Genomic DNA, 72,089 nt, shown 5'->3' with positions numbered 1-72,089 from the left:
GGTCACATTGCCCGAAACTGTTATGTGAGAGAAGATAGATATGATAGACGGAGAAGAGACAGAAAGTAGACATTCAGATGATGGACTGAGATAATTGATAGCGATTCGTTTCTATTTCTTCCTACATGTAGTTTATAGTGGTGAATTGGTGATTAAAATTTTTTCCTCAGCATGTAAAACTGCACGGTCATTGGTTTGTTTTGGGTTTTCCGTGGACATTTGGTGATAGAGTTTGCATGAATGGAAAGGGATACGGGAAAGGGTAAGATGTGTGTAAAAGGTAAAGAAGTTTGTACGAGTTGAGTACGTCAAGGAATGGGGGGGGGAGGCGTGTCTGGGGGAAGGACACTGTATTCTTTATTACATTCCTTCCTGTTAACCAGGCGGGGTTTTCACCCCATGCCTGTTTATAAATTCTGAACTCTTTTTTGCATATAACGTTTTCGATGGAAAAATACATAAATTGATTTGGGTACGGGTAAAAGAGGGAAAGGCTTACATGGTACATGCCCTCTTTTGTTTCTGTAGGCATACATTCCCAGCATACCTGAATGGGAGAGGTCAATACAGTTGGATCCAACAGTTGCTTATCATGAACACCTGTTACGGAGAGTAAAATATACTAGTTGGAATGGTTTTGAAGCTCCCACATCGGTGGTTCCCTATCCAGAATTGGAGGTTAAAAATGGACTGAACGTGTCAGTGAAGGATCTTCGATTTAGGGACCCTAATTTTTTCTTAGCTGGTGGAATCCATACCCAGAAGGAAGCGTGGTTTAAAATATTACGAAGCCAAGATAATGAAAGACAGGTTGGACATTGGATAGAGCATGGTGTGTCAGTTTTTGATTTTATCGCACCATTTAAGGGCGAAATCTTTGGCACTCGGTATAATTGTAGTTTTCCACCAAGCATTTACTTGCCAAACAATCCCATTTGTCGAAGACACAGAGATTTTGTTTCCTCTACATTGCTTGATAGAGTAAAGTCTGGGGCACTTGAAATTTGGGGTGCGGTTGGCAAAGTACCACCACCTTATATTGTGATGCCGCTGACAATAGAACCCACCAAACCCCGACTTTGTCATGACCAGAGATATATCAATAATTGGATAAAAGATATGCCATTTAAGTTGGAGTTAATAACTAATTTGCCTAGTTATTTGGGGAGCAATCACTACCAGACTAAGATAGATGATAAGAGTGGATATGATCACGTGTGTCTTTGGATTTCTAGTAGAGCGTTAATGGGAATACATTGCGGTGGGTTCTGGTATGTTCCGACAACCCTTCCATTCGGGTGGAAATGCTCGCCATTTATATACAAACTATTGGTTTAGCGGCAATGCACGAGGTCTGTAAATGGGGTGTGCCATCTAATCTGTACATTGATGATAGACATGCTGGCCAAATAGTGACAAATAAGGAGTTGAGCGATTTTCAAAAAGCGGAGGTAGCTTGTTTCATTCTGTGTTACGTTATGATAGAGTTAGGTTATACACTAGGTTTGAGTAAGTGTTCTTTCCAACCGACACAGATTTTAGAGTATCTGGGTTTTGGCGTGGATACAATACGGAGGGTTTTCATCATACCAGTTTTAAAGAGGCAGAAATTTGCACAGCTTAGAGAATCTATACTTGGCAAAAAAAGGGTATCTGTAAATTCCCTGCAACTTTTTTTTTTAGGGAAATGTGTATCGTTTACTCTGGCAGTTCCAGTTGCAAGATTATTTGTCAGACGGATAGCGGAGGCTATAGCAGTAGCAACTAAAACTGGTACACAAATAGCGATAACTGGGGAACTGCATAAGGAGTTAGAAGGATGGAGGAGAATTGATAATAGAGATGAGTGGGCTAAATGGAGAACAGAAACACATGTAGCGGTATTAGTAGCGAGTGATTCCTCTTTAGGGGGAGGGGGTGGTACTATACCTACTGCAGGACGAGAAGTAGTTGGGGATTATTGGCCTCATGAGTTGAGAGGAAAGTCCATTGCATACAAGGAGGTAATAGCCCTTCAGAATGTGCTGTTAGCACATAGAGAGGTAGTTTGTAACACGAGGGTTCAGGCGCAAGTGGATAATAAGGTGGCCGTATATGGTTGGAAGAATATGGGAACACGTAGTACTGAGGTCAATGAGGCATTGTATAAACTTTATGAAACAGTAGATGGTCTGAATATTGTACTTGATATTGAGTACATTGCTTCGGCAGACAATCCTGCCGATAGGCCATCGCGTAGAATGTCAGCGAAGGATGCTAAATTACTTCCTTAGTATTGGGATTTTGTGCAAAACGAGTTTGTTGATCATACAGTCGATCTGATGGCCCTTGACTCTAATGCGCAAAATGGTAGGGATGGCCGATCTTTAAAACATTTTACACCTTGGAAAACTCCTTACTCAGCGGGTGTTGATGTGTTTACGCAAAGTTTGAAGGGGGAGAATTGTTTTGTATTTCCACCCTTTAACATGATTGGTCCAGTGTTCAAATTTTTACAGGACGAGCAAGCACTGGTGACCATGATCGTACCATACATGTCGCCATGTTTGTATTGGTGGCCAATAGTCGAAAATCAAGCTATACATATGATTAGAATAGCATGTGCTGGAGACAAGGTTTGGGAGGTCCCGATTAGGATGGGTTCTTGGATATCGGTCCCATCTTTTTATGATATTTGGGTTTGTCGTTTCGATTATCGTGCAAGCCGAGATGTATAAGAAATGGTCTGGCAAGGAATGGAGTTTTCTAATGACATGAGATGGGAGAGAACGTACTCATGGTATGGCAGATCTGATGTTAGAGAGCATGTTTTGTTCAAGCGGAGAGATTTATGGTTTTGTATCTAATTTTCAGCTTATGTACACGGTATATACCTGTGTTTATATTCTCTTGTTACGTGGTGATTACGAATAAAAGTTGGTTCTTTGATGACATAATAATTGTGTGTTCATCCCTGATTTGTTGACAGGGGGAGATGCTGAGGTTAGGCACGCCACGTTTATGGTTACCAGCAGAACAATGTAGGGAATGTTTTTACCCTAACGACGTTAACTTCAATTTCTGCCAGCAATGTGGAACCCAGCGACTTTCTCGTGATGGAGAGCGCCCCCAACCCTTGCCAGTTGATGTGGAAGCTATCGACTTGAGACTTGCAGAACTTCAGGAAAAGGCTGCATCGATGCCGTACACACAATGAAAGTCTAAATTACAAACTGACTTTGAGGTATTCTTAGAGAGTATGCAGCCACCGAAAACACTCATTTCAGCTGCACCAAGAGATATACTGAGATTTCTTGTATGGAAAGATAAGGGTGGTCGCACTGTGGTACATGGTGCAGATTGCTCAGATGAGAACCCGTGTCAGTGTCCGAGCAGGCTTGCCTTTAAGACCGTTGATTCATATATTGGCCAACTACGATCAATATTTGACAAGGAGGGGAGGGGTGGTGAGTGTAATGCTAGGGTTGGTTTTGGGAATCCGGCGGCAGATAAGTCAGTTAAACAATACTTACGGATGGTTACAGAGGAGCAAATGAAACAGAATCTTATACCAAAACAGGCTATTCCTATGACAACTGACAAAGTGGAACGAATTATCAATTATATTGATTTGCAATTAGAGAAATTTCCAGACATTGATCCATGCCATGCATTTATTCTGGGAAGAGATAAAGCTCTTTTCCTTACGCTATTATTTACAGGGAGTAGAGCAGGTGATTTGTTGATTGTCAAAACCGAGAACATCATACATCTCCCAAATGGAGGATTTCTTTTAAATCACGTCTGGGGTAAAACTCTACGTAATGGCAAAACGAGATCTTGTGCTATTTTTCAGAATGACAATTCGTTGCTCTGCCCAGTAACAGCGATTATGGGATATGTGGAATTAGCTAAGGCAATTGGTATACATTTGAGCCTGGGTTTTCTCTTTCGTTCCACTACTCGAGACGGAAAGGTTGACAATGTGTCTCTGTCTACTAATGCGGCAAATTCTAGATTGCGTTTTTATTGTGACAAAACTGCAGTGTACCAGGGGGGAGACTATACATAGTTTTCGAAGTGCATGTGCTATTGCCTTAGGTTTGTTGGGATCATCAGTGCCAGAAATAATGCAACATGTAGGGTGGATGCGGTAATCGACAGCTTCATATTACATGCAATTATCTAAAGTTATGCGTTCATTTTCCCCAGCTGCAAGATTACAGCAGGGGGCAGTTGCCGATGTCCACAGCCTATACAAATCCTGTAATGAATTGGTGGGGCTTCTATGGCCTTTCCTCCTTCTTCACACGATTCCCAATAGTGTTTTAGGTTTAATATCTTGGTACACAAATGTATACGCATGTATGGACTACTTTATTGATGTGGTTGTTCTGCTTCTTTGAAATAAAGCAAGGATATGGGATTTAGGTGCGCCCATCTATTATGCTAATTTATTCATATTCGTTAATCTGGTTCAATCCGTGATGGAGAGGTAGTGTGTGTGGGGAGGGGGTATATTGGGGTGATGAGGATTGGAAAGAGAGGGGGCCTTGGTTGATGTACTGTAGGTATTTGGGAAATATCGTGGTGAGGCACAGGATATTTGACCACTCCACTACTAAATCAATCAAGACAACACTACGCTGTGTAGATGGGGAGCTATCTACACTGAGTAGTAATTGGCTAATCAAAATATGAATATTTATGAGGAAGGGTATATAAGGGAATACCCAGGTGTGCTGAGTGTGCCTTATCACAGCGTTGTGGGACAGTTAGCGCCCTCCCTCCCACCCTGTACATGTACTAAAGGGTGAGGGGTAGTGCTCGTAGATACCTGCATGTATAAGGCCATCTTTGTTTCCTGCACTAACCATGATGACGAGCGAGAGATTTACATATGCGGTCTCTTTATAGGTCAACACATGACTCAACACAGGATATTTGACCACTCCACTACTAAATCAATCAAGACAACACTACGCTGTGTAGATAGGGAGCTATCGAGTGGCTACGTCACACCTCCCAACCAAGATCGAAAGGCGTCCTCGCTTGATCTACAAATCAAAAATTAACAAAGAATAGACAAAACAAAACAAAAATCAACAACGTCCAAATCATAAGAATACAACAGAAAGTAATCAATGAATACAGGTGTTACAGAACACTATGTACTAGAGCTCACTGAAGTTGCAATCATTTCTCAGAATTCGTAAGAGTTCGATGTATATTCGTTTTTAAATTCAATGTTGTCAATACTCTCAAATGCTGATTCAAATTCAAATTACAGAGTCCGTTCGTAAGGATCAATTACAGAGTCATTGATGATGGTTTCAGTGTCATCATCGCTCATACGTACATGGGTTGTATTCATATCTAGCAATTCACTGGCAAGCAGGTACTTACATAATGAAGGAGTTGCATTGTCAAGTGGGTTAATTCTCGTATTGTCACTACAATATTACACATGTCCGTTTTCTTTTATGTTCGTCAATATCCGTAAAAACGTCGTATTCTACACACACAGCTCATCCAGCTGTCCTGTCTGCTCGGCAGACACATCTGTCGTCTCGCACAGATTCACGCGGCTCCTTGAATTACCTTTCGGGAACACCTCATCCGGGCCGGTTGCCAGTAATTCCCCTGGGTCGCAATTTCACCGGTTCTCGTCAAAGCACGTCTGCCTAGAACCGGCATTCACTGGGTGATCATCTACACACGTCGTCATTTCCAGCACCCAAATTCGATACACATACAATAACATCGTCGTCGTCAGAAAATTCAAAACACATCTCCACAGCATTACGAATTACCTTCGGGTCAACGCCTCCTGTGGCCGGTTGACAGTAATAAGCCTCTGCCGGAACCTTGGTCTTCGTCCACTACAGACCGGAACGTGGGCTGATGATCGTCTCCGCGTGCTGGAATCATCACCCGGTTACTACTGCTACTATCGTCTACTGCTACACGCGCCATAGTCGTTGTCGGTGACAATGCGAATTACACCAACAGTTAGTTTACAGGTTCACATCCACATGTCTCTTCGTAATAATCACAAATTCTAAGATCGTTCAATGTCCTTATCTCTGCTGCTATGAAATCATGTCAGTCGTTTGTTCCATCTCGTCAATGTTCTTCATCAAAAGATTCCATCCATTACAAAAGTTCAATCTGATCTCCGTCTTCGGGAATAGCACATAACAAACGGTAGAACAGCGAACAGCATACATACCGATGAAGCTAGAACGGCGAAGGCTTCTGGCTTGAGTCGATCCCTTCCGCTGCTAACCAAATATGTCACGTAGCGTGGTTGTGATATAGCTATTGTCGGGTACGTACACTGTGAATGTCGGGCATTAGACGTATAAGAGACGGCAACGATACACCGAAATACACTCTAAGTCGTAGCACTTTATTCAGCTGAGTAACATAAAGTTACACGGTAAAACTTCTATGTCTCACACTAGTCTAATAATAGGCGTCGGTCAACGTCGTCTCGAGCGTCGCAACAGGTTCTGAACAGCTTTTCCAGGTTCTACTGGTTCTACAGCTTCTACCTTAACACACTAAAATGCAGAGTTTATATTGGGTGAATATCTGGTTTTGTCATGACTTTGGTATGCGTCTATTATTATCAAAAGAATTAACTAAAGACAGTCGGCATACGTGCAAAGGACAGGAAGGTCGCTGTCATCAGTACATCTGTCAACATAACGCAGGAGGTCCTGCTCAAGCGTCCGGTCGGTGTTAATGACTTAAGCTGTTGTTAAAACAATACATTCACTAAAGACGGATGAACGGTTACATCAAAGGTCACGAAAATAAACAAGGGAGTCGTTCTCACGATGCACCATGTGCAGAAGGGGTTGCTATAGGTCACTGTCGGTCATTCATTTGTCAGTCATACAAACTAAATTCAAGTCATAAAATATCATATAGTATTAACTATCGAGTGGCTACGTCACATTTCTTATAAAATGCGTCTATCAGTGCAAGCTTTAGGAAGTTCGTCCAATTTTCCAGTTGAAAGAGAAGGCACTTTATCAGATTGATTTCGCTGCATCATTTCCCTAATGTAGACTTTGGCTAAGATTGGCACCTTTGCATATCTTTTGAAATTATATCCATGATAGTTTTAGACAATGCAAGCTCATATATTGGCCTTTGCCTGCATTTTGTTTGTTTGTTTGTTTGTTTGTTTGTTTGTTTTCGTGGATCTTTCTTGGGTGTACAGCAAAAAAGTGACACCATATATAAGGGGCCCTAAAGTAATGCCATTGATGTATACACTGTATTTTGGTAATATAATGGCTATTCATGTAAACCGAAGTTAGCTACTTATAACATACCTGACGAAATTGTTAATGATTTTTGCCTAGCCTTTTTCAATGAAAAATATTTAGAACAAAAAGTTTCACTTTGCATAAAAATGCAGAGCATTTTATCTGCAACGCTTGAGCACATTTACCGATATCACAGTGACGAAAATATCCCTTTGAACTTGGCTCGAGACGGAGTTAGCCGAGTATTGCGTTTGGTCGCCGACTGTTTGCTTTTTGGAGTAGACATTCGTGGATTATAATATTTATTCCATGCCTATGTATGGCCTATATCCTTATATTTGTTATATTTGTATATAAAGTTTTCCTAATACAAACCTTGTCTGACCAGAGGCGATCAAATAGACGATGCAATGTAACAAACAATACAATGCAATGCGAGCGCAATATACCGAGAGAAGCTGCGATGACTCGATACGAATTTGTTCAGGGGGTTTCAATCATTTGCGCCATCGTTCTTTAAATGGGATGCCGATGTGGATGTGATTCTAGGCGATATAAAGGAATTTTTGATTCAAAATAACATGATTCTTTTGGATGCGATATTTAAATGCAACTCTGGTGCGGATGGGAAGAGATGGGAGTATTTAGGCGAAAGCTGTAACGCAGCCAGCTCACACTTGCCGTAAAAGGCCTTGCAAACTTGATGTTGATTTTCTTATGACCCGACAAGAGCTGAGTCATCTACAACCGGGGTACTGACACTCACGGCAAAACGTAGCGCGCAAATATTGCAGAATCATATCGCAGCATGCACAGCATGCGAAGCATAGCAAGATTAACGCATTTCTTCCTCGATGACCCGAGATAAGAGCGGTGATTGCGATGCGCATAATCCTGGCCGGTCGTTAATATCATGTGCTTGTGATCGAACAATTCTTTACACCCCATCACGATCAAAAGCTTGTTATATTGTTTAAGGCCATTACATCAACAAATTAAGATTTGTCGTGTCATTTTTCCGTCAGATTTTTCCAGGTTATGTTTTTTCAAAAAATGCATAGTTGAAAAGGGAATGTGTGATTCATTGTCTGAATCTGTCGTCTCGACAGCATGAGAAAATTATCGACAGTTTAATCTTACGGACCTCGAATATCTGATTGGCAAACATGGCATACAGCGTACAAAACGTGTGATTGGATTTGTTTCTTTACTTATTTGCATATCGTCTCGATGATTGGCTATTTAATAAATAAAATCAACAGTGATCCTAGAGAACAACATAGATGGCGTGATTTTTGCCCGATAAAAGATTCCTAGCCTTCCACATGTAACCAAAAATACCAACTTTTATATATATCGTAAAATTTGAAATTTGCATATGTTTGACACTAGCGAATATTCATAGGATTTCACACGGACGACATATAATTCTGCCATTCTGCCAAAACGCCCAGAGCTCGACAACTTTCTTTCATCGTATGCAATTACCACATAGACTGGGAAGTTGTAAACGACAAAATTCTGGAGACATCATCAGAGACGATCGGAAACGATGACCGACTAGAGTGCTTGAAAAGATCCTGACTACAAACATGAATTGTAATCTTCTACAAAGTAGATTGAACGATAGACCCTAGTTCTTGGGGTCTATGATTGAACACAGAACATACTATGTATGTAAATATCTCTTTTTGAGAGTGTATTTTGTCTTTTGAAAACTAGATGAGTCTGAGCAGATCCCGAGAATATGGATGATCCAGGATGGGACGAAAACCCTTGTGAATTGGAAAAGGACATCCTGAACAGCCAGAGCGTAAGTGCCGTATGGAAAACTTTGCCCTTCTTCTTGCTGGCGATCTTCAGTGCCATTAACAACGGTATAATCATTGTCACCATAATCGCTTATGGCAGTCTACGAGAAAGAAATCATTACTTGTTGTTACTGAATCTCAGCCTTTCCGATTTAGTGGCCGCTGCTTTCGTCATCCCCATTCCTGCATTGGCATTTCTTGGCATTGTTTTACCTGAAACCATATGTGATGCTCACTTAATATTCGCTGCTGGACTGTCCGGCGTAACCCTCATCAGTACATGTCTACTGAGCGTTCACAAGTATATATACATTTTTTATCCCTTTCGATACAATACCCTTGTCACTAGAGAAAGACTGTTGACAGCAATGGGCCTCGTATGGATCGGCGTCTTTGTTGCTGTAATAATAGGGAATTTGACGGTTACGCAGCGAGATCAAAGTACAAACTGTACGAACGTGACAAATGTGTGCTCACTTCAAAACGACCTTACAGATTACGCATCACCTTTTTTCCTTGTCGCACTCTTCTTCATCCAGCTGACCACAATGATCATTACAAACAGCCGCATTGCACTGTTGGTGCGGAGACAAGCAAGAAAAATTCGGGATCTGACCCGCAATGTGTCCGATACACCCACCCTAACAAAAGGCGAACTAAATGCGGCCATGACGGTGGTAATGGTCGTGTTGGTCTATTTATGTACATGGATGCCGTTCGTCGTAACACTAGTAATACAACATTATTCAATGTCTGCTGGCTCCGATACTATCCGGTACGGACTTCTAGCTCGTATGCTGACATTTGTTAATTCTGCAATAAACCCCTTCGTTTACGGATACGATAAGGCGCTTCGTAGAGCATTGAAGTCACTGCTTCATTGTCGCTTTGGATCTCGGTCACTGCAGGCTGAGGTGAATATTGGGACATAGATTATTTAAAAATATAATTGACGATAACGAGATTAACACACGTTTTAATCAAGGGAGATTGCACAGTTGTAAAATAAGTACGAGTCTACTAAAAGAGCGTCATCGTTTTCTAGCAATCTCCAAAAGTCGAATTCTTGAATAATATAGTACATATTCATAGCTTGTTTCTTTTGTATTTAAACTGTATAAACACACCAACGAATACACGAATGAGTAGTAAGCTTCTTAGAACGCATGATGACTTCTGCAAGACATTGTCGTAAAAGGGTTTTATCTTGTACGCTGAATTGCCTGTTCTTTCAGTTTTCTTATATATCTATTGTTATTTATCCATGTTGATGTCATGAATCTAAATATTCTTCGCATCTCGAAGTTGCAACTTTCGATATACTTATCCGTTATCTATATTTTCTTGTAATGTGCCATTTCTTGTTCCACTCTTTAAATCACAAAGAAAGTTTTACTTTTATTCATCTTTATAATGCCCTATATCATTGCTGTTAACTAAAATCTAGATTGCCAGCAACAGTTTACATTGTATATTTTACGCAATGCCTTTGATTGCACATCTAATTCTTTTTTATTTATTTTTTCATTTATCTGTGATTACTGAAGGCTCCCTAAATAAAATGTGTTTTCTAGAACATATAGATCATGAATATATTGAAATTAATGGTATTTAAATTGTCTTGCTAGACAGATAGAATTACAATAACGAGATTTACACACTAGGTAAGTCGTCAAGGGGGTTATCATCACCCTTTCTTTTTAATTTGGTCTATCAAGGTCTTGGTGATGAACTCACGGCGTGTGTTGGTGGCATCAATATCAGTAATGTTTCTTTTAATTGTCTTTTGTTACGCTGATGACATAATGTTCGCTAGTCTAACCAGTACAGGTCTTCAAAATATGATAAATACTGCACAGAGATATATTACAAAACATGGTTTACGCTTTAATCCAAATAAAACAGATTGTGTTATTTTTGGTGGGTGTAATCTTATTCCTCATCCATTTTGGTCTCTGGATGGAGTAAGACTTGGTGAATGTGAAAGTGTGAATTATCGAGGTGTTACTTTGTCATCTCTTAATACCAATGTACATATTTTGAAATAGAATTAATGCATGCAGAAAGGCATTTTATGGTTTTCAAGGTGCCGGCTTCCATAATGGTAATAGTAAATATGATATGCTTGCTTATGTATGGAATGCTGCCATTCGGCCTGTTCTGACGTACGGTATTAACTGTCTACATGTTTCCAAATCTTCTCTGAGTGAGGTTGAAAAGACTCAAGCTAAGTTGCTCAAAGCTGGTTTTGGTATTCACAAATTTTGTAGAAGCACTCAGTTCCTGAAAGCGCTCAATGTTATGACTATTGAAAAATCATTAGAGATAAGTTCTCTTGAACTACTGAAATCAATCTTCGCTGACAATTGATGTGCTCGTTGTTTTTTTGCATCTTTTGAACATGAATCTTTGTGGTAATCTGAACTGTCACACGGATTTACTCTCACGTGTTAATAAGATTTGTGCAAAACATAATGTTTCTTTCTTTCGATTCAACTTTGATAAACATTATTCAAATTCTGTAGTAAAAAGTATGAAGACATTTCCTACACCGGATGGATTAACGGACAGTGTACGTCATCTTTTATTGACAAGAGGTGTACATAATAGGCACATTCTTAACATGTTGCTGATGTCGTTTTAGCTTTGTTCTGCGTTTGTTTTGTTGTATTGTATCTCGTTATTTTTGGTATATTGTGTATTTTTTCTCTTCTTTTTGAAGGCTAAATAAATAAATGAATAAATAAATAAATAATAATAATAATAATAATAATAATAATAATAATAATAATAATAATAATTCTTTTTTGCTTTGCTGAATCGGTTAATTGACCTGTTAGAATTGCAATAAGTGACTATTTTAGTCTTGCAACTTATACGATCATGTCGCTCAATTTTTTATGGTACAATAACGAAAGGCTTGCTGAATTGATATTTACTGTTATACCTTAGTTTACTTCTGCAAATCTCAAAGTATACATCATAGAGAAAATGACAAATCAACATCGTGGTCGTCGTATTGATCCTCAACGTTTGTCAAGTGTAACGTTGGAGTCTAAAACTTAGGTAGTAAAATTTCAATTGATGATTAAGCCTGTCTGGTTGCTTTGATCTGCAGTGTAATGTCAAGGTTGGTAACTTGTAGATTAGAGTATGTAACATTTTATGTGATTTTTCCCATCTTTGCCTCTGTTTAAGCATGTGATCACTGGTATTGACTACCAGAGACTTTAAATGTTGAATGACTGTTAGCGATCACACAAAAAATAATATTTTATGTCTCAATAGATCACAATCTAAGAGGATATGTACCTTACGACTTAGAAAAGCATTTTAAGGGAGAAAATGCTTTTTGTGTGATTTACCAAGGCATCAAAAGATGAATTTCGCATCGAAGAGTTTGTTATCGGGAATTTGTAATATTTGCAAAAATAAAACTGTTTCCACATTTATATACAGAACATCTCGTATTTATTTTCCAAGGGTAGGTAACAATTCGCTCGACTCGAAGCGGTCTTATGCCACGGGATGAATAAATTAGCATGCTCAATGTGGTGTATTGGGATTATATGCTTCTCAACTTATACAATTAAACGTTGGTGTTTAAGTTTCTAGTGAGCTTTGTAATCGTTTCAGTGTCAGGGAATTATTATTGGGGTGGTGTATAGGACACAGTTCCAAATATTATCATGGTGGATCCCAAAATTTGAGATTTTACTCGAAAACGTTTATGCTGAAAATAAAGAATTGATCGTTCTTGGGGATTTTAATGTTGACCTACTGGAAGAAGGTCAACACTGTGATTTTCGTGACCTTATGTCATCTTTTCAGTTGGATCAACTTACTACCCAACCAACCAGAGTAACTGATCATTTAGCATCACTGTTAGACGATATTAATGTAAGTAATGCTGAGTATGTTCGTTGCGTCAACATACCTACTTTAGGAATGAGCGATCATTATCCTACCATCATAGTCAGGAAAAGAAATGTAGCCCGAAAAGATACTTCAATCAAAATCAAATATCGGTGCTACAAAAATTTTGACGAAACAAATTTTATCAGGGAGCTTGATGAGCTCCCAAGGTCAGTTTTGGAAGTGTTCGATGACCCAAATGATTATTTAGAAAGTTGGTATGAAATGTATATTGGTGTGTTGGATAAATATGCTCCGTGGTGAGAAAAACGTGTCAAGAAACCAATGCAACCAGAATGGTTGTCTGATGATATTCTGAATGCCATTCACACTAGAGATAGATTTTAGGCATTGAAAAATCATACTGAATATAAAATCTGGAGACAGAAAGTTAATAAAATGGTTAAAAAGGCTAAAATTGATTACTACAGATCGCTCATAGAGGAAAACAATACAAATACTAAAGAGCTATGGAAGTACATGTCTGATCTGGTGCCCAAAAAGTCAAACACTTGCCCCGCTTCATTGAAAGTAGAGGGATCAGATATTACAGATCCAATGGAAATAGCAAATTCTTTCAATAAGATTTTCACAGATATAGTGAATCAGTTTACTACAGAGTTTACAGATTCAGAAACAGATTTTACAAAACTTAGAAATCATGTTCATGATACTTTGGGTCCAGACGTGAGTTTTAAAATCCCTCCAGTTAGCGAGAAATTTGTGTTAAAAGAATTATCAAGTTTAAATACAGCTATCCCAAGATTCTTAAATTATCATCGAACGCTATTGCTAGATCTTTATGCTACATTTATAATTTAAGCTTAAAAACAGATGTGTTTCCAGATGTGTGGAAGGGAGCAAAGGTTACCCCTTTGCACAAGTCTGGATCCTTACAAGATCGTGGAAACTACAGGCCTGTTTCAGTACTCCCGGTCCTTTCAAAGTTATTTGAGAAACACGTTCATAGTCATCTGTACGGGTTCTTAAAACCTATCGTTAATGACTCACAGTCAGGTTTTCGAAAAGGTTTCTCATGTGAGACAGTTTTATGTAAAATGGTTCAAACCTGGTCTAAGGCTATGGATAATGGTGATCTAAATGGTGTAATTTTTATAGATTTACGCAAAGCTTTTTACCTTGTGAACCATGATGTGCTTCTTAAAAAGCTTGAAATCTATAATTGTGGTATAACATCCATAAACTGGTTTCATTCATATCTATCAAATAGGAAACAAGTTGTGTGTTTTCAAGATCAAATTTCTGATGCTTTACCGATATCTACTGGGGTTCCTCAAGGTAGCATACTTGGGCCCCTTTTTTCATATTGTTTATCAATGATTTACCTTTAGCTGTCAACAACACCATTGAAATGTATGCCGATGATTCAACAATCATGGCAAAAGGAAAGAACCTGGCAGAAATTGAAAAAAACACTCAATGATGATCTTGAATCAGTAAGACATTGGTGTATTCAAAATAAAATGGTTATAAATACAAGTAAAACAAAGACCATGCTTATGACCACACATCAGAGATTGTCACGTCTACCAAGTAATGTTCTTCATTGTAAACTTGGTCAGAATATTTTAGAGTCTGTAAATGAAGAAAAACTTCTGGGTATAGTGGTAGATCAACACTTGAACTGGAAGTCAAATACTGATTCAATTTATAAAAAGGTCAATTCACGTATAGTTCTACTTAGACGTATAATACGGTAATTTACCATTAAGTACTACACGAACATATTATAATGCACATATACTTCCCCATTTGGACTATTGTTGTAGTGCATGGGGAACTAGTGCAAATATAAACAAGTTATTCAAATTACAGAAACGCGCTGTGCGTGTTATGATGGGCACTAAGTATAATTATCCGACCAATGGACTTTTTAGATCATTACATATTATGCCTTTACCTGATAGAATTTTATACAAAAATATGTGTTTAGTTTTTAAATCCTTGAAAGGTATAGCCCCATTGTATATGACGAAAATGTTCCAATATGTCAGTCAGTGTCATAGCCGTGTGGCCAGAGCTAGCTCCCAAAATAAGCTTGATATCCCTAGAGCCAAATTGAATGTTTTTAGAAACACATGGTCAGTACAGGGAGCTATGGAATGGAATAAGTTGAAAACAGAAGTCAAATCTTCTGAGACACTTGTCTCTTTTAAAAGCAATTATTTAAAACAATATTGGGCAGAATTTTAATTTTTTCTTGCTTTTCCTGTTAAATGTGGCAGTTGTTATATGTGGTTATTTGTATTTTCACTCTTGAAAATTGTTTTTGTGGTTTTGTATATATTTGTTGTAATGTCGAGGGCCCTGGGGGAGATAAACTCTCTCTAGAGTTTACCAGGCTACCCTCATTAAATAAAGCCAAATAAAAAAAAAATAAAAAAAAAAATAAAAAGTTACAAAAATGAATGAATAAATGTGGATTTTTTGTGCGAGTTTTAAATTTGTGTATTCTTATATCTGGAGTATGTGTTACGTGAACAGCAATGATGACTGCGCTCATTGACAGACATATCGTGGTGCAGTGTCCAGGATTGTGCGATCTCAGCAGAATAATTGACCTAACATATTCAGGTATGACTTACGTTTTAATTTGTAGTTTTGGCAAAGCAGATAAAGAACAGTACAACCCACAGAGTGAGTCAATTCGAAATATCGTTCTGTCTGATGTCTGTGCAATTTTCGACTTAATACACAGTTCATATAACGAGAATATTTAGGAATTATCACATGCACAAGACAAGTTTGTCGTCTCCGAACAAAAATACGGGATTTATTTTCTGGTCTTTCTACGTCACGACAACCCGCGTCTATGTAATCAATTTTGGTGCGTCGGACCTTTCTTGCGTCGATCTTCGGTGTGCTAGTCCATGTAAACAAACAACATGGCGGCCAGTATTTCTCCCGCGATAAAATGTGTCTGACGTGAAAATATCGTAAACATTAGTCATGACCTATAGAGTCTGATAAAATACATCCAACAGGCAAATTTTGAGTCCTTGCATTTTAGTTTTGTCGCTATGTGGGGGTTCGTGTTTGATTAGACCCCGCCGACGCCTGAACTTACGACGCACTGTGTGCTTTCATGCGGTGGACATACGGCTTCCACTGCAACAAGGGGGTCAAGTGCGGTGTCCAGGCCTCCAAAAGTCATGTAATGAAATCGATATTTTCATAGACTACGACAATAATAATCCCATGTTGTAAACACAAGAGTGTGCCGCCTGTATATTCCTAAGGAATTACGTGCATTGTTTGCGGAAACAACGAACTCGAAGCTCGTCCCGTTACCGTGGGTTCCGTAAGCATTGCAAACAAAGTCAGACGCGACGTTACACAGTGTTCGCGCCGTCGAGATGCAGTCGATTTTTGTTCCCGAAAAATAGCGTATCTTTGTCTGCGGTAAATTTCTAGGCTTATGCAATCTTTTAATTAGTGTATAACTTTGCGATAGGTATGTGTAGACCAAGAGGTCGTCTGGCATTCGCGGAGTCTGTTATTTCCATTATATTATCAACGAACCCCGAAAACAGACAAAATTAAGAAAATTTCCCACGCGAAACGACAACGGGGCCCCAGAACTTGTCAGTGTGTAGTCCGCACGCTGTAAAAAAAATTGCAAAATCCGGATATTTTGTCAAAAAAGTGTCTCTCAAACTTGGCCCACAAGTGTTGCATTTTATTTTGTGATTGATTGTGACCTTTGTACAAATTATAATTGACGTTTTAGCTAAAAAAGTTACGATTTTTACGATATTATTCATATTCACGGTCACATAAACAAACCATTAGTGCGTATTTGTGGTCGGTCACATGGTTCAGCTCGACCAATTAAAATGTAACGGACAGGGCATAGTAATATCAACAAGCTGTGTTTTCCTCCCTGGTTTTGTTATTTGTGGGGGGTGGGTCGTAAGCGGTTTTTACTGGTTGGTTTGCCAATAGTAATAAGTCAACTGTCGCCCTAATCCCAACATCTACATGAGAGATTGCCAAATTACACCGTTTCAATGTCACTTTAGCTTTACCATCAATGCCAAAATCTAGTGGCGTTATTCCTTCAGGTTTTTGTCAAGTCAAGTTTTGAGTGTCTGATATAAAACATGGATGGAATTAAAAAATCGAATAACGATACTAAAAAGGTTACAGGCTTCTCAACATCGAGCGCGAGTTGTGAACGCGAACCGCTTTATTTATGTCACAGTCCCTGATGGAGAGGCTTTGCTAATTCGACAAAATAAAACAACGTTATTGAAATTAGTGTGCTTGATTAGAGAGAGAGAGAGAGAGAGAGAGAGAGAGAGAGAGAGAGAGAGAGAGAGAGAGCTGTCCACTCAGATACAACACATGATGGTTTTACATATAAAGATACGACCAAAAACCGTACGACCCAACGACCCCAACTCCCACTCAACATTAAAGCGTAACAATTCAAAAGAAATAAACCAACCTTCCTTTTAATTTTTTTTGCCTAGGGCAATCCGTAAATTTGGATAAGGAGAACTCTCTGTCGAGATAGGGGTATAGAGATGCTTTTGTGTTCGTAGCGGAAATAACATGGAATGGGAAACCGTACATAACAACCGGCAGAAATCATAGGAGCGCGCTGCACTTAGTTTCTTTGCAGTCCTGTGATCAGACATGATACCTCACTCTTACAATGTAAACAGCCGTAATTTACCTACAGTATGTCCACAACATACCACTGCATCGCCCTCAAATAAAGCTATTTTAATGACTTTACACCGTATCAGTCATACCAATGACGGAATAAATCGGAGCAATATCGAAGACACATAAGCCACAATAACGATGCAGTCTACTGACATAGGCTAAGTTTGAAAGCTGAATACTGTACACGTGCATCTTGACATGGATTAGCGGGTAGAACAAGAAACCGTAGTAGACAATAAAAACAAATGTAGTGAACAAATCACCAAAAATTACAACCGATGGATGTTTTGGACTAATTTTGCTTTTTTCCCATATTTCTTCATGTTTTTCCCTAAAATATCACTTATAAAATCGTTATCTTGAATTTGCTGACCTGGTATGAATTTACAGCTCAGTAATATAAAATACATTTGAAAGCAAATCCATCTATATACCAGTAACTCAAAGAGAGATACAAGAAATTTGGCCTAAATTACAGTAAATTGACGTTCATTCTAATACAACAGAGGCTGATGCCAGCCGGTATACCGTTATTTGTATGAAGGGGTTCAACCACTAATATATTTTTACTGAAAAATCTACGCAGGAGGGGTGTGGAGGGGCATGACGTAGTCATGCTTATTTTAGGGAAAAATTAAGACGTCAATTTTGCATCCATATGCGCAGCTTAGTAAATTTTCACCTGCCCCCTGCCCTTACAAGTGAAGGATTCCTTAACAAAACTTGCAATTTGTCCCTTTACGAAATTGAAGGATCATAAACTGCAACATTTTGCCCGATTTTTATTTTAACAATTAAAGATATTTTGTAAAAATGCCCATGGGAGGAGTCTATCCAAACATATTTAACTGCTGTATTCAGCCAGAAGAGGGACGAAGCCTTGTGCCACTGTGTAAACACATGCGAAGCAACAATTGGCCACTCTTCCGTCATGGACAACAAACATATTATCAACGTGCTGCATATCTAATAGATTAGGATGTCTCTTACTAATACATAAGGCAGTGAGTATACAGACGATTGATGCACCATGCGTTGCTCTCATCTATTAGCGCTCTATCTGCTTCTAGTTGTGTATATACAAACTTCAGCAGCTTACACAGGTAGCTATGTGAACCATACCTTCGTCGTCTCAAACACCACATATGGAAAAGTACGTGGGATGAGAACTCTCCAAACCGATGGCAAGTACCTCAACGTTTTCCTCGGGATCCCCTTCGCTGCACCGCCGACAGGCCAGCTGAGATTCGCCGAACCAATGACGCCCGACTCTTGGCAAGGCGTGCGAGATGCATACACATTCAAATCCGCATGCCCACAGCAACCCCTATTCTTGAATGGTTTCGGAGGCGGATTTAATGAGTTTGATAATTTTGATGAAGACTGCTTATATTTGAATATCTTCGCTCCGGATAAGACGGTATGCTATGAACCAAATTATTATTACTTGTCTTTCGGAAGTATATCTAAATTACACAAATACACAATTACACAAATACATAAATTACACAAATCACAAAAGCAACAAGCTATTCAGATGGTGTATTGGCCTAAAACTACATTTTAAAGGCAAGCCAACAAAAGAAAATTTTAATTGCAGGGTGCGTCACCCGTTTGGAAGATTTGTCATTTTGTTGCCTTAAATAATTGCACAGTTCAACATGTGACTCATTCCCTAGATTAAGAGGGCGATCAGATCTGTCATAATCGCTCTTTAAATAGACCTTCGAGTGTAGGCTTTTATTCTTAAATGTTATCAAAGAAAGATGAATTACACAATTGTTATTTTTGTGTCGACAGGATGGATCAAGTTTGTTACCAGTTATGGTTTGGATTCATGGCGGATGCTTCGGTGTTGGTACGGCAGAGGAGTATGACGGCAGTGTCTTGGCTCAAAACGGAGTTATTGTTGTCACAGTCAATTATCGTTTAGCTGCTTTTGGTAGGTGACAAACGCTGTTGCCACACTTGTAGATGGCCATTGACCGTTCGTTCAGATTTGACAAACCATGTCAGAACTTTGTAGCGTCCTCTGTGTGTCTCCCGAAATAAATTATTTCCAATGACAGTCATTGTTAGTTACTGGCAAAACCTCATCAACGCTCTCCCCTTGGCGTTGCGCTAGGTCAAGAAAACAAGGCCTCGCTCAATTTAACGGCATGGGCACAGCAACGATCATATCAGCTGGCTTATCTCTAATCATCCGAGCACTGATCCCATTATTAAGGGACCGTCGATCAGAAAGGAACGCAAATATTGAGTCGGGGGAGTGGGTAAGACTCCAATTCGTTTTGCGCGTCAAAGTTGGCAATAAAGAACCTCCTGTACACAAACAAATGGACAAATGTAAATCAGACCGTCAAACCTTCATAGAAAGCATGGCAATACAGACCCAACGCACATATTCATGTGTGGTTCATAGAGAAATTAATGGGACAAAAATTACGGCAACCTAAAGAAACAAAAACAAACATAATCTGAACTCTAATAGAGGAATATAGACTACTTGGAACTTTGAAAAAAGAACGAATAAGGTATTCATGTGTTGACTTTGCACACTTGTGCGTGAAAGACAGGTTGGCACTCTTCATACATAATGAACATGAACAACACAGTTTTCCTGAAACTTTTTTTTGCATTAAAGGGGAAGTTCACCAAGGGTGATTTTTACATATGTGCTAGCTTTGTGATCACTTACCCCGGAAAAGCTATTTTTGCCATCTATAACTCGCGCGATTTTTTACAAAAACCGATAGAAATAGTACATCTTCCCATGGGTATGGCATTGTCCACTCATCCACGCTCAAACCAGGCTGTCCTTATTTACATAACTTTTGTTTATACTGAGTATCCTTGCATAAACGATGAATCACTTATAATAAACTGTACACTGTCAGATGTTGTGTTGCTGTTTACTACTATGTTACTGTGAGTGGACAATGTGGGGTCATACCTGTCCGAAGATGGTCCCTTCCATATCACATGATGCAAGCTCCAAGCTTGGAGCTTTTTCCCATGATTAAAATTACATGGGCAACTCCCTGTACTATTTTTATCGGTTTTGTAAAAAATCGCGTGAGTTATAAATGGTGAAAATAGCTTTTCCGGCGTAAGTGAAAGCTAGCACATATGTAAAAATCATCCTCGGTGAACTTCCCCTTTAAGGAGTGTCTCATGTTAGGATGGATTGATACCAAAACTGAGGAATTTGTTAGGAATTAGTTTTGGTCCGTCAGCTTTTATGATCGACGATCCCTCACTCTATGTTCGGATACGTAGAGCTGAGAAGCATTGTACAAACTTGAATCCATATCCAGGTCGATCGTCAGCTATAAACGTCAATGTCATTCGGTTAGGGAAAAGCAGTACAGAACGACAGAAGAAGTTCATTTGACATTACCGACCTTAAGGGCATTCATAACTCGCTTTGATGTAAAGTGGGTACAGTACACCTATACATGGCTAAAGTACAGATCATGACTGAAACTTGTCCCGTGCATTGTTCCCTTTGTTCTAAGAAATAGACGAATTTCGACATTTTAACTTCAGTACTTCTCTGTGTTCTTTGCTCATAAAACTAATAGGATTCCTAAGCACGGCTGATGAAGTTGCACCAGGGAATTGGGGTTTGTACGATAATGTGTTGGCTCTGGAGTGGGTCAGAGACAATATCGTAAACTTCGGAGGAGATCCACAAAAAGTGACAATATTCGGACAGAGTGCCGGAGCAGCATTGTCATCTCTTCTGATGTTTCCTGAAAGTGCTAGAGGTAATTCGATTAATGACGACAAAAATGCATCAAACTGATCAAAGACGAACAGAATGTACCAAATCAACTAACAGTGGATAGCTCATACAGAAGTTGAGATTACAGTAATACACTGTTTTGTGAGGGCGTTATTTTCTATATTATTCATCATAATAGCACCTGCCAACCATTCGTATCATTTGAGAGAGATTTTCCTTACGAGACCGATGTTATCCGAGTATTCCAATATAAGGGGAGAATATTGCCAATTTGTTGTTATTACAATCATTTTCTCAGGTCTTTTCCATGGCGTCATTACAATCAGTGGGAATGCGATGGCACCATGGGCCATGTACAGACAACCATTTGACGCAAGGAACATGACGAACCAGCTCGTTCAGGCTCTTAGCTGCAGCGGCGCTTCGTCCAAGGACTCGATTGATTGCCTGCGAAGTAAAACTTGGGAAGAGATTGCTACCGTACCCATACTGGTGAGGCTTATTAGATTTTTACTTCAAGTAATATTGTGAGATTGCTTTTTAAAGAGGGTCCGTCAAGATTGGAACCTACGAGATTTGAAACCAATAGAATGGTACGATCCCTTTTCCTTCAATTCAAAAAGTGAATAAGTGACAATATCTCTAATGTTGGGGAATATTTTCATGATTTTCCTATGGAAAAAGAAAGTGTAAAATAAAAAGAACACGTGCACAGGGTATAAAGTTACAATTGATTGAGATAAAGTGCTGAAGTAAATTTAATTATGTTTCGAGTATTCTGTATTGTTGTAAAATGCAGTTTGTAGTTTTGCCCAAAGGTACAAACAAATGTAAAGTGTTCATCTCGTTGGGCTTAAATTTCTAACATTATTGTCGATATCTAAATAATGGACTAGAATTCATTAGACTTGTCACATTAGCGGTGTATGTAACCGTCGTGGTGATTTTCACAAGGCTAAACAGACTGTTCTTTTTAACATGGCCTAAGAGAATCAGAAACGTATATTTGTTTTCTAGAACAAACACAACGAGTAATTCATTAAAGGTAACAAGTACTGTTCCTGCAAACGCCTACCCGGCAGATTCTAACATAATTACAGCCAAAGTGAATCACCGTAAACCGTGTATGGATCTTTTCTACTAATACTCGACAGTGAAGGTATCTAAGCTAGCCGCGACGTTATCTCAATATCTTGTTTTACAGCCTTATACTTCTGTGTGTGCTTGGATGCCAATTGTTGATGGCCGCATCCTTTCAGAGGATCCAAGAATTCTTTTAGAAAAGAAACTATTCGCAGACGTTCCTTTGATCAGCGGCAGCACAAAGGACGAACAAGGAATCGGTATGTTACGTTCAGAAAATGGATGTTGCAAATTATCAAAGAAAATCGGGTCCCGTACTTCCTTGTTCGAAATATATTGAAAATATTTGTCGACATATTCAAAAATGATATACAACAGAACTCATACCCAGGGACTCAAAAATACTTCGCTTGAGGGCGCTCTCTGTGTCCTTTGAAGATTTTTACCCTTTCTTATACGCTACCTTCAGATTGCATAAACAATTCTTATGTTCCGCCCTCCCATTTCTAATGTTAACTTCAGGTTACTGAAATCGTACATTCCATCTAGCTGCTTGGTGGCTCACCAGTATAATTTTCCAATTCTTTATGTGTTATAGAGTTATACAATATGACAACAGCAATGTTTGAAGCTCGAGTACAGAGGTTGGTTGAGTCGCATTTTGGATACACAGGGAATGGGGACGCTATTTTGGATGCCCTGCTGTATGAATACACAGATGCCGCGGATCCTGGAAATCTTCACAAAATAAGAAACCAATATGTCGCGGTAAGTATACTGTAGGCAACTTCACTGATTATAATTCTACGGTTATGTTATGTTTCGAAATATACACAACGTAAAAATTGTTCAAGTCACATTTTGTCACTCTGGTATTGAGGATAGGTAATAGCTCAACGAGTATCAAAGTCGTGCGTAAAACAATATCTTTGTCGTTCATAGAGTGGGAAAGTAGATCTAAAACCACTATAACCTCATTAAACAGAACGGTAAATATGACAGGCTGGAGCGATCAGGGTCTTCTCATAAGGAAAATACAGTCAAAAGAGCAGTGTCAGTTTTCCGCTTGTTCGACTGCACATCACATTTTATATTTCAACAATGAAAAATGTGTATAAACCTACCATGTCTTGAGGAATGTGCCTAGTAAGGATCATAGGAAGCACATATGTGGTTTCGTTTTCATTCAAACTTATCATATAACCGATTTAAAAATATCACAGTACCGTCAGCAAGAAATTGAGACGTAGAACATTCCCGTCCAACGTCTGCAAGAACCAGGGACACGGATTATTTGTTCATCTATTTAGGATCAAAGTTACACAGTGGTGGTATATAATCGTAACAGTTTCGCATTTTAAATTTATTATTATTGCAACCACATGGACTAACAAATTTATATGATCTCAGAACCAGTTGTTAAAAAGTGTATTCAGTACAAAAGTTTAGTTCGATGCTTTGTTTTTAATGTACAGTAATCGTCTTTCCAAATAAGCTTGTCAAAATAAAACTATTTGAACTGTTTCTCCACGACCACTTGCGAGAAGGAAAAAAGAAAGCAAGTGCTTTATTGTATTTGGTTCGATGATCGCTAAATTGCCAAAATACTGCTTGAATTTAGGACATACGAAAGACGTTAGGGGCGACGTCAAAAGATCGATGTTTGAAAAAATCTTAATTGCTTAAGTTTTGGGGTGGGGGTTTTTGGCCAAATTAATTTCTGTGCAGTCAAAAACGATTTAACGTCTTTTTGGCAAATTTTACGATTTCAAGGCTGTTTTTTGTACGCTAAAACCGATCCAGTCATCCGTATTTTTGTTACTTTATAATGGTTTTCAATTTTTATTTAATTCAATGGTACATTGGTACGTCGTTTGAAAGAATTAGTACAGGGTATGAGTCCGCAATGTTTTTCAATTTTAGGTCAGTTTATAATTAGTTAGAAGGGGGTGGGGGGGGGGGGTCTGAGGCCAAACTTAAGCAATGAAGTTAGATTTATTATGTTGAACTTTTGATATTGCCCCTTAGATTGTTGAAATATCGTAACCAATCGTATTCTCTCGTTGGCACTAATAATCGATACATTCATTTTACAGCTCATGACCGATTATACTTTCACTGCGCCAATTGACAGCCAGGTGAAGGGTCATTCAAGTGTTGTTGAAAGCACATACAAGTACGCCTTCCATTATATGTCGGAAAATAATCCCAATGCAGAGCACGTGGGTGAGTATAAATATAGCTTGTTTCGATTTAGAAAGGCCGAAATCTTTCTGAACCATCATGTCTAGATACAGTATGCAAGCAGTCTAGGACCGACTTCCTAGTGCACGGATTATGTCACCCAAATAGCATCATTGGGATACCTACGAATTATATTGCATACCAATGCTTCAGTCATAAGGACGTATGTACACTGGCGCCAGAGTTGTTGTAAACATACTATTTACAACAAGTGATTGGATGATATTTCTCTTACTTCGTAGTCTGGCGCTCAGGTATTGTAAATTTGTTTTCGGCACCCAAATTAACATCGAAACCGACCTTAAAGTAACAAGACGCATTTTTCTTCATTCACAGGTGTTTTACACAGCCAAGATCTTTTGTACCACTTCGGAACGCCATTTTGGGGGCCCAATCGAACGTGCCCTTGGGGCTGCTATAACAACTGGTACGGTTACCAAGATAAATGGACCGACACTGACCGCGACATGAGTGAATTGATAATGAAACTGTTTACAAGTTTTGCGAAATATGGGTAAGGCTATCACGTAGTATGTGTTTCGACTAGGAAAACCTGAAAGAAATGATTGCAAATCATCAAGGCATAATCCCTTCAAAGTACCAAATCAGCAACACAATTTGATAACGAAGGTGTTAATTTCAAGGAGCCTGCACATCAATTACGCGACGGCAATATCATGTGTCGGCATAATTATTGTAATTCGTAGCAGCTATAAGACTGTGAACGGTCTTGATATTAATTTTTTCTTCACTGTCTTTACTTCCTTTATATATTTTCTTTGCTTTGTTATTTACATTTTAAACATTTTAAAAATTGAATTGGATAAATCATATTAAGTAATAGTGACAGTTTAAATTCTACAACACAATTACACGTCATGGTTAACATCTCTTTCAGGGAGAAATTTTAAGCTTATAAGTTTTGTAATGACTTATCAACATGAATAAGTAGGTGTATACTAGAGTGGCCACAATACTTTCATTTTGTTTGTGGGAAGAATTGTAGCAACATAAACCCACAGAAATCTAAATTAACTGACATGACCAAGTTGGCATTTCGTTCTGCATGATCGATGAAACTCAAGTTCTGTGATTTAGCGACTCAGATTTGAACTCACAGTGTACTGCACCTAATCTCCAGTGAAGACACCACAGTCGAAACTGTTCGGTTGAATCCCCAGCCTATAAATGGTTAAAAATAGCAATCGTAAGGTGATTCAATAAAGAGATGGCGAAGTCCGAAACAATTTACGACAAAGTACATCATATTTCCGAATGTCGGCATTGTCAAAAGCTCTCAGCCAGTGTCATTTTATATGCGTCCATTTAAATCATGTGATTTCATCCTTTAGGAACCCCACTCCTAGTCCGATAAATGGTCTGACATGGACGAAGTTTGATGAAGTTACGGATGCCTATATGGAACTTAACGAAATCTCCTCAATGAAAGAAGATTACAGGGCAAGAGAAATGTTATTTTGGGAAGATTACTTTAAAAAGGTTGCTTTCAGAGAGCGAAGCGAACCCATCGTTTTGACACCAGAACCGTGTGATGAGGCACAGTCCAAATCTCCGGGCAAATTTTCTCTATCACGTAGTGCCATACTTCTAGTTGTATTGAGTGTGAAATTATCTATCTACAAATGAATTAAATGAAAAGATATTTCTTCAGCGTCACGTTCAAAATGTTTCGGAAGTGCTTACAGTCGATTAGTCTATAAACACGAGATGCCTGCGAATTAAAAATTTTCAATAATATCGGACATGCTGACTTCCTACAACAAAATAAATAGTCTTCCCTCCCGCACTCTAACACGGTTACCAAGTTTTGGTAACTATGATATGGGGCGAGCTGACCCTTGTATCTCACTTGAATATGTATTGTACATTTTACTGTACATTGAATAAATTACATATTGCGTCAATTTTTTGGAACAGTTATTTCTATATCTTGGTCATGTTTATATCATTACTATGATGACTTTACAGACTGGAATGCCCGCGTATCCAGCTATTTCTGCATATTTCTTCTCAAATACGTTCTCATGCTTTATTTACCTTTGAAAGTGAGTTAGACTCTATTGTGTTTTGCCGTAATGTTTAATATTGGTACACCTTTGTCAATGGTAGATTTGGTTTTCGGTATGGATCTTTTTTATGCGTTTATGATAACGGGTCTCTGGACGATTTAGTATAGACGTCAATTTCTTCTTTATATTTCGCACGAGGCTAGGTTGCCTCTTCGTGTCATCGGAAGTAAAGCGCTAATGGCTACAGGCTGAAGTAGATTTTCATGACATTCTCCCCGGGGCGGCCCGCCCATATTTCACTTAAATGTCAGATACGATGCATATGCTTTTGCCGCTTTAGGAACTTAAGCTATAATTACAACTATTGTTGCCGTTTTGATTTCGACTAGCCAACGACTGAATCAGTTACAGGTTTTTTTCCTATTCGTTTGTTTTGGGTTTCTTTGGGGGGGGTTGTACGCGGTTGCTGCTATTCCGTTTGCCAATAGGAATCAGTCAATTCTCGCTCATCCCACCATCTACAGGCCAGACTGTCAAAGTATACTGTTTCATTTTCACGATCGATTCACCATCAATGCGACAGTGTAATAATGTTCATTCATTCAGGTTGTTGGCAACTCAAGTTTTCAGTGTATGATACAATACATACTGCGGAATAAAAAATCGAATAGCGATACCCTGTAGTTGGAGACTTCTCAACATCGAACTGCAATATTTATGTCTAAGTACCTGATAAAGGGACCGTAATTATTTCCATAAAATAAATCAACGTTATTCAAATTGGTGTGTTTGACGAGAGAGAGAGAGAGAGAGAGAGAGAGAGAGAGAGAGAGAGAGAGAGAGAGAGAGAGAGAGACAGAGACAGAGACAGAGTCAGACAGAGACAGAGACACAGAGAATGAACTGACAGCTGTTCACTCAGATACAACGCATGATGGTTTACATACCACCAAACCCCGCATTGCCCTACCCCACCAATCCAAACTCCCACTCAACAGTAGAGCGTAACCATTCAAACAAAATAAAACAACGTCCCTTTTATTTGTGAAGCCTGGGCAAACCGTAAATTGGTTTAAGGAGAAATCTCTGCTGTGATAGGGGTGTATAGGGATGATTTTGTGTTGTTTAGCGGAAGGAACATGGAATGCGAAACGGTATAAATAACAACCTGCAGAAATCATAGGAGCGCTACGCTTCCGTTATTTGATCAGACATGACACCTCACACTCTGAAAAAGCCATAAAATACCTGTATTTCCACAACATATCACTGCATCGCCCTCAAAGAAAGCTATCATCATCATCCTTTATTCAGTATTGCAGGCCTCCGGCCTTTTATACAATAAGTGACAATAAATATACAGACAGATACAGTGGGGCTTACTACTTGAAAATGGTTACATTATACAAAGAATTGAGAAAATTCAGAAAAATCCATGTGTAATATCAATTTGTCTGCAATAGACCATCCCGTAACTTGAAACTATGATAAATAAACTTTGACAAGTTTATTAAAGTATGAGGGTTCTGGGAATTTAATAGGCTGGTATATTTAATCACTGATGGTTGTTCATAAAAGAAAGGCGAGAGGAATTTTTTCCTTAAATCGTCATACATGGGACAAATAAAGCAGAAGTGAAATTCTGTTTCAACACATTGCAAATTACATAACTGGCATATTCTATTTTCTCTGGCTAGACCTTCAAAACGGCCACTTTCAATAAGCAGATTATGGTTAGAAATTCTAAATCTACAAAGAGCTGTTCTAAATATTTCAACATTTACACAACTCAAATACTTTTCGAAAGTCAAAATATTTTTAAAAACCCGATATGAGTCCAGCTTTGAGGAGTTGGCTAGATCACATGACCATAGTTGACTACCGATATCAAGGCACCTCTGTTTAAAAGTAGAAATGAAAACTAATTCATTGCCTACAGTCTGCATATCCCATGCTATGCCAAAACCAAAATTGAACAAAAGCTCTGTGACCTTTTTGGCCCAACAGTGGTAGCCCTTCTCAGCCATTTCATATTGATAGTTGTAACATTGTTTAATGTAACTATCATTACCACTGTGAAGTAATTTCAACCAATACTTCATAATACGTGGAAGGCGGAGTGTTTTCAAAGATTGTCGACCAAGTTCACCCAGGACAGCAAGATTGCTTGCACCTGAACTGACCTTTAGAATGTGTTTACAAAATTCTGTATGAACCCTTTCAACATCATTTCCATCGTGAAATCCCCAAACCTCGCATCCATACATAAGTATCGGAAGGATTTTACAGTCAAAAATACGTAAAGCTAAATTAATATTTACATTTTTAAATTTACTAAGATAACTTTTAATACTGTACATAGCCTTTCTACCTTGTTTAGCTAAGTTTTCCTGTGCCTTTGACCAAATTCCATAACATGACAAGGTCAGGCCAAGGTAGTTAAAATACGACACAGTTTCAACGTGCACCCCATCAAGTTTCCAATTTTCATAATTTCTTAACCTCCCTCCATTCCTAAATACCACAATTTTAGTCTTAGATACGTTAACTCTTAACTTCCACTTGTTACAATAAAGGCTCAATTTGTCGAGTTTCCTTTGTAATCCAATTACAGAACTACTTGTGACGGATAAATCGTCAGCAAAACAGAGATACAAAAGCTTCAACATTCCTACATAGATACCATTATACATTCCATTCTTAAGAGCTTCACCTATGTCATCAATAAAAAGGTTGAACAAAAGAGGAGATAATACAGAGCCTTGTTGAACACCATAAGTACACTGGAAAAATTCTGTAATCCCATGAGGTGTTCTAACACATGATTTGACAGTTTTGTACATTGATTTTAATACTTTTAACATATTACTTTTCATACCTAGTTTTAAGAGTTTGTAAAATAAGGAGTTATGATCTATCCTATCGAATGCTTTTTCGAAATCGATAAAAGCGCAGTAAAGACGTGATTTATGTTTACACAAATATTTCCAGATAGCCGAGTCTAAGATGTAAATGTTGTCAACAGTGCTGTGACCCAAAGAAAGCTATTCAATGCCTTTACACCGTATAAGTAATGCCGATGACGGGGAAGAATGAGAAATATCGAAGACACATAAACACAATAACAGACTGCAGTCGACAATGACATAAACAGACTGAGTTGGAAAGCTGAATACTGTACACGTGCATCTTGACATGGATTAGCGGGTAGAACAAGAAACCGTAGTAGACAGTTAAAAAAATGCAGTAAACTAATCACCAAAAATTAGAACTAATGGATTTTTAACGGATTTGTTGGTCTAATTTTGTTTTTTCCATATTTCTTCAACCGAAGTTTTTCCCTAAAATATCCCATATAAAAGTAGTATCTTGAAATTTGCTGACCGGGTATGAATTTACAGCTTAGTAATATAAAATAAATTTGAAAGCAAACTCATCTATATACTGTAACTCAAACAGAGGTGCAAAGAACTGAGTCTTAATTGCATTAAATTGACGTTCATTCTTAACATAACAGTGGCTGGTGCCAGCTTGTATACTGTTCTCTATAGGAAGGGGCTCCACTATTATACTTATACTGAAAAAAGACGCGGGAGCGGTAGTGCAATTGTTGAATTCACGGAGCCATGCACATTTTAAGGAAGAATTAAGACGTCAATTTTGCCTACCCCCTCCCTTAAAAATGAAGGATTCCTCAACAAACTTGCAATTTGTCCCTCTACGAAATTGAAGGCCCATGAACTGCAACATTTTTATTTTAACACTTAAATATGTTTTTGTAAAAATACCCATGGGAGGAGTCTATTCAAAAATATTTAATTGCTGTATTCATCCAGAAGAGGGACGAAGTGCAGCCTTGTGTCACTCTACAAACACATGCGAAGCAACAATTGGCCACTCTTGGGACAACAAGCATATTATCAACGTGCCGCATATCTAATAGATTAGGATGTTTCTTACTAATACATAAGGCAAAGACACCTTTGCTTCGTCAGTATACAGACGTTTGATGAACCATGCGTTGCTCTCATTTATCAGCGCTCTATCTGCTTCTAGTTGTGTATATACAAACTTCAGCAGATTACACAGGTAGCTATGTGAACCATACCTTCGTCGTCTCCAACACCACATATGGAAAAGTACGTGGGATGAGAACTCTCCAAACGGATGGGAAGTACCTCAACGTTTTCCTCGGGATCCCCTTCGCTGCACCGCCGATAGGTCAGCTGAGATTCGCCGAACCAATGAAGCCCGACTCTTGGCAAGGCGTGCGAGATGCATACACATTCAAATCCGCATGCGCGCAGCAACCCCTATATCTGAATGGTTTCGGAGGCGGATTTAATGAGTTTGATAATTTTGATGAAGACTGCTTGTATTTGAATATCTTCGCTCCAGATAAGACGGTATGCTATAAACCTAATTATTGTTACTTGTCTTTCGGAAGATTATCTACAAAAATTACACAAATCACGAAACGAGATATTCAGCTGGTGTATTGGCCAGTAAACCTTAATACATGCAGGGTTTACTAAAGTTACCCGGAAAATGGGAGTTCTTCTGTATATTTCACAGGCAAGCCAAAAAAAGAAAATTTTAATTGCAGGGGGCGTCACCCGTTTGGAAGATTTGTCATTTTGTTGCCTTAAATAATTGCACAGTTCAACATATAACTCATTCCCTAGATTAAGATGGACTATCAAATCTACCATAATCGCTCTTTAAACAGACCTTCGAGTGTAGGCTTTTATTCTTAAATGTTATCCCAGAAAGGTCAATTACACAATTGTTATTTTTGTGTCGACAGGATGGATCAAGTTTGTTACCAGTTATGGTTTGGATTCATGGCGGATGCTTCGGTGTTGGTACGGCAGAGGAGTATGACGGCAGTGTCTTGGCTCAAAATGGAGTTATTGTTGTCACAGTCAATTATCGTTTAGCTGCTTTTGGTAGGTGACAAACGCTGTTGCCACACTTGTAGATGGCCATTGACCGTTCGTTCAGATATGACAAACCATATCGGAACCTTGTTGCCTGCTTTAACTGGGTGTCTCCCGAAATAAGTTATTTCCTATGACAGTCATCGATAATACTAGCAAAACCTCATCAATGCTCTCCCCTTGGCATTCTGCTGAGTCAAGGTCCCACTATCAGATAGAGGGACCGTGACTGAGTCTAGAAAATAAGGCCTCGCTCAATTTAGCGGCATGGTGACAACAACAACAACAATCATATCAGTTCGCTTATCTCTAATCGGCCGAGCGCTTATCCCATGACTATAAGGACAAGCACCGGGGACACGCAATTCCTGAATCAGGGAGGTAGGGGTTAAGACTCCAATTTGTTTTTCGTGCGTCAAAGTTGACAATAAGGATTCTCCTCTACACAGACAAATGCAAAAATGTAAATCAGACCGTCAAACTTTCAAAGAAAAGAAAGAATGGCAATACAGACCCGACGCACATATTCATGTGCGGTTTTAAATGTCAGGACTCTACTGAATTGGATTACACATACAGCGACGACGTGGTACTATCTCCGCGTTCATAGAGAAAAAATGGGACAGTACGGCAACCTTAAGAAACAAAAAACATAATCTGAACTCTAATAGAAGAATATAGACTACTTGGAACTTTTAAAAAATAGCGAAAAAATATATTCATGTGTTTACTTTGTACTCTTGTGCGTGGAAGACAGGTTGGCATTCTTCATACATAATGAACAACACAGTTTTCCTGAAACCTATTTTGCATTGAGGAGTGTCTCATGTTGGGTTTGATTGACACCAAAACTGAGAAATTAGTTGGGAATTATTTTTGGTCCGTCAGCTTTTATGATCGACGACCCCTTACTCTATGTTTGGATACGTAAAGCTGAAAAACATTGTACAAACTTGAATCTTTATGTACAGTATCACGGGTCGATCGTCAGCTATAAACGTCAATGTCATTCGGTTAGGGAAAAGCAGTACAGAACGACAGAAGAAGTTCATTTGACATTACCGACCTTAAGAGCATTCATAACTTGCTTTGATATAAAGAGGCTACAGTACACCTATACATGGCTAAAGTACAGACCATGACTGAAACTTGTCGCGTGCGTTGTTCCCTTTGTTCTACATTAAACTTCAGTACTTCTCTATGTTCTTTGCTCATAAAACTTATAGGATTCCTAAGCACGGCTGATGAAGTTGCACCAGGGAATTGGGGTTTGTACGATAATGTGTTGGCGCTGGAGTGGGTCAGAGACAATATCGTAAACTTCGGAGGAGATCCACAAAAAGTGACGATATTCGGACAGAGTGCCGGAGCAGCATTGTCATCTCTTCTGATGTTTCCCGAAAGTGCGAGAGGTAATTCGATAAATGACGACAAAAACGCATCAAAGACGAACAGAATAAACCAAATCAACTCACAGTAGATAGTGCATATTATTAATACACTGTTTCGTAAGGGCGTTATTTTCCATATTGAGATTTTCCTCACGTAACCGATGTTATCCGAATATTGCTATATAAGGAAAGAACAATCCATATTGCCAATTTGTTGCTATTACAACCATTTTCTCAGGTCTTTTCCACGGCGTCATTACAATCAGTGGGAATGGGATGGCACCATGGGCCATGTACAGACAACCGTTCGACGCAATGAATATGACGAACCAGCTCGTCCAGGCTCTTAGTTGCGATGGAACCTCGTCCAAGGACTTGATTGATTGCCTGAGAAGTAAAACCTGGGAAGAGATTGTTGCCATACTCGTATTGGTGAGGCTTATTAGACTTTTACTTCAAGAAATATTGTAAGATTGCTTATTAAAAGGGGTTCGTCAAGAATGGAACCTACGACATTTGAAACGAATTGGATGGTGCGATCCCTTTTCCTTCAATTCAAAAAGTGGCCTAAGTGACAATATCTGTAAGGTCGGGTAATATTCTCATGATTTTCTATGCAACAAGAAAGCGTAAAATAAAAAGGACACGGTATAAAAAATTACAATTAATTGAGATAAAGTGCTGAATTAAATGTAACTATGTTTCGGGTATTTTGTATTGTTGTAAAATGCAGTTGGTGGTTTTTGCCCAAATGTAATGTATTCATCTCGTTTAATTTCTAACATTATTGTTGATGACTAAATAATGGACTAGAATTCATTAGACTTGTGTCATATTAATTGTCATGGTGAAATTTTCACAAGGCTAACACTCTGTACAGATTGTTCTTTTCAGGTTGCAGAAACGTATTTGTTTTCTAGAATAAACACAATGAGTAATTCATCAAAGGAAACAAGTACTGTCCCTGCAAACGCCTACCCGGCAGATTCTAACATAATTAAAGCCAAAGTGAATCACCGTAAACTGTGTATGCATCTTTTTCTGCTGATGCTCACCAGTGAAGGTATCTTATAAGCTGACGCGGCGTTATCTCAATATCTTGTTTTACAGCCTTATACTTCTGTGTGTGCTTGGATGCCAATTGTTGACGGCCGCATCCTTTCAGAGGATCCACGAATTCTTTTAGAAAAGAAACTATTCGCAGATGTTCCTTTGATCAGCGGCAGCACAAAGGACGAACAAGGAATGGGTATGTTAAGACGTTTAGAAAATGGATGTTGCAAATTATCCAAGAAAGTCGAGTCCCGTACTTCCTTGTGCAAAATATAAGGAGAAAATTTGTCGACACATTAAAAAAATGAAAAATAATTACTAAACTCATATCCATGGATTAAACAATGCTTCGCTTAAGGGTGCTTTCTTTGCCTCCCGTTGACTTTGACCATTCCTTATACCCTTCCTTCGGATTGCATGAACAATGCTTACGTTACGCCCGCCCCTTTCTGAAATCGTACATTCCACCTGGCGGCTTAGTGGCTCACCAGTGGCTCCACTGCTTTATCTGTTGTAGAGTTATACAATATGACAAGAGAAATGTTTGAAGCTCAAGTGCAGAGGTTGGTCGAGTCGCATTTTGGATACACAGGGAATGGGGACGCTATTTTGGATGCCCTGCTGTATGAATACACAGATGCCGCGGATCCTGAAAATCTTCACGAAATAAGAAACCAATATGTCGCGGTAAGTATACTGTAGGCAACTTCACTGATTATGATTCTAACGTTATGCTATGTTTCGAAATATACACAACGTAAAAATTGTTCGAGTCACATTTTGTCACTCTGGTATTGAGGATAGGTAATAGTTCAACGAGTATCAAAGTCGTGCGTAAAGCAATATCTTTGACGTTCATAGAGTGGGAAAGTAGATCTAAAACCACTATAACCTCATTAAACCGAACGGTAAATATGACAGGCTGGGCCGATCAGGGCTGCTCATAAGGAAAACACAGTCAAAAGAGCAGTGACAATTTCAGATTTCATATTTCAACGATGAAAAATGTCTATAAGCCTACCATGTAGCTTGAGGAATGTAACTGACATAGGAAACAGATATGAAGGTTTCGTTTTCATTCAAACTTATCATATAAACCGATTTAAAAATATAACAGTACCGTCAGCAAGAAATTGAGACGTAGAACATTCCCGTCCAACGTCTGCAAGAACCAGGGGCACGGATATTTGCTCATTTATTAAGGATCAAAGTAACATGGCGATATATAATAGTAACAGTTTAGCGGTGTTAAATTTATCATTATCATCGTGCTGTTAAATTTATTATTATCCACCACGTGGACTAACAACATTAAATGATCTGATAACCAATTGTCAAAAACTGTATTCAGTACGTTTTTCAATTTACAGTATTCCTCTTTCCAAATAAGCTTGTAAAAATAATACTATTTGCATTGTCTCCCCATAACTTATTGCCAGAAGGAAAGAAAGAAAGCAGGTGCTTGATTGTATTCTCTCTTGGCTCTAATAATCGATATATTCAATTTTACAGCTCAAGACCGATTATATGTTCACTGCGCCAATTGACAGCCAGGTAAAGGGTCATTCAAGTGTTGTTGAAAGCACATACAAGTACGCCTTCCATTATATGTCGGAAAATAATCCAAATGCAGAGCACGTGGGTGAGTATAAATATTGCATGTTTCAATTTTGAGTGGACGAAATCTTTCTGAAACGTCATGTCTAGTTAGAGTATACAAGCAGTCTAGGACTGAGTTCCAAGTGCACGGATTATGTCACCCAAATAGCGTCATTGGGATTATCTACGAATTATATTGCATACCAATGCTTTAGTCACAATGACGTATCTACACTGGCGCCAGAGTTGTTGTGAAAATACTATTTACAACAAGTGACTGGATAATATTTCTATCATTTCGTAGTCTCAGAAAGGCTCTCAGGTATTGTAAGTTTATTTTCGGCACCCAAATTAACATCAAACCGACCTCGAAGTAACAAGGCGCGGTTTTTCTTCATTCTCAGGTGTTCTACACAGCCAAGATCTTTACTACCAATTCGGAACGCCATTTTGGGGACCCAATCGTACGTGCCCCTGGGGTTGCTACAACAACTGGTACGGTTACCAAGATAAATGGACCGACACTGACCGCAACATGAGTGAATTGATAATGAAACTGTTTACAAGTTTTGCGAAATATGGGTAAGGCTATCACGAAGTATGTGTTTCGACTAAGAAAACCGAAAGGAAATGATTGCAAATCATCAAGGCATAAACCCTTAAAAGTGCCAAATCAGCAACACAATTTGATGACGAAAGTGTTAAGGAGCCTACACAACAATTACGCGACGTCAATATCATGTGTCGGCATAACTGTTGTAATTCGTAGCAGCTATAAGACCTTGAACGGTCTTGATATATTATTTTTTCTTCACTGTCTTTACTTCCTTTATATATTTTCTTTGCTTTGTTATTTATATTTTGTACATTTTAAAAATTGAATTGGATAAATCATATTAAGTAATAGTGACAGTTTAAATTCTACAACACATGTACAAGTCATGATTAACATCTCTTGCTGGGAGAAATTTTAAGCTAATAAGTTTTGGAATGACTTATCAACATGAATAAGTAGGTGTATACTAGAGTGGCCACAATACTTTCATTTTGTTTGTGGAAAGAATTGTAGCAACATAAATCCACAGAAATCTAAAGTTACTGACATGACCAAGTTGGCATTTCGTTCTGCATGATCGATGAAACTCAAGTTCTGTGATTTAGCGACTCAGATTTGAACTCACAGTGTACTTCACCTAATCTCCAGCGAAGACATCACAGTCGAAACTGTTCGGTTAAATCCCCAGCCTATAAATGGTTCAAAAATAGCAATCATAAGGAGATTCAATAAAGAGATGGCGAAGTTCGAAACAATTTTGCTACAAAGAGCATCATGTTTCCGAATGTCGGCATTGTCAAAAGCTCTCAGCCACCGTCATTTTATATGCGTCCATTTAAATCATGTGATTTCATCCCGTAGGAACCCCACTCCTAGTCCGATAAATGGTCTGACATGGACGAAGTTTGATGAAGTTACGGATGCCTACATGGAACTAAATGAAATCTCCTCAATGAAAGAAGATTACAGGGCAAGAGAAATGTTGTTTTGGGAAGATTACTTTAGAAAGGTTGCTTTCAGAGAGCGAAGCGAACCCATCGTTTTGACACCAGAACCGTGTGATGAGGCACAGTCCAAATCTCCGGGCAAATTTTCTCTATCACTCAGTGCCATACTTCTAGTTGTATTGAGTGTGAAATTATCTATCTACAAATGAATTAAATGAAAAGATATTTCTTCAGCGTCACGTTCAAAATGTATCGGATGTGCTTACAGTCGATAAGCCTATAAACTCGAGACGCTTGAGAATTAAAAAAATTCAATCCTAGCGGACATGCTGACTTCCTATGACAAAATAAATAGTCTTCCCTCCCCACTCTCACACGGTTACTAAGTTTTGGTAACCATAATATAGGGCGAGCTGACCCTTGTGTCTCACTTGAATATGTATTGTACATTTTACTGTACATTGAATAAATTACATATTGCGTCAATGTTTTGGAACAGTCATTTCAATATGTTGGCCACGTTTATACCATAACTATGATGACTTCACAGACTGGAATGCCCGCGTATCACCAGCTATTTTCAGCAGATTTCTTCGCAAATACTTTCTCATGCTTTACTTACCGTTGAAAATGAGTTAGACTTGTCCCATAGTATAAGATATATACCACGTAGGTGGCCCTTTCTCCTGAATTTTCGTTCTTATTGATTAGCTGATCGTGTTCCGCTCTTGTCTTGAGAGTATATCGGCAGGACGTCTTTGCCTGCGAACAACTACGTCATTATTGGCAAACCAATAGAAAGAGTCCGTCTACTAATGATGGCTGCATAGCTCTGGGGTATTAAATTTTTTGTGTGTGCAAAGTATAGCAATTTGTGGTTGTCAAGAATGGTACTTGCCCAGAACATGTTTAAATAGATAATCAGCCTGGTTTTACCAAAATGCGTGACCCTTGCAATGACAAAATCTCATACGCTGAACCATCATTCAAAATACTCGTCGAACGTTGTTTTTGGACCTAATAGAATGCATTCTGGGAGTTTCACTTTTTGCCATATTATCTGAGTTTGCTTGATCGAAAATTGATCAAAAAGTAGATTCGAGATTCGAAGTGTTTGAAATTCCCATTCAGACAAGACAGATTGATTTTGTAACCACTGAGTGAAAAAATGGATAGGTATTTAATCAGCCATGTATCTGTATTCATAAGGGAAAAGTCTTAAATAATTAATGCAATATTAAATTTTCCCGAATACTACGTGCCTGTGTTTCAACCACTCACAAGGGTTTTGGAACACGTGAGAAGTCTCTAAAGCTGCATTTCGAAGGATACTTTCGCACAAACTACCTATCAAAATTATTAAAAAACGCTATTTTAACAAGCCTGTACTCATTGCATACGTTACCTCCCGATTGCATGACTTAATGTCGTCTGTCCATCTCCTATAACTTCTCGTTTCCGAAACTTGCAACAGGGAAGCCTACTTGTTCAGTGTGATGATTTTCCGCTGAAATCTGTGGTATCATCAGAAGTATTAAAAATTTGACAAAAAATTGTTCGAAGCTAGGTCAAGTCCCATTCGATCCCATATTTGATGCACTGATGTATAAATACACATAAGCTACGGATTCCAAAAGTCTTCACAGTGTCAGGGACCAGTGAGTTGCGATATGAATACTAAAGCCGACTTCGTTGATCGTCAGAGTTAATTCTGAATCTTGTTTCGAATTAACATGGAAATCATTTAAGTCATCATAGTATGGTATTGCAACGTCAAAATCTCTGGGCCAATTTACTCTAACACGTACATGTAGCGCTCTTGTTTTAATTAATGTGAAATATTCTATTATGTACAAATGAAATTACCTTGTAATAGTTAAATTACTTTTTCTTTCACGCTAGTAATGTCGTCGTACTGCGCTCACCCTATTAGACCCCAACACCTAATTGTCACAGTTGTGAGTGCATCAAATATTGAAGTACTTCAGTTGATATTTTATCACAAAGAGACTGAATCTTCTCTTCAGTACCCTGGACAGTAGACTGGAAGATCCGTCGCTCCAGGGCGCTTTCTACGCTCCCCCTGTAGAGGTGGGGAGCGTAGGGAGCGTCCTCGAGCTACGGATTTGTCAGTCTAACAGAATGACTGACTGTTTAAAATATACCTCAAACATTATAAACACACACACACATATATATATATATACATATATATATATATATATATATATATATATATATATATATATATATATATATATATATATATATATATATATATATATATATATATATATATATATATATATATATATATATATATATATATATATATATATATATATATATCAGTGGCTTGGTGTCAATTCAGGCAATGTATAGTGCTCGATGCGTTTCCGCAGGGCATAGGTATTGCTAGACGTGGAACTTGTCGTGATTACTCTACAGACTGTTTCATCGTCAGGAGATTGCCAAGCGCATGAAACAGTCTGTAGAGTAATCACGACAAGTTCCACGTCAAGCAATATATATATATATATATATATATATATATATATATATATATATATATATATATATATATATATATATATATATATATATATATATATATAATCCTATGGTATTTTTCTCTGTTTGACGTCATCGTATACGAGTGTTTTTCGTGGAGCCGTACAACTTCGAATCGAAGGCGAGAAGTTGTGCGGCTCTGCGAAAAACACGAGTATATGATGACGTCAAACAGAGAAAAATTTCATGGGATTATATATTTATCACATGAACAGTCTTCTTATTTTTCTTTGATGTGGATGGATCAAAATTACTGTAACAAAGTGCATGATTTTTATCGCGGTTTTGTTTTATTTACGCGAATTCCTTTCATTTAATGAGTAAAGCGGCCCGTCACTCAGGAGATGTGCAAATGTTTACAGGTATACTTTCATACATAAATCCGATTAAGCCTAAATTTTGATACACCGAATGGTATCTCCACCAATCAGAAATACGGATTCGGTCATGTGCGTGTGTCGTCACGTGCGTGTGTCATCATTGTCTCGCGCTGGACCTATGCCAAGGCAAGTCTGCCATCGGCGGACATAGCTTTCACCGCGCTAGCGAAGAATAACCATAGTATTTTGAGTTATTTAGAATATTTACAATTCTATTTATGAAGTGAATGCAATGACACGCGTACGATCGAAACAGTAGTTATCATTCCAAGAGATGCCGTAGCTTTTAAAATATGACAACTTTACGACATTGGCGAGCCCGAAAGATTCAGATCAATGACACGCACAGTACGCGCTTGTAGTGGGCGCTGCCGTCACCGGTCTCCGCCGGTGGCCATCTCGGTCGTAAATGTTTTCGTCTTACGGACTTTGATGTTTGCTGTGACACATATATCGCCCGTAGGTACATCCCAATTTTGTTACTTGACAGGAACTCTGTTCTCTTGTGAGTGTTGTCCGAGTCAACTTTCGAAATACATCGGATTCTACAGCGCTGCACTGCAAAGTTAAGGCTGCACGTCGACAGCTTATATCTTCAGTACAGCCTTACGCTGCAGGTTTGATTCCGATCGAGAAACAACGGAATAATTTGTGTGACGAAGGAAATTTATCGTTGTTCGTCGAATGACTTTATGCTTGTGCCTTCTATATCGCTTTCCCGAAGATTATACGGTACTCATTTATTAAGTTGAACTTTCGTTGAGGTGTATCTTTCATGTTTATCACCAACCGGGATTGCCAGGTACGACGTCGCTTGGCGATCGCCAGGTACGACGACGTCCACATTGAGCCTTACGACTGGAGCCGTGACGTTACTGAGCCATTAAAACGATCGACGGTATCCTCATTCGATTCTTGGGAATAGCTAAAGCTTTAGCGACTCGAAATTTCGTTGGGCATGCCTTCTATGTTTCCATATCTGGATTTATCGGGTCACCTTTTTGTCAAAATGCCATGACAGCACGGCATCGATCACGAAAAATCGGTCTGTGTCGCGACGTGCACGCACGAACGGTACCATTGCAGGGAGAAAGTTCCGGTTGATGACGTACAACAGTGGTAATATGGATTTCTTATCTGTGCTGGTGTACGTCACACAGGTGGAGATACGGGCCAGTTCATGTGATAAATATATGTATTCTGAATTATTGAATTTATATTCCATCTTTTGTTTTACCTTTGTCACGCGCAGGGGGTCACCCTGTCTTCGAAAGTTCGAATAGGGGGGTCAGCCACTTTTTGACGTCAGCAAAAAATAATCCACCGCCCCTCCCCCAGGCCGAAGAAACCGACCAGTCCGTAAGGAGACTAAATAAAAACAAGCGACTAGAAGTTGCAAAACAAAGGTACATCTGACTCAATATGGCTGTTGGAGGTTGTGCTTATGTTCTAAGTGTGGATGCATGTTTAGCATTGGACACAGCTGCTAAGAAACTCAAACAACTTTGTTGCTGTTTGTAGTATTAACATAGAGGGGTTACAAAAGGAAACTCAAACAACTTTGTTGCTGTTTGTAGTATTATCATAGAGGGGTTACAAAATTTAACTGATGGTCAAAGGCAATATTTAAGATATATCCCATCATGAAATAGCCTTGATTTTGATAGGAATTCATCTGTCTGATGCAGGGCCATCCAAAGAAAAGATCATCATAAAAAAAGCTTGTCCCACTGAAAAAGAAGATGGAGAATCAATGTCAAGAAGACAGGCATGACAGTAGAAGAGTATGTTATAAATGGAAAGGGAGTTGAGGAAGAGGAGACAGACTGGCACTCAGAAGATATGTACGATGAATCACAGGACACAGTTCAGGGTGAAAGAGATTGCATGCATGGCTTCACCTGATGTTGCAGAAACAGCTACACCATTATATAGATTATGAGACTACGGGATTGAATACCTACGTGTACGTAGATAGTGTTGTTGAAGTAGCTGCCAAACTGTTCACTGGTCTCACCAACATGGAGTTCAGTCAACTGATTCATACATTTGCAAGAATGAATACAAAGCGTAAATATTCAGAGTATTCAGTGATGACTTGATTTGAAGTATAATGCATGAAGGTCATTTTCATTTGTCAAACCTTGTCTGTTAGAAAGTATAATTAGTAATTGTAATTACACATCAGTCTGATAAAGAAATATAAAGAAAACATAACAATAACATTGCAATATAGCTTTAGACCAACATGTTCTACAATAGTTTAAATGGATGACAATATGACAAAAGATCTGTATACTCTGTCTTGGCATGTGACCACAAAATCTTTGCCTGCACGATCATGAGGGCAGGGGATAGAAGCTAGTGATGAAAAACTATCGCTTTTTAATGTTTTATTTTCATTGATATGCGTGGAAATTGATAAGTGTATAATGAATATCTATATCATCTCACTAAGCACAACAAAAAGCTGGTATAAATCCAGCTACGTTGACAGGGAAACCAAAATTGTCAACTGTGATGTCAACTTTTCTGCAATGGCTCAAAGATTCCATAACTGATGCTGAGAAACAAACTGATTTGAGTTACTCACCAAGTAAGCATAAACGAAATAAATGATAAAATATGTATTGCCTAATGATATTAATATTTATAATCAACATAAATGTTGAAATTTACTTTCAGTGTACCCAGTTATAAAAAGTATATTGGCCCAAAGAAGCAGATAGTAACAATGAATGAAAGACAAATGAAAATATAGCCTCAACATGAAGGGGTTTTGATATCATTTGCACAGGTGAATGATATTTAAACAATCATAAACCCCAGTGATAGATATTCCATGAGACTTTTCAGTTCTCGACATATGCACGAGTGATTTTGAGTGAATATATGAAATTAATTGGTCAAAACTGATTGGCATACCTGACGTTGAGGTGTTTTATTGCTATAATGTCATAATAATAGTAAATTGATATTCTGATGTGAAACTTCAACATGGGAATTTTCTCTAGCTGAAAGCTGACATGTGTACTAATTGTGCTACATTATGAACACAATGTTGTCCCTTCTTAACCGATCAGATGGCTGTATTTGTGCCATCAATATGCTGGTGTGGTACCGGGTATATCATCATATATTAAGAGAAAAATACACGGTATTGTGTGATATTTACCTCTCGCTTCTGCCCTGCCTCCACACTGTAAAAATAGCGGACGCTAGACGCGTCTTTACGCGTTCAAAATGTACATCTCGGTGTTCAAATTTGAACGGCTGGTGTTCATATTGTTAACACTAGTGTTCATAATATTAACAATGATGTTCTAAACCTGAACACTATGTGTTAACAACGATCTCCTTCAAGTGTTCAAAAACTCAGCATCATAGACATTTTACAATACTGTGAAACAATTAACAGTCTTTTGTGTTTTTTACTTTACAATGGCTATATTAAATTTACTATTGCTTCACTGTCCGGTAAACGTACACGGATTTTGGTGTAACGAATTTCACACTAAGTGAAAAATATTTCCGGCCTGCAATTGCTGAAAGCATTTTGTTTCTAAAAAAGGAAGTATACAAAATAATTTTACACGTTTATTACGGGTTGGAAGTTTAAAAATTAGAAAAGAAAATCAGAAAACCACCATGAACGTTTTAATTTTAACATCGGCGTGCAAGAAGCGTTCTACTTTTAAACACTTGGTGTTCAAGTTTGGTGTCTTTTCCTATCCCATGATGCATTCAAACGGAAGTTGCGACATCTTTCTTGTAAGTGCACCCTGAAGTCGTGATCGTGCGGAAGCAAGACCAGAAAGGGTAAGTTTCCTCTCCAAAATAGTGAAAGCTATTAGATTTTTGAAGCATCTATATTATCGTCCTTTGAAATTAATTGTATTGTACCTTGAAATAGCTTAACTACGTGAAGAAACCTTTTTTTCTTTCAGTGGCTGGTATACCAACAACTGGATGTGAATACGCAGTGGTACTTTTGGCCATGGCCTATCGATCGATCTCACTCAGGTCAAGGGTCATCGCAACACAACTGTAGCGATAACCCTTGACCTGAGCGCGATCGATACGCCTTGCATAGTGCTGCTGCGTAATCACAGCTAACACATGTCTTTTAGTAGACACAATCGCATGTAGAACATCAGGTTAACATCGTAGAGTATACATTGTATTGTTTCAGCAAATGAGAGTTTGGCTTTTTTATTTTAATCAGTTGATGACAAGAAGCAGCAAATATTTTGTAACAGTATTGAAGAGAGGCACTGTATATGAAAGTCTCCCCTTTTCCTTAACCTAATCAGTCCCTTGTCTTTCATTTAAAGTTTCATCTCGCCATATTACCTATTATTGCATTTTTTCAGGATGTAAAAAGTTGGATTTAACTGAAAATCGAAGAGTTGTTACAGAAGCTGGTGATACAGATAATGAAGAAGATGAGTGTACAGGTAGCTGTCTGGAGATAAGTGTGAGAACCTCAGTTCATCTGTAATGTACATTTAAACTTCCAAGGGTCAGTAACTGAATTTTGATAAATTTCTGTATTTTTGTTCTGAATTAATCTAAGCTTTGGTTGCATGCTATGATCTTTGAAAGCTTATGCCCTTGTAACATTTAGTTGATCATAGCCTGCTACCAAACCGTAGATTATTTTGTATTGTAGCTCAACACGTCTCTTGTACTTAGCAACTGGTTTTTAGCTTTGCTGTCAGTTAAATAGGTGGATGTGTAGCATTATCCTCAAATTTGTACATCCAGAGGTTTTTCTTCAAAACAGCCTGTACGAATCCTTTAATATTTGGATTACAGGTCCCAAGGGATTACCCTAATCAGATATGTTCAAATTATGCTGAAATATGCAAATTTATTTCTGAGGCAAATTTTGCTATTTTTTTGGCAAAAATCTTCTTCTCTTTTACTTACGTCTTCAATATTTGGTAAACATGTCCCTAAAAATGACCTTAGTCAAATTTGTGCTAGTTGTGATGAAATATTCAAATTTTTATATTTCATGGCAAGTTTTGTCATTTTTGGTCAAAAAATCTTTAAAAAATCTTTTTCAAAACTGCTAATCGGACGGCTTTGATATTTAGGACATAGATCTCTACTGATAGTCTTTTTCAGATTGTTCAAATTATGCAGAAATTTGCAACTTTGTATTTTTAGGACATTAAAGACATTTCACACATTTTTAAGACATTAGGGATTACCAGAATTTGATATATTCAAGTTATGATGAAATGTACATTTGTTTCATTTTAAGGGTGATTTTTACCATTTTTGGTAAAAAAAAATTGTATAAAAATTAATAGCAGGGTACACCAGAATTCGAAAGGTCTTTACGAATATGTTTTAAATTTCTGAGAAGTATATTTTTGAAATGTATTTATTTCAGGGTTTATTTAACCCTTTTCCTGCCAGACAGTAATAACTGTATCACTTCCCCATCAGCCAAGTCAGTAAAAAGCGGTATTGAGCCAAAACATGACGTATTTTCACCCACTTGGCTTGGTATGTTATAGCATCTTTTGTCCATAAAAAAATCAACTTTACAGTATTATGTTTTCAACAGCATTCAAATGTACAGTATTATGTTAAAATACATTATATGGAATACGTTATGTTTCATTAATTTAACCATCTTGACCTGGTGGTGAAATATGGACTTGGCAGGAAAAGGGTTAAAGATATTACAAACAAACAAACCTTTTTGTTTATGAAGGACTTTGTTGGACTTTCCCCACTCTCTGCATGTTGTCCCTTTCTGTGACACTTTGACAACTTAACATGTTGTGTTTACTTTAGTGTGGATATACCATATATACCATGTGCTCTAGAGAAGCCTTGACTAACTCCTTTTTTCTTCAAAATTTACAATTGTCTATACAAGAGGAAATGTCTTTAAGAAACCATCTTACAAAAATGGGGTATGCACTTTTCAACACAATAAGTATGCCAAATTTTGAGCTTTTTCAGATGATTTTTGTACATTTAAACAAGTATGAACATAAAACGTAATCCACAATATGGTGATTTTTATTGCTTATGTTTTTGATAGGAAGGTGTTAACACTGTTGGTTTTTTCCTCTGACAAACTTTACATACAAAGTTGCGATGTTTATTAGCCCATTTTACAGTAAATTATTATATTTCATTCTAGAAATGTTTCGTGTATTTTTAGAATAAATAATTTTACTGGATATCAATGGTCTGTAATGTTATTTCAAGGCTTGAACACCCCGTGAACGCCCCAAATTAAGGGTGTTCAACAAGCGCGCATCATGTGTTGTAGCCTTTAACACACTTATCGTTGAACGGCGTCCATGCGTTCAAAAAGTGTTACAGCCCTTTGAACGCGTAAAAGCGTTCAATTTTTTGAACACATTTCCTGTGCAACGTGTGTTCAGATATGGAACACATGGCGTTAAATATAATGTCTGATGAACACGTAGCGTTCAAAATTTGCACACGTGTGTTCAAAAATTGAACGTTGGTTGAACACGTAGTGTTAAATTTCTGAATGTCTGGAGGCGTTCAAAAAGTGTTACAAAAAGGCGTTTAATTGGTGTTCTATCCTTGAACACTTAACTTTACAGTGCATGCGACATGCATCGCATTTGCATTTGTCGTAAGTTGTCTGAGATGTCAGCCTGCGGTAAATCCATGCGTTTGCGTTTTAAGAAAGTCCTCACATGTATACAATGCTTCGCATGATCAGACGTTGACTTACACTTCCAATTTCCTTGAGGAAGCCTGTCATAGTACATTAGACCACATGGCAAACACTGCAGAGAAACTGACATGTGGCACAGTACTAGAGATTTCCCACAATACATCACGATTTGTACCAACGTAGATTCCCCTGTGAAGTCTACCATGTCTCCCATGTGTAGACAAATTCCTGGACCACTTGTAAAAATTCTGAGAACGTACTTTTAAAAACACCTTTCTTCTCAATTCCCATTTTAAAGGATTAAGAAAATTGTGCTTGATTGAGAGAAGAGAAAGGATTTTTGTAAATTTTCCACTGATCGTGTTCTCAGCCATACAGAATAAAGTGATTGAAAGTAGGGAGACTGGTTGCACCTGTTTTATGAAACAAAAGGATATTGATTTTTTCCAAATAGAAAAGACAAAAGAAATTTACATGCTAACTCTTTTCAGAGAATGACCCCTTCAGTTGGTAATAACTTGCTTCCCAAAACTGCGACATTTGTAGTACCTGAAGAATGTGACTTTTATGGTTATTTAATGGTTTCTTTGAAATTTATACTACAATATTTCAACGTACTTTTAATAAATATAATTAATCAATTATCGTGAGACTTCACATTATTGCTTTTATACTGAACTGAAAAAGTTATAAGAAAACTAATGTCGTTGGTACAAATCGAACAGCATTGTGGGTAATTTATTGTACTGTGTGTGGGTACGTGCTCGTCTAACTAAGCCACATGTGAAACATGTGAAACATTCGCTTCAGCTTGACGCGTATCCAAGCTACGACGACGCTAAAGTTGCCGCTGCTGCCATGTTGTCAAAACCCGTAATTTTGCCTCAAAACTGACACAGAAACCGTATAAACTTTCCCGTTGTTCCACGAAGATACACAAAATCCATACGCAACTTCGTTAGCGAGCTTCAAATAGCGATAAGCATGCGATTGCCGAAATTCCACCGACTTAAAAGTGGCACTGCCACTTGGTAACATTTTTAAAGCACATTTTTTAATGCCAACGGTCGATATTTGACGTGGCAACTGCGCGCGGATCACGAGATATCGATAAAAGCATGTCCTCAAAAAAAGCAAAAGTTTGAATTCCGGTGGCCCACCTAAATTCAGCTTCCGAACATCGAACGTTCGGCACTGGGGCCATTGTCAACTAAGCTATGGAGTACGAGTCTACGCTTACGCTGCTGTATGCCACAGTACTAGTACCATTCGCGTCGGTGATCGGTCATGCCCCCCTGGGGGAAAGCCGAGTCTTACTGATTCTGAGAAAAAACGGAAAACAAAGTTTGATTCCACCAGAATTCGCTTTGGTGACTAGCACAGTTACGCGTGCGGTTGATATATAGCGGCCGCCGAGTGGTATGCATAGACGCATACCGCGCGCGCGGCGTACTGTGTGGCAGATGACAAAATGTAGTCATCGGAGGCGGCTAATATTTGACACGTAAAAACTGATGTTTTTATGTGGTATTGGTTAAAAATATAGTACACCTGATTTAGAATAATGAAAACGACAAAAACTAAAAGGAGAAGTTTTACAAAACTTACCTGAGGTAATGGCAGAATGCTGTATATAAAGTCTTTGCAGTGGGAAGTAAATTAATTGCGTCATTCGAACTTATTGTAGACTCCCTAGAATATCGTCAATCAGCACAACAACGGGTCAAAATCAAAAACGAACGTAAAACTTTGGGATGTGATAATTACGCTCGGGAAATGACATGTTTTTATTGATATCTCGCGATCCGCGCGCAGTCGCCACGTCAAATATCGACCCTTGGCATTATAAAAATGTCTTTTAAAAATGTAACCAAGTGGGAGTGCCTCTTTAAGAGATCCCTGAGTGAGACGGGGTGTTTTCAACTGCAGAAAATCGCCAAAATTGACAGCTAGACAAAACCGAATAAAAAAACATTGATAACTTTCGTGAAATCGCGGCAAATTCAGGTAGATGTTGTGAGCGCTGAAACGTTTCAAGGTAAAAATAATTTTATTTGCATATCAATTGACCTTTACTACCCTTGGTAACACATCCCTCGATAGAGGGCAGGCTCCACTGAACGATATATATAAAGTTTGCCATAGCAACCGTTGTCTTGCAATTTGAATCCTTCGATATCGTCTTTTAAAGCCACTTCAAATTTGCTAAAAATCCCCTGAAATTTTACACAGTGATACTTGACATACTCGACTCCATCACAGTCCCGGGCATGGATTTGGTCAGCCGTGAAACAAACAATATGTTTTGAAATGGCAAAAATCTACTCTGTAATTTCGTACAATTTTTAATCCTATTCCTGCTATATCTCAAAGTTATTGAGAATTTTGTAAAACGTAAGCTTAGCCGCATTTATCTTGGCAGTGTCTACGATCCTGCTGAAATTCATTTGAACAAATAAAAAATTGGCCGACTTGAAAGCTTTCAAACTTTTGAAGAACAACAGCAAAACGCAATAGTGCCTAGAAAACTGTGTAAACGGTAACAATTTTCACGTGCAATAGCGCGCATTTGGAACAGCAAAGACCCTGAAAAATACTAACAAAATCAAGGATAATGAAATCCCTAAGCGAAAATGAAACCGCTACAGTGAAAGCGAAAACGTCTCATTACACAACCGCAAATGAATGCAAAGATCGATATAATTGAAGAAATGTAGCTTATACAACAACAAATCTTGAACGATAATACTCAGTGGGTGTTTTACGCTGACATTTGTACATGCGCTAGGAATCTATCCACATCTTCGCTCGCCAAGGTCTCTTGTCCGGGCACGTTGATGCTCCCCGAAATCAGAGATTGCAGTCTAACCAACGATCCGTGCGAGCGGACGATGATCTGCCCACGGTTGAGCGTATAATAATCAATAATAATAATAGAAATTTGCGATAAAGGCTAAGTATAAACAAATTCTGTATGCTGGAGGAGTGTAGACAGAATGGTAATTCTATAGTTTACCTAATATAGGATCTCGCCTCCGTATTTTGGCCTTCGGGCGCCTATGGGAGTACGGGCGAAGGCTAAAAGACGTGACGCAGGCGAGATCCTAGACTATAGTTTACCTGGTACCCAATTTGTCAACACATCATTTTAGTTGTTGTAACGAAATCTATTCAGCGTGTTTACAAGGCTAACACTGCCTATTTCAATACACATTCCGGAGAAGAAGAAAGTGTGACGTCATAAAATATTAAAATATCATCAAAAGTTTCCATAATTGCCCTTCAACATTCATTCATACAAAGATTGGCCTTCCTTCCCGATAGTTATCATTCTCATTCGATGTTCAGTTTTAACCATTTTGTGTTTGCAATTACGATTAAAATGAAGTTGACATTCCTCTGAGGTTAAAGTTATTACGATAATTTTGACAGATATCTCTCTGAGGTTCGACTGAAAGCTAGCGCTCGATGGTAAAGCATTCAAACAACAAGTTGTGTCTAACATTGAGGTGCATGGCTGATGAGTTTGCGCCCGTTAAGTGATCGCGATTGTGCGACATCGAAAAGAGATTTCAGAGTTGAGTGGTCGATTACAGTGGTTCCGGCAGCGAGTTTGATGTCAGGAGCGACAACTTTTCTCTTGGTTATATAAATAATTTCAAATTTGATACTGGGCGATACGTTTTTCGATTGTTATTTACCGTCAAGAGGAGCATTCTTGGGTGGTTGTGAGACGATAGCTGACTTGAATTATAGGGGACTTCTCCAGCTTCAGTGAGAAATTAACAGTTGCAGTGGTATCGGGAGAGTAACCGTGCAGTTATGTACATAAGTGGAGCATCCAGCAATTCTTCTACAAGGCTGTTGGAAGGGGGTTTCAGACAACTTGTTAACTGGATGATGAGAGATTTTAGTCCTTCTGCAAGGGTCATCTTGAAATATCAAAGTTTGAGCGTTGGGACTTATCAAGACATTTATTTTCTTGCACTCAACAAACATGGGGGTGACAAGCAAAATTGCTATAGTTTCCGGTTTGCCAGTTTCACTGGTTGCCGCAGTTACGCTCATTTTAACACTTGTTGTGTGGTTTTTCACACCTCCCACACCTTTTTGTTACACATGTCTAGTATTTTCACACTGAATAATTTTTGGGTACTTTGATTTGGTCACGGTCCTACGACAAGGTCTTTGTTTCCACTCCAGTGTCTGATGAAGGAGACATCTAGTCTTCGAAAGCTGATACCATGGAGCTAGCTCCATGCTAAACCTATACCACTGAGTGGATTTTCGACGGCATATCCCTACAATGTTTACCATCGAAGATAAAATTGGTACTGTCTTGCAGGACCTACTCTGATAGTTTTCAAGGTGCTTGAGATATTAACGAAAGCAATAACACACTATGATCATGGAGGTAGAAACTTGTACCTCCACATTACGATTCAAAGAAACTGCTCTTTATCTGAACGAGATGTAAGTAAGGACAGTCAAACCGGAACTGCAATAATTTCTCCACAATTAGCGTTAGTCTGTGATTGGAGAAAGAACGGTTGGATCAAAAGTGAGCATTAATTTGTCAAAATTGATGAAATCGTGAATAACCAAGGGTGGAGGTGGGCAAGCAAAGTGGCGCACTGCTAGAGTTCAGGTCTCACACACCACAGACTGTGCAACAGACTGTGCAACACACAGTTCAAGACCCGGACAGGGCACTGCACGGCTGAAGCGCCTCTACGGTTCATGCAAGATACCCCGTCAACAGAAGACGGCGAGAAGGCAACTCCGAGCCTGCGAGGCAATTATTCAACAAATTGTCATTCGTTGTTACTAAATAGTGGAGACGGTAGTTTTATTTTCATTGGCGGTATAGTGTACATTTTTTTAAAAAAACTTATCTCATTAAAACTACTATTTTCGTTCTTTGAAGGCGATAAAAGCTATATATTGCTCTGCTTTCATGACTTAACCGGTCATTATCATTATTACTTTGAAAAATGTAATCGGTAAATGCGTGGAAAAGGTGTATGGCCATAAAGACTGGAAAGCTCATTCCACGTGGAATATCCCTATATTGATAATAAAAAAGAAAGAAAGTACTCCACACTAAAATTATGTCAACAAAGACAATGTTTTAACAGAAGCTACATTTGAAAATATGGTCCCACAATATGCCAGTCTGACTTCAACAGGGAAGCCAGTACGTTTTGTTAAATCTTTGTATATACTAAAATGAGATATGATGAGTCTGGGAAGAATTAAGTTTGATAATGCACGACATTAGGGCAACAGTTCAACTTCGTAGGGTTTCTGCGAAGGTGTAGTTCAGGCATGCTATAAAACGGAGAGTTTGCTATAGTCACACAATTACATAATATATATACCATTCATTATCAGTTCGTATAGAAACTTAGATGAATTCCGACCTGTCAGCTTGGCGTGTTATTATGTTGTGTTTTAATATTGTTAGAACAATAGAAACAAACTATAGAGGAAAGGCACAAACATCAAAATAAGACTAAAATTACGCTTTATAAAACTTTATAGTGACAAAATGCGGTTGTTGAAAGTAATAATTGAACCCAGGACGATGTCAAGATTTCTGATGAGTTAAGCGTGAAATTTTCGTTGTCATTTTGGTTCAGGCAATCTTGATTACTTCCTGTAAAATTGTAATAAATCCTGTCCTAGCAGTGACCTCAACTGTCTTCAAACAACATTTTTCTCTAATCCTAAAGTAAGCTATTATAACAGTGAGAGAATATTTATACTCGTAAACGGAAGTTTAAAGGTATTAGTTTAATATGAACAGTATCCGACGAAGCATCACTGCGCACTGTAGATAGGGAACTATACACATCGTAGGTATGAAGCAATTAGAAGAGTGTATTATATAACAATATGTGTGCGCATAATACGCATCCCAAAACTGTTAAAGCTATCAAGAATTAGGAATTGAGAGAAACTTCTTTCCTAATGTACAAGTGAGGCATATCTTTTTCGACAGACTAAAAGGGTAACATGATAAAGGAACGTGAATTGACAATTGTCAATTAAGATGCATAGGTCATCAACATTCAAAAGACTTCGTATAGGTAACCGCTCTTATGCCTTGGCTTTGTTGATGACCAAAGACAGTCTGATTATTTAGATATAAACGATCTAAGGTCAGATAAGTCTCGTGCTTATCTATCGAATAGTGTACTAAATAACTAAGTCAGATGAGATCTCGAGATGAGCGGAAAATAGCGAAGTCAATTGTTGATAAATATGTGAAATTTGCGTATAGTAGACTATGTAGTCGAGGCTAGTATTTCAACAATCGGACAAAGTGGTACATACTAAATATAAAGAGATACTCCAGTATCCTTTACGGCGTTAATTTGCATAGGTAAGGTACATGTACATGTCATTACTGATTTTGACTTGAAAAACTATCAAATTAGCAAGTATTCTGAATTTATTCTTCTCCAAGTTTTAGCATGATCATATGCAGTGTAAGGACTTTGCATGAATATCAACAATAGTGCGACATTTTCGGTATTTAACTCTACTGCTGTCAGGTAGTTGATTTCTGGTTGAATTCCTTCATTGCACGGTTGAATAAACATGTGTCTCCTCATCCTCGTAGCTCGTTTCTCTGGTGACGGCATTGGTGTCATTAATCTCATAAGGGGAGCCATTTCCAAGCGGACGTGGGGTATATATGACTTTTCCCTTTTCTTTGGTGCGGTATCTGGTAGTAAAAGAGAAAATTAAGGATATGCGTCATGGAAAATATAAGGAACAATGTTAATTATCTAAATTATTGACTTTGAACTTTTGATTAAAAATGGCAAACATTGCCAACTTTGAAAAAATGATCTTACTTTTTGTTTTAAGTAATTAATATCAATAATACATAAAGTCATCACCAGAGTCGCGTATCCCAAATTTCAAATTTATCTGACAAGTACTGAGAAACAGATTTTTGACCACAATGATTAACATGTCATAAAAATTCAATTTTTGCCGATATTTCATCAAAATTCGAAGAAACCTAATCAAGGTCATGCCTTGGGATCTATTTGATAAATATTGGAGCTGTCTGACGAACAGTTTTGTCGAATCTTTTAAAACATTTTTGACAAAAACAACAAAAATGCCTTAAACCTAGAAACGTGCATATTTAGCAGTAATTTGAGGTCATTACAAAGGGATCTTTCTACCAAATATTACGGCCATTGACGAGCGGCTTTGAAGATTTTGGACAAATATGAGAGTTATAGATCGTTTCAATATTTGTGACGATATCGTTACAACCGGATGTACCAAATTTTTCCAACACCAAACAACAAGCGGCAGCAGACTTCATCAGCGCATAACAGCTTCCTACTATGCTGGCAGCCTATAAACTAAAGCAAACCGAACTGGCCGAGCGCTCTCACTGTTGTGTGTTTCACGGTATCTTGACCATTGAGCCAATTTTGTTCAATTCAATTTTCAGAGAAAAGGTCGACCAATAATATCGTTGTATATCATTGGCTACTTACGAGTATAAACGAAAAGACAACTCGTGGAAACCGAACGAACTTGACCTACTATCATTATTGTTCTGTGAATTTCATATTGCAGGACAAAACGGGTTCTTACACATGTATTTTCGCAGATAATGAGTATTCTTTTGAATTTGATAACATCACACTTGTTCGACATATTTTCCTTTTCTAGATAATAAATTCGTCTCACTAATGTTTAAGTTTATGTTTCTGGGAAAATAATCGATAGTTTTTTGTCGGTCAATATACCATATTATTGTGTTACTCACCGCTTTTGACACAATATTATAATCGTAATCGTTAAAATTACATTAATAATCACAGAGAATACCAAGAATGCCGATAAAATGGAAACGATGTTGTCAGTTCCATCTGTTGGAAGAAAAACTGAGAAAAAGTATTAAAATATATTTCTAGCTAATGATTATGGCATTTACACTGATAACATGGCGATAAATTCGACTTTGCGTATAAGGACCACTTGCATCAAGATGCAACGGTCGCTTCGAAGGGGGGATTTCTATAAATAAGTTAGGCTGAGTTCTACCATCTTCAGTTTGTCCTCGTCAATAACTTGTTCGTGAAATTTGACGCAGTTGTATCGTTTTGTATTGTCGGCTAAAGAAAGACTAAATACATTAAATTAGTCAAATGAAGTATCCGTCTTTAAAATAAATTTAGACTTTCCTGGATACGTTATACGTTGGCGCCTTTTTGAGTCGTCACTTTACATTTTAGGAATACATTTCAGTAGGAAGCACTAAGTCATATTAAGATAGTAAGTATCTCGAAACTGACAGACGTAAAGTTTCCAAAACAAACTTTAATAATTTCTCTTTCGAATTTCCGAATAATGATCAGGAGATCATCGTACCATTCCATACAAGCGAAACAAATTTCCTGCAATGTACTCGCATTTGAAAATTAAAATAGCTACTATTCCTATAGGAACTCTGATGGAAGAACTATGTTTTCACTTTTCACAAAGACATAGACTTCACTTATTCCAAAAAAAAGTCTAGGCAAGCAGTGAAGTAAGATTATTGGGAAATGTAAGATTTCAAACATCTGCCCGAGAGGTGCATTGAAAATGATACAAAATGAGCTTTACCGTTAGTATAAAAAATGTTACAATGCCTCACACATTCAGTTTAACTCTCTTTAATCTACAAACTGACCTACAGGAGTTTGCGTTGAACTTGAAATCGAGCTTTCCTCAGATGACTTCATGTCTTCAGTCGCTGTTGTTAAAGTAAGAAAATGTAACTATAAAAGCGTAAAACGGGGAACGTAAAAGCAAATGAGTGAGATTAGATACGATATCAATCGCTCGTTGCTATACACCTTGGTATTATTGATTTTTAAAATTATTATTTAAAATATTGCCGTCTTTAATTTACTTCCCTACAAAACGTTACAAAGTGTATTCTAGACAAGAGATTGGAAAGCTGTTGAAATAGTCCGTGGGCTGGAGGGGCCCACCGTGCACCCCCCCCCCCCATAAACCTACTACATGGGTATTTTTCTTGTTCTTTGGGATCTGCTGAACTAGAAAAAAGATGTTTACATTGGATATTTTGGGATGCACTACCTGTCTGCACTGGTTTTTGATTTGTATGTACCTCAAAAAATGACGAAAAATGGGTAGGGGTAGGGGGTACTATATCCTCCCCTTTAATTAAGTAAACTAGCATGAAATAGCACAAATCTTACATTTTTGGAAAGCTCAGATATTGCTCTTTCTGAGGAATACCAACTTTAGCAAAATTAATTTGTGTACATAGAATAGGACGACTTTAAAATGAAAATTTGTGACAATTTTGAAATTTTTACCCAAAATACCATGTAACAATTGTGATTTACTTTTTATTAAGCAAAATTTTCACAACTTTTTGTGATTAAATTATTTATTCCGACATATTAAACAAGAAAAAAAGTGTTAACATCAGATATTTAACTATACACTACTTCTCTGGCGTCAATTTCGAATTGCATGTATCTGTATTGGGTGTGCAAAAACTAGAGGTAAGGGTACAACATTCTTTCCTTGATGAAGTAAACTGGCTTGAAATGCCATATACCTTATAGTTTTAGAAAGCTTAGATACTGGTCTTTCTAAAATGCATAAGGTTTTAGTAAAAAAATATGACGTCATAGAATTGGATAACTTTAAATCGTTTTTTTCTGGTAATTCAGCAATTTTAACCGGAAGAAAATACGATAACTATTGATTCCTCCCAATGAAGCAAATCAAACAGATTTATGGATGTTATTTACTAATTGCAATGTGCTGAAGAAGAAAATAAAAGTCAAAATTGGGTATTTACAATGCATTATTGTCTCTACTCACTAAAATTGCAAGTTTTGCTACATTGGTATATCGTGAATGGGCATTTTATTGTTATGCAATGCAATGAACTAATGCACAGCCTTAAAAAGAAGACTAAAACGCACACACATAGTCATATTGCCATTTTCTCCTTAAAGTAAATAGATTATTGATGACTGTCTATTTTTATAATTTGCTTTTTAAATATTTTTTTAAAAATAATTTTGATGACGTATTTGGAAAATTGTCTATGCCTCCTTGTCTTACTTATACAGCAAGCATTACTAACAATCTATTAGGCCGTGGGCTAGATGGGGCGTCTAATGCACCTCCCCCCCACCCGCACAGGATAACAAACCTGTATTTTTCAGAAGCCTTGGGATCCCTAGAATAAGAAATAGGATTTCAACAGACAAAATATGGGGACTCAATAGCTGTTACGGTCATGTTTTGAAGGGTACCGCAAAATCATGATTTTGTGACCCACATGGATTTTTGTCAAACCTGTCTTCATGTACGTCATAAAAAAGTCAGGTACAAGGCATTTAATTTGTAAGCATAATGCATTGGGGTCACATTTCGACATATAGCTGATAATGTACCTAAGTTCCCCAGTGCATACGACAAGTCTACAAGTCTGCTATCATTATTTTAGGGATCAAGCTGAGAAACTGCCGTCTGTACACAAAGCGTTGTGTTTATCAAATCAAGTATATGACACATATTGACTTATTTGGGAGCAATGCCAGGAGAATTGTTACTTACTGAGTCTTGGAATAGCCATTCCCTTTACTTCTACGAAAACATTTGTCATATTTGCCCTAAGCGTAATAAAACATACATTAATTATCCAATGCTAACAGGCAATGTTGTCAAACTTGCATTAACATTCAACTGTATTACATGAACAGTATGAAGTACAATTTATCCGTCAAAGTACTGTTGTACACAATGCATGGTGGTCTTCCAGGGCTGATGTATTTCAACATACATTAAGTGAGACGAATTCGATGGAATAAAAAATGTTCTTGTTTCAGAGAATGAAAGTTATCAAAGTATATCCATGTTACTGTTGTTGCTGCTTTAAAATTCATACATATTAAAGTGAAAATATGTTCCCTTTCCTTACCGAGGAATATAGCCTTTATCCATTGCCATTACCGTCACTACATAACTGTCTGTGACATTGGCATTCAATTGATCCAAGTTATAACTGGCAAATAATTCTCCAGTGATTTGGCCTATCGTGAATATATCTAATCCGTTATCAGTTGAAAAACCATAGACTATACTCGATTACTGCATTTTGTCCACTGTCTAAATCGTGAGCTTCGATCTAAAGAAAATATCAAGAACATTCATTCTGCTTTGCAATGGTTTATATCCGTAACGTCAAAGAATGCACAAAGTTAATCAGCTAAAGCTGATTTAAAAACTCGACAACAGGGCCGTAGCCCATGGGGACACTTGCCCCCTCCACCTGGAATATTCCACACTAAGTATGGAAATTTATGTAAATTACCCAAATCTTAGCTAACTTCTGCCCCTTGGCAATTTCGTCAGGCTACGGCCCTAAATGACATTTTTAACAAATAAAATGACATGTTGAAAACAAAAAATAGTAAGGATACAAATATATTCCGCATTAAAGAGTGTATTCTGGAATGTAATTATATGCATTTTTCAATTTCAAGCAATTTTAGCTTTTGTTATTTTGAATCACAAATTACTACAACTTATATGTAAGAGTAGAATTAAATTCTGAGTAAAAGTATGTTTATTTATGTTTGTCTGATCCAATGTATTGTAACTTTTCTAAACGAACCTTTGTCAAGAGTGTTTCTTCTTCAATATCATCGGCAACTGAAACCATGTACGGGTCATTGATGAACACAGGCGAGTTGTCATTGATATCAGTGATCGCAACCATCACAGTGGACTTGTCGCTCTGTAAACGTTCCAATGTCATGGTCTCTACCGCGAAGACCTATCAAGGCAATTTCAAATCACATGTATACCATTGTATTGCATTTCGTCAAAGTGAATTTAACTGATGTTCAATTTTTAGATGACTATAGTATGAAGATGACAATACAGAAGGGGACCTTGACCTTGTCCTATGTACAATACAAAACATTACACTCCTCTATACGCACTAATATGTATTTCTTGATCGTTAAAGTTTCCGAATCGAATGCGACGTCGTGAAAATCATATCGATTTAATAGGTGATCATAATGTTAGGTTGGTTATTAACAGTCAGTTACATACCGTTACATTAACCACTACAGGTAAAACCTCAAAATCCAACAGCGTTGAATCGTTGACACGTATGAAAGCGATGGCTCTGTTTGCAGACACCGATGTTGGTTGATCGACAGTGAAAATCTTATGATCCGATTCGATGAAAAAGCTGAACAAGGCATTACTTCCCTAAAATAAATGTTCGATACAAAGATTGAAAATCTCTTTGCCGTTTGTCTCAACGCAGATCAGCAACTTTATAAATTCACGGTCATAATCCTTCATTAGCGAATAAACAGTCCGGATGGTGTATGACTCGGCAGTGCAGACTAATGCAAGTGTATTGCTAAATTTATCCCTGATACTTCTTTTCGGTGGTTAAAATTCCAATAAAGGGTCACGCTTATCCATTTGATGATCGAAAACATATTTGCATCGATGGTCTCATACTGTCACAAATTTGTGGATATGAGAAAACATTGCGTAAGTAGAACTATAAATGATGTACTGAACATAAATTAATACTAAATAATCTACCGTACTTGTATGTGTTATATAGCAATGAACTGTATGAATAAATGAATAAAAGTTATACAAACTTCGTCTAAGTCTTCGGCCATGATTTCGCAGATAATCGTTCCGTACGGTGCATATTCCGACACTTGTTTTAGCGTGGCTCATTGTTGGCGCGTTGTTATTGACATCCAACACAGTAACAACCAATGAGGCTAGCGTATCCCTGTACGAGTATATGGGGTAGCCATGACTACTGATCTGTGCCGCCTGAAACTCAAATGACACGATATATATTACCGTATACTATTATAGGACAAGCATAGTAGATTGTAACAACTTAATTTGTTGGGATGCTTTGTCACTGAAACAATAGCTCACGATTCAGAAAAGGTCTGAAAGAAAAAGACGTTGAATTTTGAACGATGCCAATTCATCGCTCTGGCTATTCCCAAAAAAGATCCAATCGCTCATTCCCTACGATTCGACTTTGAAATGTATGGAAAACACCCTACTATTCGAGTTCAGGTATTTTGCTCATGTAGCATGTCAGTTCTCGGTAAACAGTACTTCATTAAGTCTGTCCAGATCTAACCCTTTGCACAGTAATTTGAATGGTTCAGTTTTAGTGATTTGACTAGTTCTTACTTTTCAAAATTGAAACCTTTCATTAAGAATTTATAAATTGTATGATAACGAATAAATACACTTGGTAACAACGGTTTGTGCTTACCCTTATCATCAAAGAAAATTTGCCACTCTCCAGATTTTCTCTATCTAAACCTGAGATAAGATTTATATCAGCTGTACCGTGGTCGATATTGAAATGTCCACTTTCATAATTTGAGTCGTTTTGCCTGGATATATCTGAAATTGACATATGCTTGAAAAGTTTATTTAATGATGATGATTATCAAGGTACATAAAACGCGTTATCATTGGCATTTTCGGGGCACTGGCCTTGAATTGATAGATTGTAATTCCTCCTCACTGTTTCACATGAGCACCAAACTAAAGATGTTTCCCATTGTTCCAAAGGTCTTTGCTTTTCTCAGTTTTCTACCTGATTACATTGTCTTTCTTTTTCAATTCCTTGCATCTTAAAACTTAGCTCTTTTTTTCGTTCCCGATTCTTTTTTCCAAGTTCACGTTGTTCGCACTCGCAGTTACCGATTGGAGTTCAGCTTCTAACAGATCCATGTAGCTGAACCAATGCAGGTCTCAAATAAGTTTCTCACTGTCAATACTCAAATAAATTAATGCCGATGGACGAATGACAATTTCTTTTTCTGTTGCAAGAAGAACCCCTGAACTGTTAGCTTTTAAGGAAAATAAGGATTATATAAACTCGTAATTGGACCGTTTTGAAAAGTTTGGGACTATTCAGGCATGGTCTCAATCATCGAAGGCTATAAGTTTGAATATCTAATTAAATGTAAGAGTGTTGCTTAAATATTGGAGCGTGTTTCCAACAGATTCTCTGGACTACAAGAGAATAAAATAAACATTGATGAAACATTACCAGTTCAAAGAAATTCACTTACAGTAGAGTAATGGAGCTTCAACAGGCTTTACCCCTACTGTCACCAGCCTTTCTTTACTGACCATACCAGTTATAATTACTGTATGTCTCTCTGTACCTCTGCCAAAGGTATTCCCAAACACTAAGGCTTTCATTACTTTTATTTTGACTTTGATCTATCGAATCTATATTTCAGTCAGGCCTGTCCCGAGGCAAATTCACGACAGTGGTTTATAAGTTCATTTCCGGTCCAAGATGACTTAGCCTGATAGAAATGTTAACAGTATTCACCTGCGAAGCTGTAGTAAACAGTTTCATTGATTCCAAAGTCCTGATCATAAGCGTGTACCTTTGGTGTCACTTCTAGCACTATATGTTCCACATTCTCGTAAACTTCACTTTCATAGATTACGTCGGTAAAAACTGGCGTCATATCATCCTCGTCCACGATAAATACATCCATTTCAGTAGTAGAATTCCGTCCTTCGCGATCCTGTACGATTAACAAGCGTTGTTAGTAAATTTAGTGTTGGGGCATGATTGCTGGCATTGTTACACGCCCGTTGCGTATTTTTAAACGTATGGAGTCACATTCTTACAACGAAAGTTAAATACGAAAGACCGAAAGAAACTATGATTTTCGATGTACTATTTCGCCCCAAAATGGAGTCGTGACAAAGGCTATATACAATTTAATTACAGTCATTTCAGGCCAATATTTCCTATCATATCCGTAAATATTTGTTCAAAAATATATCGCACTCTCCTCTCCGCTAAGAATTAAACGAAGGTTGAAGATGAACAAAGTTTTTAAATGTAAATTTCTGAATGTCTACATCGGGATGGAATTCTTATTTGAAATATTTTATATGAATATGAGGTGACATTTCCTTTAAGTATAGCAAAGACCAGTTTATTTGTATGTTTTCAAAAAGAAAGGAATTATTGAACTTCTCGAATACTTAACTGTGCAGAAGACACTGTGATATGAAAGAGAATACATGTTGTGGTAAGTAGTTAAAATGCCTTTTGCCTCCTTTATTATGTAAATAAATTAACCGAAGACTTTACTTTGCCTCCAAAAATCAGGGACCAGCAACGAAGGGATCTTTAATACTCAATAGAATGCTATTTTTGTCTGGCTTCATCATAATCAAAGTTAGAAATTTATTGTGAGCCGATGTTTAATCTATCGAGCCTCGGGTAAATCATTATTTTTGGCTTAGCGTGCGTTTTTTTCCTCGGGTTTCTATTGAGAAATTTAATGTCTAGTCGATAAGCGACATTCTTATGAATATGTACAAACAGTAAAAATTACCAAACCAATGAAAAGCTCTCTTAATAGCCGAATATTTTTAAAATGTTAAGAAAAATTGACTAAACTATCAGCTAACTATTACTTCTTGGTCTTCTGGCTAGAGATCCATATATCTTTCTTTCATGAATATGACTTTGTTCGTGTACCGTCTATTTACTGACTGTTCTGTGCTGTTTGTGTCTATGTTTACAACTATTGTCTTGCGAATTCCGACCTACTGTCATTGGATTATGGATTGGTATGATTGCGATTATTTTACTACGACCAGGTCGATGCTCCTGCTGGTGTACATATTGTCCCCGAGGGCATCATCCACCTGGTACTTGTACATGATAATGAATGCCTGTATAAGAGATATATTCATACCGGCTGGAACGTCGCCCGGGTTAACAAGGTCCCGACCAGCTACACGGGACACAGTAGCTCAAAAACCGTGTGTCCCTCGGATTATCCTTCGGGATGTTACTAAGACCTCATACGTGCAATCTCAGGGCAATTTTTATCACAGAAATGGAGAAAGCTACCAGAAAATTAAACCATGCAAATTGCTACTGACGGACTGTTTAAAGTCATCTCCTGCTTGTCATTATACAGGTTCAATTACAAAGTGTGGTATTAAAAACTGCAACACTTGTAGTATGCTCATCACTACAGAACAGTTCAGTAGTAGTTTGACAGGGAAGACCTATTCTACCAAATGTCTGGAACCTCTGAATTGCACTAGCAAAAACGTAATCTATGGAATTGAGTGTTCATTGTGTTGGTGAAACGGGAAACAGCTTACGATCTAGAATGAAGGGACATCGCAGTGGAGTGAATCGATCTTTGGATGTGCAACTTTATAAGCATTTTAACCAGGACGATCACTCCACTTTGTCTATGCGTGTCCGTATTCTTGAAAAAATATACCATCCAACCAACAGCCCCACACTTAGTTCACCATTCCGTAGACAGAGAGAATACCACTGGATTAGACAGTTAGGTACCGCAATGCCTTATGGTTGTAATGACAACATCAAAGATATAGGCAATCTCTCAAGCCCTGGTTGTTCAGAAGTGAATGTGATGGGCCTATTTGAGTCTTCTGTCCGTAGAAGACGTAGTCATGGACATAGGCGTTACCATCGGCCTAAATTGGATACATCTACCTCAAACTGCCATGACACATTTCATGAACTGCTTCTTTTATTACAGAAGCCTTTAGGTCTCCATCACATTCGTACTTCATTATTTGCTCTATCCATCAAGAACTTGAGAAGGTTGCATGCCTATGCATTGGGGTTGTCTTTGACAGATCCGAACAAACAATCGTCCAGACTGGTCAGTATTATTGCTGATATTGCACTATACAGACACTACAAGCCTGTTCGTGCTGAACCTTTGACTGATGATCATCGTCATTTCATACATCTTCCATTTACTAACAAAGGAATCGATGCCATTAATATCAGCAATATACTTCACAACAAAAAGGTTACATCAACTATACCTGTATACTTTAAGAACCAGTCTGTACCTATTCTGTCATATCAATACACCAAGACAATCTCCAATAAAATATTCAATTACAATAAGGCATTGCGGCACTTAAAAATTGATAAATTCCTTCAAACACCAGCATCCTGTGACTGCTCTACATCTCCCTTCAAATATACTCCAGTTGGCCATGTCATCACTGGTGATCTGAACTTGGTTGAACATCATCACCTTCGTAAGATATTATCTTGTGGACCCAAGTTAAGAGAACCTCGCAGAATCAACTGGAACCATAATTTTAAGATCGTTATGGACTCTGTTGAAGAATATGCCAGGAAATGGGCTAAAAGGGAGGATGTAGAGTTGGACACACTGTCAGAATGGGTCAAATCTGTGAGGAAAATAGTTCGTGGCCGTATTGGTCGACTAAGATCACATGTTTGCAGAAGACCCTATTCTGTAATTAAAGATCCTGATGCTGTTAAAGATCCTGATGCTGTTAAGTGTTTGAATGATATCCATGACAAATATGTTTTAGTTCCTGCTGATAAAGCTGCAAATAACATTGTATTTGTCTGTAAGAAGTATTATTTTGAATGTCTTATAGACGAACTTGGTGTAACTAAGACCTTCACCAACTCCACTTACAGACAATCAATGTTCAGCAAATCTGAAATTTTGGCAAACCATAAGTCATTCATGGATAATTTTAATGTTGCAATAAAGGATGACCATAATAAGTTGCCTAGCTTATACTGGATACCAAAGCTCCACAAAACACCTTACAAAGCTAGGTTTATCGCAGGATCTTCAAAATGTTCAACTACAGAGTTATCGAAGATACTGACTTCTGTTCTTTGTACTGTTAAACGGGGACTTCAAGCATACTGTGATGTTGTCTTTTCTCGAAGTGGTATAGATCAAATGTGGATATTAAAAAATTCGAAGGAACTCTTGGAAAATTTGAAATCAAGATCTGTTTCAAAAATAACATCTATTAAAACTTTCGATTTTTCCACATTGTATACCACAAATACCACATAATAAATTGAAAGAACGCTTGAAAAACATCATCAACCAAGCATTTTTCTACAAAAACGGTTCACGCCGTTACAAATATGTGGTATTAGGGTATAATTCTACATATTTTGTTAAAAATACAACTAACGCTAAAGTGTTTTATACCGAGAAAGACATTATCAGTATGCTTGATTTCCTCATCGACAACATATTTGTAGAATTTGGAGGGCACATTTTCCAACAGTGTATAGGAATTCGTATGGGCACTAACTGTGCTCCCTTGCTTGCAGACGTATTTCTGTTCTCATATGAGGCAGAATTTATCCAGAACTTAATTAAACAGAAAAAGGTCTCTGTAGCTCGAACTTTCAATCTAACATATAGATACATAGACGATGTTATTTCTATGAATAACTCTGAATTCAGTAGATATCTCGCTATGATTTATCCTCCAGAATTGGAGATTAAAGAAACTACAGAAACGACCTTTTCTGCTTCATATCTGGACATTTTACTTGAATTTGACTCCAATGGTCACCTTTCTAGTAGGCTATATGACAAGAGAGATGATTTTAACTTTAGTATCATCAATTTTCCACACCTCATAAGTAATATTCCACTCTCACCAGCTTATGGGGTATATATTATCCAGCTTATTCGATATGCTAGAGCATGCAGTTCATATGGTGATTTTGTAGAGAGACATGGCCATCTCTCTTACAAACTATTAAATCAAGGTTACACCAGAGCAAGACTTGTCTCTACATTCAAACGCTTTTTTGGCAGGTATCGCAAGCTGGTAGATAAATACAATATCTCTCTTCGACAAATGATCACTGATGGCATCGGTGACATTGGGCCTTAGTTAGTGACCACTACCTATCTGACTTATAGATTGATATATGGCGGGTGCCACATGCGGGGCAGGATGCGCTTACTATTTTCGAAACACCTGACATCACTTCTTGGTCTTCTGGCCAGAGGTCCATATATCTTTCTTTCATGAATATGACTTTGTTCGTGTACCGTCTATTTACTGTCTGTTCTGTGCTGTTTTGTGTCTATGTTTACAACTATTGTCTTGCGAATTCCGACCTACTGTCATTGGATTATGGATTGGTATGATTGCGATTATTTTGCAATATAGAACTGAAAGTTTTATCAACATATGAAAAAAGCATACTATAGTACGCAATGAGATAGTTTGCACATACTCACATCTACCATCAATGTTAGCTTGTGTTCAGGGCGAAGTTCAAAGTCCAAACTGTCGGTGATCATAATGTTAGTTTGGTTAAGCACTTCAAAATCAAAATAATCCATCCCTGTGCCCTACAATAATGATCGAAAAATTCATAAAATAATCTTATTTTTTATAATTCCAACAATCCAAAAAATAAATTATCTTAGTCCAAGAACTTAGTTGTCATAAACGAAACTTTAATTGTAGAACAGAGGAAAGGAAAAATTGTGGAATGTTTGTATAAAATGATGGTGTGTGTTATGAGTACTATTTAACAAAGAACACGAAACACTACTGGACTTGGCAGTCCGAGGCTAGCACGATGCTTTCATTTAACGGTGACCTGCGACAGAAAAGGCCACAACTCTGAAAACAAGTAACAAGTTACAACATCTGAGACTGTTAAATGAGACTCCCAGAAAATAACATATCTAGGAGGGTGGGAGGGAGTTTAACAAAGCTGATGAGTTGCAGATGCATACTAATGATGATGGCTAACTGAACTAAGGAAAATTGGTGTGCTATTACTAGTTGCCGTATTTACTGCTTTTGAGTTCATCTTATCATCGTATCTTCATGCACTAGGCAACACAGCGCAGCCACATTTATTTATAGAGTTCAGTGTGACCACTCCATAGGATTCTATTTTTTTAAGACTTCTATACAGTAACTAAATAACTTACATCTATGATTGAATACAACATCAGGTTACCTCTGCAATCTTTATCTTCACTTGACACAGTGTATATAGATCGACCAATGGCTGCCAGCTTGGTAAAGAGAAGAAAGTGTGAATTAGTCAACGAAGAATGCAGACGATTAGGTCTACTCACTTTTAGCCCACGTGTTCACACAAGTGAGCTAATGTCGTAGCGATGTCTGTCTGACTGTCGTGTCTGTGTGTGTGTGTGTCTGTGTCTGTCTGCCTGCTTACACGATAACTTAAACGGTTGAACGGATTCAAGTCGGATTGTTAGACAGGTAATGTATGCTAATTGTAAGAACTGATTAGATTTTGGTTAGTGTGGCTTGCATATTAATGAAGCTATGAACTATTTTTTTTTCATATAATGGTTTCCTATGGAGATAGAAATTACACTGTCGACATACATCAAGAAATACTGCACAAAATGTCATGAAACTTTTCACCGATAACAATCTCAGAACATTTTGATAATACTGTGAGTGTCGTGTCAATTATCTGCTGATTTGCATATTTAGTGAACTGTGTAGTGATAGAACTCTGAAATTCTTAAAGCAAAGTTGGTGAAACCTACTGCAGATATTGATCTGATAAATATGTAATTGTCACGTGAAGCACTGAGCAGTGTCATGTTAACAAATAGCTCATTTGCATATTGAACATTTGTAATTAGTCATATAATTCAAAAATAACTGCACCAAATTTGATAAAATCTTCTGCAGGTACTGATCCGACAGAGAATCTGACTGTGTTATGAGTATTAAGAAGTGTGAATTGAGGGTTCATTTGCATATTTAATGAACCTTGAATTAGTGACATAACTCTAAAACTATGGCACCAAATATAGTGAAACCTGCTACAGATATTTATCTGACAAATATCTAATTGTCGCATGAAGCATTGGTAATCTAAGGGTTCGTTTTGATATTTAATGAACTTTGTAATTAGCGATATTACCCCGAAATTACAGCATTAAATTTGATGAAACGTGCTACAGATTTTGATCTGCCAGATATCATATTTCCCCATGAAGAATTGAGCAGTGTCAAGTCAATAAACAACTCATTTGCACATTAAATGAAGTTTTGTCATCAGTGATTTAACTCTGAGAGTACTGTGCGAAAGTTGATGAAACGTGCTAGATATAATGATCTGACAGATATCTGATTGTTCTGTGAAGCGTACTACTATGTAATGAACCTGTTGTAAACCACATGAGCAAACTCAGTTCACATCAGGTATGCTTTGTATTTGATGCAGGATAACCATAGTTTATATGGTCAGAAGACTTTGGAAACTTATAAGAAAAATTACTCTTAATCTTATAATGCTGCACGTTCTCCTCTCACAACTATTTAATCAATGCTTTTTAAATACTTTATCCTACAACCACTCGGCAACACAATCATGACAAAATGATCAGTCTCACCTCGCTTATGTTTGTGCTGTACGGTGTATCTACAAAGTGTGGGTCGTTGTCATTGACGTCATAAATGAACACGTCAAGACGAAAATTCTGTAATGAGTACACACACGTAAAAGGAATTGAAAGTCAGTGTTAAAAGACTGCTTGACAAGCAAACTTGAAATGACATTTAATATTTCCCCCTTCATTTGTACAGTTTAGGCCAAACTAAGGTGTGTAAAAGTGTGTTTCCGCTAACACAGCTCCGAAAATTAGAGTAAGTAGGTCGGAGGACTTTTTTATTTCGTTTTTGTTTGCTGAGACCAATAAAATGCAATGAAATAAAGATAATTTACCACCAAAGTGTTTTTTAAAAATCAAGGTTCGGCGGATTTTTTCTTTGTTTGGTCGAGTAATACCGTCAACACCGTTATATATTTGGCCTTCGAATGTGTGACCGAAGAAATCATAATAATACGACTTTGGTCATTCACTGGCTTGTTGATTGTCGGTTCTGGTTACTTGTTTTGTCTGATTGCATTTCTTTACCTGTAAGGGCGCACCAAGAGTAGTACAACTTATCGTTACCAGTGTTGGCAGTTTGTCTATGATCAGGACAGAAAAAGATGTGAAATTTAACGTGAGAAAAACGGAAAAAAAGAGCAATATATAAGTGACAATGTTGCTATAATCGACGCAGAACGAAATGTATGGATGACAGTCGGTTATTTATTGAGTTTTACAATGCATCCGCATATGATGGAAATTAGTTTACACCTGTTCTGTAACAAGTGTATTAATTCGAAGAGCATATACATCACCTACTTCATTTGATTCCAAGTCATACACCATCGCCCATTTGATGTTTTTGTCTGTGATTTCCCACAGCTCATCACACTGAAGACTGCTATCACCAGAATTGCAGTCGTCAAGTGCTAATGTTATTTCAGTCGTCGTATCGCCCTCTACGTTCAGTGTATACAACAGGCTGCCTGCAGAAGGAAGTATTACATATCATGCTTGTTTCGATAGTCACCTTATCCATGGGAGACTTATGTCAATTTAATTTCAATTGTTTCCGTGCGAATGAAAACAGCTTACTGAAAACTTAAAAGTTCTAGATATTTCTTTGTCTCTATTGTTATATTTTCATGACATTCTACATTTATAGTATCCCAAAGACTATTCCGGGTAGGACGTCGGCTAGATCTAGGAAGCTGGGTCATTAACAAGATAATGGCTGATTCAAACCCTTCTCAGTAACTAGATTGCCAGCAAAGCATGCAAATATACACGGAACGAACCAATAATATCTATACCGGTAATCTCTGAACCATTCCATGCTTGATTTTTGAACTGATCTCTTCCAAACTATTTAACCAATTTTGTTATTTACTTGATTTGCTAAAGGTTTAGATGGTGTCTTAAAAACATGCAACACCAAATATTCTTATGAAACACCTGTCTGTTTTGCAGCAAATCACAAGGGTTCTAGAACGTGCGAGAAGTAATAAGATGGCTTTTTACATTTTTACTTACCCACCGGCTGCTCTTCCTATACCTCGACAAAATCGTGGTCCAAACTAAAGACGCACAAAGCACCTGTCAACATTTTCAAACGAACTTTAGTAGTTTGCGGGTACTAAGTGCAATAAACATCGGTGTTTTTTCAGCATAATCTTATGTCAATAAACGTGCTCTTTATATACTGTTCGGTGCACTTTTCTTTGCGGCAGTAAGTTTCAAAAGTTGTGAGAGAAGAGCACAGATCACCCTACGTACTTAGCAATCTTTCATGCAATCTGAGTATCGGTTTACATGACTGGATTACATGAACTTGTAATTCATAACATGTGTTACTGTATCAATAGAAATATATCACTCAATTCAAATTCGTAAGGCATTTAACTGTGCTATTCGTACGCAAATTTTGGAAAAGTCTCAAGAAATGTCATAAAAACACGAGTAAACAAAAGATCAAGAGGTACCAACAATTTTGTATATGAAAGATAGTAATTCAGGCAGTCTGTTTTGTTGTAATATTACGCAACTTTATGTTCTGGTTAATTCTACTACATAGCACAAACTTGTAAATCAACCATTATAATATCCTGCTTTACTAAAACCCTTACATGCCAGTGACTTACCCGATACTAACGTCAAAGGTTGTAGGACAAAAATAGTGAGAGATGTTGCTAAGCTCACTAAAACAAAATATAAATGACAAGTAATTTTGTAAGAGCTTGTAAATTTGTTTGACGGATTGATACGGGAACAGAAGCTCCATCCATCCATCTCTCCATCCTAGCCTTCACATTGGCGTTATCGGCTTCACACACTTCGTAGCATTCTCTTCGCGCAAGCAAACGAAAACAGTGCGTGCTTCTACATTGTCTGAAAAACAATTGCATTCTATTATATGTTTAGTTGCTACAGCTTCGTGTATACTAAATATTATGAATCATATTAAAGACGTGATAAGGAGGGATATTTAGTCTAAGAGTTTCGCTACCTTCCCCTACTCATCGCGACCTGAAATTCCATTTGCATAACTCAATGGTCAGCATCTCGAGCACAAAATCTTTGGTCTTGTGACAAAACCAGTCTGAGAGTCAAAAACAAATTAAATGAGAAAAATGTGGTGATAATTATTTTTACATTTTAAAACATGAAGGGACTTGGTAAACTGTTCTCAAGAATAATCATTCTTTTGACGCACTTGGTAATATTTTAGAAACTCTTTTCTTTTGTTTTGTTTTGTATTTTATCAAAATATTGCTAGTGAAGTTGGTTTCTTCGATATCAAACAGGCGAAACTCACACCAGAATAAAAGTTATTCAAAATCGCCGATGATATAGTTGTATTTTGAGTAATCAAACTCAGATCTATGGTTTCGCTTCCTTTTAATCATAAGGTTCGCTTGATAATGAAATTCACATTAAACTCATACTTCACAAACTTAACTATGAAGAAACTATAGAGTCACTGTTACTTATTAATATCGTTGCCAAGACTGAAAATTGAGCTTATTTCAGGTTGGCATGACATCAACTTTACTGACATGTTTCGACTGAAAGTCAAAAGATTCTATTCAAGTTTTCCATCTAAAGTAGTACGTGTGAAATCACCCTAATTTATTGATATGTTTACTAGACTAACTTCGGGTTATCTTATCTGAAAGCGTACTTCCACATGCAAATATGGCTACAACATCCGGACAGCGAAAACATGCCTGGCGCGATCTCGCATGTGTATGTTATCGACAACTCAGCAAAGGTTTACAATGTCATCACATGAACTGGCCCGAATCGCCACCTTTGTGACGTAGAACAGGACGGATAAGAAATCCGTAGTACCCCTGTTCTACGTCATCAGCCGGAACTTTTTCCTACATGGTACCGTTCATACATACAGGTCACGCACTGTAAAAATAGCGGACGCTAGACGCGTCTTTACGCGTTAAAAAAATGTAGATGTCGGTGTTCAAATTTGAAAGCTAGTGTTCATATTGTTAAAACTATAGTGTTCATATTATTAACAATGATGTTCTAAACCTGAACACGATGTGTTAATAATATTACTTTACAAATTATACGCTTTTCTCTGTTGATGCAATAAGACAAAGCCGTAGAGGGAGACCGAGTGGAGGAGTGTCTGTATACATTAGTAAGAAATATGCTCCTAAAGTTCGGAAGTTACATGGTGCTCCAGATAATTGTATCTTTCTCTGCCTGGATAAATCTTTATTTAACCAGGGTAATGATGTTGTCTTAGGATGTTGCTATATTAGACCACAGAATAGCACCGAGAGAATAGAAAATTTAGAAAGTTATTTGATTCAGTTACGTAACAATTTTCCTGACATATCTTTCA

General features: G+C 37.7%; 4 protein-coding genes across 6 annotated transcripts in view; 3 read left to right on the top strand and 1 right to left on the bottom strand.

Moving 5' to 3' along the window:
- Positions 1-4,424, top strand: part of LOC139122522 (uncharacterized) — a 6,501-nt gene extending 2,077 nt beyond the window's left edge. Inside the window, exon 2 of one of the 2 annotated variants that reach the window (XR_011549493.1) lies at positions 2,969-4,424. Coding sequence is in view for 1 of the 2 variants with exons in the window: in XM_070687984.1 (XP_070544085.1) it covers positions 529-1,338 (810 nt within the window). In the remaining variant the exon portion in view is untranslated. Of the gene's footprint in view, positions 1-528; positions 2,949-2,968 lie in introns of those variants that run through there. The other variant, XM_070687984.1, reaches the window with a different exon arrangement.
- Positions 4,425-18,692: 14,268 nt separating this feature from the next.
- LOC139122520 (neuroligin-4, X-linked-like) lies at positions 18,693-26,683 on the top strand. The gene is made up of 9 exons (XM_070687983.1): positions 18,693-19,103; positions 19,484-19,625; positions 21,268-21,453; positions 21,730-21,923; positions 22,636-22,774; positions 23,113-23,282; positions 24,611-24,740; positions 25,095-25,272; positions 26,111-26,683. The coding sequence occupies exons 1-9, from the start codon at positions 18,714-18,716 to the stop codon at positions 26,403-26,405; spliced, it is 1,824 nt and encodes a 607-aa protein (XP_070544084.1). The 5' UTR covers positions 18,693-18,713; the 3' UTR covers positions 26,406-26,683.
- Positions 26,684-30,795: 4,112 nt separating this feature from the next.
- Positions 30,796-37,760, top strand: LOC139123402 (neuroligin-4, X-linked-like). Its single transcript, XM_070689547.1, has 9 exons — positions 30,796-31,194; positions 31,596-31,737; positions 32,955-33,140; positions 33,358-33,551; positions 34,230-34,368; positions 34,690-34,859; positions 35,685-35,814; positions 36,176-36,353; positions 37,189-37,760. Exons 1-9 carry the CDS (start codon positions 30,805-30,807, stop codon positions 37,481-37,483), a joined length of 1,824 nt encoding a protein of 607 aa, XP_070545648.1. The 5' UTR covers positions 30,796-30,804; the 3' UTR covers positions 37,484-37,760.
- Positions 37,761-57,536: 19,776 nt separating this feature from the next.
- LOC139122519 (cadherin-11-like) lies at positions 57,537-70,419 on the bottom strand. 2 transcript variants are annotated; one of them, XM_070687982.1, is made up of 14 exons: positions 70,363-70,419; positions 69,755-69,817; positions 69,041-69,207; positions 68,765-68,820; positions 68,240-68,326; positions 66,791-66,877; positions 66,083-66,196; positions 61,342-61,543; positions 60,262-60,395; positions 59,615-59,798; positions 59,043-59,204; positions 58,597-58,758; positions 57,901-58,107; positions 57,537-57,592 (listed from the first exon to the last, which is right to left on the bottom strand). In XM_070687982.1, the coding sequence occupies exons 6-11, from the start codon at positions 66,809-66,811 to the stop codon at positions 59,197-59,199; spliced, it is 663 nt and encodes a 220-aa protein (XP_070544083.1). In that variant the 5' UTR covers positions 66,812-66,877; positions 68,240-68,326; positions 68,765-68,820; positions 69,041-69,207; positions 69,755-69,817; positions 70,363-70,419; the 3' UTR covers positions 57,537-57,592; positions 57,901-58,107; positions 58,597-58,758; positions 59,043-59,196. The 2 variants fall into 2 exon arrangements, with proteins under 2 accessions (XP_070544083.1, XP_070544082.1); XM_070687981.1 differs by lacking the exons at positions 68,240-68,326; positions 68,765-68,820.
- Between the last annotated feature and the right edge of the window lie 1,670 nt (positions 70,420-72,089).

The sequence above is a fragment of the Ptychodera flava genome, chromosome 22 (assembly GCF_041260155.1).
Source record: "Ptychodera flava strain L36383 chromosome 22, AS_Pfla_20210202, whole genome shotgun sequence".
Classification (NCBI taxonomy): domain Eukaryota; kingdom Metazoa; phylum Hemichordata; class Enteropneusta; family Ptychoderidae; genus Ptychodera; species Ptychodera flava.
The sequence above is the reverse complement of the archived record's forward strand: the minus strand, read 5'-3'. Positions and strand labels throughout refer to the sequence as shown.

Coding starts and splice junctions, on each gene's coding strand:
- LOC139122520 (XM_070687983.1), top strand. CDS start 18,714: ATGCGTTGCTCTCATCTATTAGCGCTCTATCTGCTTCTAGTTGTGTAT. Junction 19,104..19,483: donor TCTTCGCTCCGGATAAGACG/GTATGCTATGAA, acceptor TTGTGTCGACAG/GATGGATCAAGTTTGTTACC. Junction 21,454..21,729: donor GTTTCCTGAAAGTGCTAGAG/GTAATTCGATTA, acceptor TCATTTTCTCAG/GTCTTTTCCATGGCGTCATT.
- LOC139123402 (XM_070689547.1), top strand. CDS start 30,805: ATGCGTTGCTCTCATTTATCAGCGCTCTATCTGCTTCTAGTTGTGTAT. Junction 31,195..31,595: donor TCTTCGCTCCAGATAAGACG/GTATGCTATAAA, acceptor TTGTGTCGACAG/GATGGATCAAGTTTGTTACC. Junction 34,860..35,684: donor TAAGAAACCAATATGTCGCG/GTAAGTATACTG, acceptor TCAATTTTACAG/CTCAAGACCGATTATATGTT.
- LOC139122519 (XM_070687981.1), bottom strand. CDS start 69,067: ATGGTGTATGACTTGGAATCAAATGAA. Junction 66,878..69,040: donor ATGACTTGGAATCAAATGAA/GTAGGTGATGTA, acceptor CTCTTTACCAAG/CTGGCAGCCATTGGTCGATC. Junction 60,396..61,341: donor TGTTTACTACAGCTTCGCAG/GTGAATACTGTT, acceptor TGTCAATTTCAG/ATATATCCAGGCAAAACGAC.